The sequence below is a fragment of the Canis lupus genome, chromosome 2 (genome assembly GCF_048164855.1).
Source record: "Canis lupus baileyi chromosome 2, mCanLup2.hap1, whole genome shotgun sequence".
NCBI classification, from domain to species: Eukaryota; Metazoa; Chordata; class Mammalia; order Carnivora; family Canidae; genus Canis; species Canis lupus.
The window spans coordinates 61,502,778-61,563,725 of NC_132839.1; the positions used below are offsets into that span (position 1 = coordinate 61,502,778).

The 60,948-nt window shown below is 60.1% G+C and overlaps 1 protein-coding gene across 8 annotated transcripts; it reads left to right on the forward strand.

Annotated features, from left to right (window-relative positions):
• The first annotated feature begins 10,321 nt into the window (after positions 1 to 10,321).
• On the forward strand, positions 10,322 to 59,046 carry SH3TC1 (SH3 domain and tetratricopeptide repeats 1). Of its 8 annotated transcripts, none has more exons than XM_072803361.1 (18): positions 10,322 to 10,453; positions 30,224 to 30,441; positions 32,880 to 32,954; positions 34,766 to 34,893; positions 36,343 to 36,448; positions 37,224 to 37,370; positions 37,952 to 38,162; positions 38,942 to 39,018; positions 39,819 to 40,014; positions 43,080 to 43,213; positions 44,808 to 44,846; positions 46,966 to 48,630; positions 50,570 to 50,750; positions 51,729 to 51,879; positions 53,065 to 53,187; positions 53,819 to 53,969; positions 54,837 to 55,033; positions 57,878 to 59,046. In XM_072803361.1, exons 2-18 carry the CDS (start codon positions 30,270 to 30,272, stop codon positions 58,133 to 58,135), a joined length of 4,011 nt encoding a protein of 1,336 aa, XP_072659462.1. In that variant the 5' UTR covers positions 10,322 to 10,453; positions 30,224 to 30,269; the 3' UTR covers positions 58,136 to 59,046. The 8 variants fall into 8 exon arrangements, with proteins under 8 accessions (XP_072659462.1, XP_072659481.1, XP_072659487.1 ...); XM_072803370.1 differs by having other exon boundaries at positions 10,354 to 10,597; positions 46,993 to 48,630; XM_072803340.1 differs by having other exon boundaries at positions 10,355 to 10,597.
• Positions 59,047 to 60,948: the final 1,902 nt, after the last annotated feature.

The window sequence follows — 60,948 nt, forward strand, 5'->3', positions numbered from 1 at the left end:
CTCAGTACATCCTTGATCGCTGCCCCGCATGTCCCAGCCACCAGTCTCCCCTCTGCTCTCCCTTCATCTCAGCCTCTCTGCCTCCTTCAGACCCTCGAACTTGGTCAACCCACTCCTGCCTCAGCCTTCCCACATCTGTTCCCCTGCTTGGATTCTCTGACCTCCATCCTTCACCTGGCAGTCTCCTTTTCTTTCAGATCTCAGTTTATTGTTGCTTTACTCAGAGAAGCTCTGCAGGACCCACACCCCCATCTAAATTAGATCCCCCCATCATAATCCCTCTTCCTGCCCTTTACCCTCTTAATCCCACTTACATCACATATGTTTGATTTTTGCATGTGCATTTGTGCATGTGTATGGGCGTGCGTGTGCACATATGTGTGTAACCCCTGCTCCTCCACCAGACTGCATGCCCTGTGAGGACAGGGACTGTGTATCCTGTTTGTGGCATTCATAGCCCCAAATGCAGCATTTGGCACATAGTTGGTGCTCAATAAATACTTTCCGAGTGATCAAGGAGCCAAAGCTTATAAAAGCAGAGAGCATGTGGGTGGAGGAGTTGTGACAGCTCAGAGTGTCACCAGGGCAGGCTGGTGACAGGGAAATAACATTTTGTCTGCTGTCACGGAGAGCAGGGAGGGAAAGGGCTTGGCTGCATTCCTGAGGAGTGGCATGCCTAATCCCTCCTGGGGGCGCAGCCCTTTGCCTTGGGCCTCAGTGAGTTACAGCTCCCCAAATGCCCCACTCCCCACCCACTTTATCTGGCTTCCCACTTCCCATCCCACTGCCTCTCACCTCTGGACCTCAGTCCCATTGTTCCACTGAAAGGCTTCCCTCTCCTCCTCTGTCTGGCTAACTCCTATCAATCCTTAAGAACTGGTCTGGGCATCGCCTCCATGAAGCCCTCCCTGATCCCTGAGCTGGGTTCCCACAGGGGACTGGGGCTGCCTGGTCACAGGTCTGTTCGCATGAGATTGCTGATGAGTTTCCCTGAGTTCCACACAAGATGGTGAGCTTTGAATGCTGTGAGATCCTCAGAGCAAATCTGGGATTTCAAGGACCAGGAAGGACAGGTCGAGGATGAGGCCAGACAGTCCAGGCAGGGGCCTGTGTTTGATTTGCTTTAACACCATTCCTGGGGCCCTAACTCATTCTGGAGAGTACTTGGGGTATCTTTCAGGGAAAACCTTAGTAAAGAAAGATTTGAAAACATTGAGTAAGAAACTAGGGTGAACGGACACTAAGGAGAGAAGAATGGAAGGAACTTAGAGCTGAGGCACCACCCCTGACCCCTGCCCTGGGTGGGACACCAGCCCACGGCTGCCCCACCTGGGCCCCAACAGGGAGAGGAACCAGTCAGTTCCATGACGCTCTGCATCCACACGATAAAAACAGCTACTGAGAAGGTGTGGCTCTCCTGTCCTTCCTGCTCCCCTGGGGAGAGGAGCCTGGTTTCACCCACACCCCACAGCAAACCGCACCATCCCTTCCTCCCTGGGGGGCCATGCACAGAGGGCCTGGCACACGGTTGGTGATGAGCAAGTGCTTCCTAGAAGGAAGTTACTGTGTCCAAGAAGACACATATTTTGTAACAGAAGAGTGACACATCATTTCATGGAAAAAAATCTGCTACTGATAACCTTAAAAAAATAAAAGTACCAGTCATTCTACCAGCAAAAATGGGTTTATTTGGGAGTAGCAGAGAACTGCAACCCAGGACAAAGAAGACAGGAACAAACCACAGGTGAATCTGCAGAACAAAGCAGAGGGGGCTCTTTTATGGAGGAGGGCTGTTGTAAACAGAGAGTCCATTGGATGAAACTGGGCGTTCAAAGCATAGTGGTTTCTCATTGGCTGAGCTGAGGCAGCCTCTCATTGGCTGGGCTGTTGCTGGGGAAGGAGGAAACCTTTCTGGTACCAGGTTTGTCTCTTCTCCATGGGTTTGCAATTTATTAGTTTTCACCCTGCCATCCACTTCCCAGACTACTGTTCTGAGGGAAGCCTTACTGTTTCAAGGCCCATCAGTCTCTGTTCACTGCCCCTCAATGCTCCCACTTCTCCCCACCCCACTCCTGGGGAACTGCAGGCACAGCAGCAAGGAGCCCTGAATTTCTGCCCTCCCCACTTTCCTGCCTGCCCACAGAGGGAGATAGACAATGCCCCAGCAGAGAGCAGCCGGGTGACATCAGCCTTGGGTCAACCCGAAGGGACAGAAAGGAAGGGACAGTTTCACACCCGGTCTTTAACCAGGCCCCACCCCTTCCTAATAGTTGAGGTCCGGGGATTGGGGGCTGGACAGCTTGTGATCATGATCTAATGAAGCCTATGAGTGTGGAGAGAGTGGGATGGCCCCGGCAGCTCTTTAGTCTCTGTCTCCTGAATGCTGTTCATCTAACTTAACTCCTGCTGCCTTGCTCCTGCTCCCTCACAGTGTCTGATTTCTGTTCTCTGCCCCCCGATGCAGCCCACAGACTTGCCAGCAGCTGGCCCCCGACTCAGAAGGTTCTGATAGTCTCAGATCAGCCTCAGCAATCAGCACCCAGTGCTCCCTAGCTGTTGGACTTTCTCCAGGAATGGCACATGACCCAGATCAGAGTGCTGGCCCGTGAGCAGGGGCTTGCTGAGGAATGGTGGAAAACATGCTCCTGAGCTTAAGGACAGAGCTCCAGAAGACCTCCCTCTCTCCTGGCCTGGATGTTAGCTGTGTGATAGAATGGCCCATCCAAGGCTCAGTGTGAGACCGCCCACCATGATCCCTTTTTTCCAGGACGCAGTGTGTGCCCTGACCTGACTGACAGCACATGGGGCTCGAAACCCAGGGCGGAAGTGTGGCCAGCCCCTGCCACTCATTCTCTGTGACCTGCTTGTACAGTGTGCGCTGCCAGCTCTGTGGTCTCTGCCTCTGCTGGACTGGTGGTCCTGGTCGAGCATGGGAGGAGGGGATGGGGATCCTTCCACCAGGGGACAGAGCTAAAGTCCTGGTGAAGTTGGAATGAACTGCTAGTGAGGAGCTCAGCCCAACGGACCAGAAGGCAAAGAAGAGTTCCTCTCCTGGGGTTGGGAATGGGATCATCATGGGCTCTTGTCCTGAGGAGCTGGAGCTGCCCCACACAGTCAGGGCAGGAGGGTAAGGATGGCATCGCTGGGGTGTCTCAAGGTTCTTCCGTGCCCAGGGCAGGCATGAGTAGGCGCAGGCGGTAGGGCTGTAGGGGAGCCTGGGCTGCCCTCACCGGGCGAGCCGAGGGTGCATGGAGTCCGCAGTGGCCATGGACGCCCTCTGTGGCCTCAGGCACCTGGAGTGGTGGGCAGGCGGCAGGTGTGCAGACTCTTCTGAATTGGGGCTCCGTTGACACTTGAATTCTGCACCTTGGCCATTGGTGCTTCCCTCCCATTGCTCCCTCACAACAGCCTGGGGTGGCTGTGTGAGGGAGCAATGGGAGGGAATGGGAAAGGCTCGGGGACTGTTGCTGATACTGAGTAACCCAGCCTACCCTCTAAACAGCAAGCCATCTGCTTTCTTGCCCTCAGTGGGGGAGAGAGAGAGACAGAGACAGTAGCACCTTGTTCAGGTCCTTGCAGCGGGTGGGTCTGCGGTGGGCAGGTACTGAGGGCAAATGCAGGGGGCCGGGGTGGGTGGGAAGACACCTGCCAGGCTCCCGGCTGGAGACAGGTGCAGGTCAGACATCACCTGGGGGCCGGGAGGATGGGGAACTTGACTTAGCGGGGCTCTGGCTCTTGAGGACATGGCCCTAGCATGGGACAGGTTGAGAAAGGACGTGGAGGAGCCCAGCTATAGTTTGGTGAAAGAGGGTCTTCATCACACACTCAGGGGTCGGGTCCAAACAGTGGGGGCTATGGGCCACGAGGGTGACATGGAGCTGCCCGACACTGCAGACAAGGACACAGCTGCCCACTCTCCACACAGACACTGAGGTCATGGCTGAAGGATCTGGTTTGGAGATGTGATGGAGTTGCTTCAGATGTCATGGGGTAGTTATATGAGCGTGAACATTCACAGGACTGTACAGCAAAGCAAAGGCAATGTTTCCTGTGTGTAAAGTTTGTAAAAACAGTAAAAATAACAGCAAATGGGCACACTCCCTGTGCTGGGTGCACATACGTGATGTATATCCCTCCACGGACTCTGCATGATGATCCCTGGGCTCAGGTGAGTGAACGAGCTGGTGGAGGCGGGGCCTTCCCAGGGAGGCACCTCTGGAGACCTAGGCCCCCACTGGTGCTCTGCGGAGCCTGGCCTGTGGGAGATGCGCGGGCGTCTGGGACCTGGAATGTTGGCCAGAGCCTGTCCTGTCCTTGCACCGCGCGGTGGTCAGCAGAGAGCGGGCAGCGCCAGCCTGCCTGCGCCCGTTCCTCCTCAGGAATCACCCCCGGTGGCTCATTGACCAGGGGCTTCTGCTGCAGAGCTTACCCGCTGGGACTGGAGCCACCCACAGCTGCCCGGAGCCGAGGTGACCGCGCCTGACCCCAGGGAGCCTAAGGCCCAGAGCACAGGTCCCAGGTGGCCTGGCCAAGGTTGTTCAGGCATTCAGACCGGTGCAAGGGAGAGCAGTCAGTACACCCCAGGGAGTTCCCCTCTCTTTCACTGTGTCTTTCTCGGGGCTTCCTGGGCCCCCACCCCACCTGTGGCCTTTCTGTGCTGAGTGTCCTGAGTCCCTGGAAGAGGCAGCACTCGGGAACTCCAGAGACTGGGATTCAGCCCTGGCAGGGTTCCAACTGTGCCGTGTGACCCAGACCAGCCCCCATCCTTCAGAGCCTCAGTTTACTCCCATTAAATGGGGAAGATAACAGTGTGGTCATGGGGGAATAAGATAGAAGAAGGGAAATCTGCAGGAGGTTGATGAGCCCTCTGGCCAGACATGGCCACTCAGACTATGGATTGTATATAATTGATTGATTTAAAAAGTCTGAGACTCAGATGAACAGGCATGGGTCCGAGGGCTCCCAGCTGGCGGGGATGGCGAGGAGAGAACCAGGGAAGAGCCATGACTGTGTCATCTGGTCCACAGACAATTCACCTCATGGCTGGGGAGACCCAGGCTCAGAAAGGGTGAGCACCCTGTCCGAGGTCACACAGCCAGCCATCAGCAGAGCCAGGAACACCACCAAAATCAAGGGATTTCTAATCTCAGGTGTTTTTTAGTGACTTGTAAGCACCAGGGGGGCCTGCCAGAACATTTATGAGATCACTCTCTTCCTCATCCTTCCAGAAAATCAGGTCCCATGTATTATTTGCTCTACGCTGGTGCAAACAGACCCGCGGCACTTTTGTGTTTCTTTCTTCAAAGGAGGAGCTGAGTTTCCAGGCGGCGTGGGAAGAAAACGAATGGTAATGAGGCCCCAGAGCCCCGTGCGCCACCATCACGGTGGGCACTATCTGCTCTCTGCCCTGTTCAGCCCTGTCGCAGCCTTGAGACTGCTGACTCCACTTCACAGAGGAAAAAACCACGGTGCGGGGAAGGTGTGCCCTCCCCAGGCTCAACAGGGAGCCGGCAAATGGCAGGGTCAATAGATGAACAGACTCCAAGTGTGCTTGGTGCCACCGCAGTGGTCTGAACCACCTCTGTGCCTCCCCTCATTTAAGCACCCTTCCAGGGGGCAGGGTTGTGATTTTTAGTGGCTCATGAAACACACATTTTTCACACAGCCCGGTTCAAGGGCTCTTGTGGGGCTGTGGTCCCCTCTGAGGTTTGCCAGGGGAGATCACATCGGAATGGGCTCACTCACGAGCCCCAGTTTTGAGATACAAAATCAGAAGGTTAGTGGGTTTAAGGGTCTGACTCAAGAAAATACAGCCTAGAGTGGCAGAGCCAGGTGCCTTCTCCTCCCCCACCCCCACCCAGCCTCCTCTGCAGGGGGGGCGCAGCCAGGGAGCTCATGCCTGTCCAGGTGGGAATGGAACTTGCAATTTCCCGGGGAAGGACACCTACTCTGTCTCCGATGGCAATTGCCACCACCACCTAGATGTTGCTGCACTGAATCCTAGCACGGCTGGCATGGCCAGCTCCTGCCCTGACTTCACAGGTGCCCCTTAGGCCAGGAGGGGACATTGGCCCCGGGTCTGATGCAGATGGGACTCAAGCTAGGTCTGCCAGTCGAAAACTCATACTCTCTCTTCTCTATCACTCCCCTGCCTGTCTCAAGCAGCTGAGAGCTAGCACAGGGCCCTCACCTTGATGCAGTCAGCCGGTGACCCTGTCTTCCTGAAAAGCACTTCACGGGCACCAGCCATTCTGTGGCTGGCCCCAAGTCCTGTGATGGGGCCGGAGCCCCTGGCCATATGGGTGCTGGCTCCATGCACCAGCTGTGTGGGCTCGGGCTTGCTGCATCCCCTCTCCACCCCTCACTCTTAGGATTGTGATGCCAGAAGCCCACCTCCAGGGGAACTGTGTGGTCAGATGAGGTGACCCGCATGAGCAGGAACTACAGTGGGTGCAGTCTGGGTCACCACAAGCGAGCCAGATCCTCATCCATTGTTAAGTTAGTAATGCTGTTGCATGATTAAGAGTTGGGGATCCAATACAGGGAGAGCCAGGTGAACCCCAGCTCACCACTTCCCCGGTGAGCCACTGCTCTCATCTGTGGAGGGGTAATTATAACAGGTCTTGGGCACCCCCACGGGGGAGGCCCACAGGGGACCCAGAGCTGCTCATCACAGGGCCTTCAAGCTGTCTTCTGGCTTCCCACTAGAGGGCAGTGGCAGGCGAGAGCTGCCCAGCAGGTTTGCATGGGTGTGGGGACTTGGGACCTGCAGGGGGCAGCCTGATGTCTCCGTGTGGTTGGGGGGTAACTGAAGCCCAGGTGCTCAAAGTCACTCACAGAGAGACTCGCCCCCCGCCTCCAGATTCCCTGGGCTCATCTGTGGGCTTTTCCATAATGGGGGCATGTGGACAGACACACCAGAGGCAGGCGACAGCGTAAGGAGCCAAAATCTGGGGAGAGGGGGTATCAGAGGGTCTCCATCCTGGGGCCACCGGGGTCACCAACTCCAGAGGTCTGAATGTCAAGGGCCTGTTGCCCATCCCCAGGCTCATACAGTTGATCCGAAAAGCCTTCATTCATAAATTTGAATCCAAAAGATTGTTTTATTACCACACTGCATTTTTTTCTAATTACAGAAATATCACCTTTGGGTTATGAGAGTGATCCATGTGGAACCCATGAGCACCGTAAATGGTTCATCGCTAACCCCGTCACTTTGATGACCACAGTGAATGTTGCCAGTTTGATTTTGCTTCTCTAAGGAACATTTTCAAAAGCCAGAATGGGCCCAGTGGTCCGTGGTGTATTGGCTCCCTGCCCCACCCTGGAGGGTACATTGAGAATATCTTCAGGTGCTCAGTAAGGGTCCCATCGGGACCCAACACCTCTCACCACTGGGGCCACCTGAGCCCCTGGAGGGAGTCCTGGCCACCTCGAAGGAGTATAGAGAGGACAGCCCTGTGGCCCAATCAGGAGAAGCAAGCTCAAGCCCGTGGCCTTGTGGGGGGGTGTGACCCCCTTTCATGTTCAGAGCTGGGATTGCCGCTGCTGGAGTCACCCCATTGTCCCTCATCCACATCTCATTCACATCTTGCTCTGGCCCCAGGCAGCTCTGTGTATCCCAGAAGGAAACCGATCCAATGGCCTTTTCTCCACACACATGCTCACATCCTGGGATCTCCTAGGTTCTGTGGGTCCTCTTCACTCAGACATGGCCAAGTGTGCCCTCGGGGCTCCTCCACAGCAGGTAACTTGTCTTGGAAGCAGCGGGGTCCAGTCCATGTCTCCTCGGGTGACAGGTGTCCAGGCCAGTCATTTAGGTTCACGACTACTGAAAGGAAGGTACACGTGGCTTTATTTTTTTGAAGCAAGATTTCTGATATGGTCTCTAAAAGTTTAAGACCATAAATTTAGGATCAGGGACTTGTTTTTACGTGAATTTTGGGCTCCATGGTGAGGCTACTTACCATCTCAACCACGTCAAGGAAGCCCTGGCGCTCTTTGTACACATTCTTAGCCCATCAATTAGGTTAGAGGCGACGTCGTGGGAGTGCTGTATCATGGAGAGAATTCTCCAGACCACGTGCACAGGGATGCCAGGGAGCCATGATCCCTCTGGCCTGGCAGCTGGTGAAGCCATGCTCCATAAAACCATGATCCACAGAGCTCCCAGCACAGCCACTTCTGGCTTGCAAACGGAAACTGTGGCCCCAAGATAGGTGTGTATCGTCCACAGTGGAGCTGGGATGGAAACTGTGACCCAGCTTGATCCTTGAGAGAACCTGCCAGGCTGGAGGAGCAGAGCTTCTAGACCTCAAGGCTCCAGTGGTGGGAAATCCCATAGTAGGACCCCAGCCTGGGGACTGTTGGGATCAGACCGTGTCCACACTGCTGTGTAGCCCAGGGCCTCTGGAAGCAGGTCCACTGCAGACCTGGGGGGCTGGTCCAAGCCTTTGAAATCGAAGGTGCAGGGGAAGCCAGAGTGAGATGCTGGCCTCCTGTTGGCCCTTGGCCTAACTACCTCTGAGCCCCAGGCTGGCGACAAGCATACTCCCCCAGGGCACGGGGTGGGGCCCTGCAGGTCAGCCCAGGCCCATGGCTGTCCAAGACCTTGGAGAGTCCCCAGGAGCCCCAGGACGCTGGGCAGGTTCCTGGGGACCGGGCCACAGGGCTGGGCGACTGGGTCCCCATGGGGCCCGGGGACACGGGGTCCCAGCTCCGTCCCTGCAGGGTACCAACTGGTGAACCTGTGGAGTCCCCGTGTGGCCATGGGCAATGGAGAGCCCTCCCCGCCCCCCAACCACGTGGGCCAGGGGGTAATGCTGCCCCCTGTAGCCAGGCTCCTGGATTTTCCAGAACAGCCAGAAGCCTGGCTTGCCTATGTAATCTCTACCCCTTAAATTGTTGAAAGGAATTCAGAAAAGTCTTTAAAAAAAAAAAAAAAAGATTTTCTTTATTTATTTGAGAGACAGAGACAGTGAGAGAGAGCATCACAGGGAGGAGAGGGAGAAGCAGGCTCCCTGTGGAGCAGGGAGTCCGACACGGAACTTGATCCCAGGACCTGATATCATGACCTTTGCGAAGGCAGTCACTTCACCCACTGAGCCCCCCAGGCACCCCCAGAAGAGTCTTTAAGCTGTGCTGCTGAGGGTAGCTGGCAGTGGGTGACGCTGCTCATGGGAATGGGAGCTCTGAGGCCGGACCTCCTCCCTGGAAGAAGCCTCGTCCTGGGACAGGACAGTGTGGGGCCCATAGGTGAGCACGTGAGGCTCTGCAGAAAGCAAGCCCAGGTCTCTAGACTCGAGGGACAGTGTTGGGGCAGCTCCGCCAGGAGGGCAGTACAGAAGCCCCTCCACATGGGTGGGAAGAACTGGGGCCCAGCCCTGCTGCCCAGCATGTCCTGCCTCCGGCCTGAGCCACCAGTCCCCGCCCTGACCCCTGCAGACCACACGAATCACCCCCTGTGGCTGAGGGTCAGTCACCGGGATGTAAAAATACACATTAGGGGTGTTTGTGGGCACTGGCTGGGACCCCAGCACTCGCCCACCCGTTTATCCTCATAAACACTGATGAGCCAAGGCCGAGTCTTCTGTCCTCCAGTTTCAAAGACAGGGAACAAGAGGCACAGAAACTTGCTGGTTGAGGAGGGGCCGGGAAGTGACTCTGCCCACCTACCTGATTATTTGCAGGAAGATGTGACCTTTGGGACAGGGGTGCTACTCAGACTTGCCTGAGGACAAAGGTCGCCTGGGAACCTGTTACAAATCCAGATTCCTAGGCCTGACCTGGGAGACCCTCACGTGAACAGTTTGGAGTCTGGAATATAATTTTAAGGACAGCCCGGGTGACTTATCATGAGCAAATATGAGTCTCTGGACAGCGCACGGGAGGCCCTGCTCATCTTCACGGACCCACCACTGGCCTCACACCGCACCCGGCACACAGTAGGTGCTCAATAAGTGATTGCTGAGCTCACTGGCCAGTTGCCCCCAGGCCCAGCTACAGAAACCAGGCCCCAGTGACTGGGGTGCTCTCCTCAGCCCGGTGAAGGGGTGGCTCTCCCAGCCTCCCTCCTCCCTGAGGCGCCCACCACGAAGCCCCGACACACCGCGCCCCCTGCTCCCCAGGGGGCCCCCTGCACACCAGGCCCCGCCTGAGACCCCCTGGGATCCCACACTTCCCTGCAGGCAGCTCCTCCCCTCCCAGCTTGGGAATGCTGACCCGGGACTTCCGATATAGATAAGGAGGAGGAAGGTCAGGGAGGAGACTGGGCCCCTTCCAGGCAGGGCGGGCCGCTGTGGGGCGACCAATGACCTGGGCTGACTGCTCAAGCCACCTGACTGGAGCCTGGAGGGCCTGGCTGGCTGCAAACGTGCGCCTTCCTGTCCTGGCTGGCGCGCCCAGTGGCAGACCGTCTGAGGGGCCAGGACAGCAGCAGCCTTGTTGGCCGCAGGTGAGGGGCCCCAAAGAGCCCCCTCCCTCCTCCGCCTCCCTCCCTTAGCAGTGGCGGGGTAAGTTCTAGGCCACTGGGCTGGACCTGCCCCAGGAGGAGCCATCCTACACTGCAACCTCCCCACAGTGCTCACGGTCGTGACAGGTGAGGCCAGGGGAGGGTGTGCATGGGGTGTGCACCCTGAAACCGGCCTGGTCAGGGAACATCAGGGTGAGGGAGTGACACGTCAGGCTGGGGTTCAGGTGGCCAAGAAAGGGCCAGCCTGGTGTCCCTATGTCTGAGAAAGGGCGGAGCGCCGGCAGGTGAAGCTGGATGTCCACATGGTGGCCACTGTGAGAGGTGGGGATATGCTTCCCCACAAGTGGGGCCTCTGGAGGGCTCAGGAGGCAGGGGCCCCAGGGTTCTGATCCTGGCTGAGCACCTGGGAGCAAGTGGCTCTGCCTCTCTGGACCTCAGGTCCCCTGTCTGTAGGGTGAGAGCATTCCCGGGCCCCAGAGGGGGGCCACCCCCAGTCAGTGGCTGCTCTCCAGGGCCGATGACGGTAGGGGTTGTGGGGAGGAGCAGGAGCCCTGGACTGGAGGTAGGGGCCACAGCCCTGGCTCTTCCCCCGCTCAACACTGCCTTGCCCTGCCTGGACTTCAATACTGGGCCCTCCGCTCCCCACTTCCTCCAGCCCCCATCCTGGCCCCCAGGGGCCAGAGTCCCTGCAGCCCTGAGGATGACCGCTCCTTCTTTCAGGGAGCAGGGAAGGGGCAATGGAAAGGGATGGGGCCCAACAGGGGAGCGACGGGGAAGGCTCTGCCCCCGTGATCCTGTGACCCCGCCAGGGGCTTCGCGCAGGCTGACCGCAGCTGACCAGGGGGCTCTCTGTGAGCCCAGGCTAGGAGCTGCTCCTCTCGGTGCCCCATGACCACCCCCTGCCCAGAGGTCACAGGATTCTTAGGGACCCGTGGAGGGTCCTCCTCCTTCATTTACAGAGAGGCCTGAGGCTCTGGGTGGCACAGCTTGCCCGCGGGTAGCGGCTGGACTAGAGCTGTCTTCCCGAGACCTGCCTCGGTGGCCCCGGTGCTTTGGCTCTGCCTCACGTGTCGTCCCAGGTAGGGGCCAAGGTAGGCTCCCGGGCTGGCCTAAGGCCACAGCCAGTGGACCTGGGACTTCACCCCAGGCAGTCGGCTCTAGGCCCAGGTGCACCTGCCGTTTCTCTGGGCCATCACGGCTCACTCCACACACGGTGTGCATGTTCCGCCTTGCTGGGACTTTGTGATTTTTTTTAGAACAGGTTAAGATTTACAAAACAATTGCCAAGGTAGCACAGAGTTCTCATAACCCCTCCCACCCAGTCTCCTTGACCACTGACATTTCTCATTAGATCGGTACATTCCTCACAACCGAGGACCCGATATGGACCCCTCTCTTAAGTGAAGTCTATCTTTGGCTCAGATTTCCTTAGTCCTCACCTAATGTCCCTTTCCCCAGACTGGCGCCCGTCCGGGACACCACGTGGCCTGTCGTCATCCATGTCCCCAGACTCCTCTGGGCTGTGATGGTTTCTCAGACTTTCCTGGTTTCTGATGATTTTTGTGAGGAGCCCTGATCGAGGATTCTGGGTGATGTCCCTCACTGAGGATGGGTCTGATTATTTCTCGTGATTGGACAGGGATCATGGGTTCTCAGGAGGAAGACCCTGGGAGTGCGGTGCCCTCCTGTCACATCATGTCCAGGGCACCTGCATGGACGTGACTGGTCACTGCGATGGCCATGATGCCCTGGTCGAGGTGAGGTTCGCCAGGCTTCCCCACTGCGCAGTCCCCCTCCTGACCCTCCCTCGCTGTGCCCTTAGTGGAGAGGTCAACGTGCAGAGTGCACCCCCAGGGACTGAGATGGGGCTCCCTTGTCAAGCGTGGTGTATATACATACATCACTGGGAATTCTTCCACATGGGAGATTTGTCCCTCTCCCTCACTTATTTATTTGCTCATTTATTTATGTTGGATAGACTCATGGATACTTATTTTATACTTTGGGTTATAGTCTAATACTAATTAATTTTGTTGCTCAAAGTTTTCTAACATTAGCCATTGGGAGCTCTTTCACTTGGCTCCTGTGTCCTTTGATTCGTCCTGTCATGTTGGATTTCATTCATTCATTCACTCACTCATTCATTCATTCTCTTCCTTACCTGCTGGCGCCACAAGCCGGGCGCATTCTGTACCTTTGCTGGCCGAGTCCTGGCATCAGCCATTTCTTCAAGGTCTTGATTCCTTTAGCTGGAGAGTAGTCTTAGAAAGCAGGATCTACCTGCACTCTGAGTGTGCTTGTTGCTACTTGGTCCTGACTTTTGTACACACATCTGCAAGTGTGAGTACACTAACCTGTGTGTATATGTGTATCTATAAGTTAGTGCATGTGTGCATGTAACCGAGCTACGTACACGGATCTGTAAGTTGGACTGTGACTGTGCGTGCGTCCAGCCGGGTACGTACGTGGGTCTAAGTACTTCCGTATGTAAACTGTGTCTGCATTAACTGAGACCTCCCTTCTCTGCCTCTAATCTGTCCCCACCTGGACCATCCTGCCCCTCCTTCATTCACTCCAAGAGTGAGAAACCTGGCTTTCACCAACTACCAGCCGTTTACCTGAATGTTCAAACACCTGCTGCTCCGCCCACATGCAGAAGTATAAGAATTTGTTGCCTCTGCCCCATGGGGAGCAGTGTTACCAGCTGGAGCCCAGTGCAAACACGTGGTTCCTTTTGGCTTCCGTCTGGCGCACCAACTGCCACCCTCACTAGGCTGGTTGGTGCATGCGTGATACAGTCTCCTGTCATGTCACTCTGCCTCCACCTGTTGTCCCCCGGCCTCCTGCCCCGTCCTTACCTGCACCCACGAAGCTTCACGCCGTGTGCTGCACACTCTCATGGTCTTTGACAAATGTGTGATGTCGTGCATCTGCTGCCAGGGCATCCTACAGCCGGTTCGCCACCCTGCAAAGTGCCTGTGCTTCACCTCCTCAGTCCCACTGCTCGTTTATCCCCCTCCACAAAGGCCAGCAAACTGTGGCCGTACTCTGGCCCCCTGCAGAGCCCAAGGCGCAGCACGACACACCGTCCCTGCACCTCCCCTCCTCCCTGCTCACTGTGTCAGGGCTCTGCCCTGTTGGCCAACAGGGAACCTCATTGCTCTGTACCATAGCCGCGCACCCCTGGGTGCTGGAGGGAATGGGATTAATTCAATAGGTGGCTTCTTTCCAAAGTGCTCTTATGAGGAGCATGGACACCCTTGTAGGTGGGTGGTCGTGGGTTCTGGAGGCGGGGCTGCCGGTCGAGGACGTGGTTTCATAGGTGCTGGTGACTCACCTGCCACCCCTGAACCGGCCTGCCTTGGGTATGCTGACAGAGGCCAGGTGTGGCTGCCCCAGGAGTGACAGACACTCTGGGGTCACTCTGCACTTCTGGCTGGGGTGGGCGGGAGATGAGCGTCATTTCACCTATTTGAAGACAATAGGCTGATAGGGATGCCTGGGTTGGTCAACGGTTGAGCATCTGCCTTTGGCTCAGGTTGTCATCCCAGGGTCCTGGGATGGAGTCCCATATTGGGCTCCCTGCGGGGAGCCTGCTTCTCCCTCTGCCTGTGCCTCTGTGTGTCTCTCTCTGTGTGTCTCTCATGAATAAATAAATAAATTCTTAGGAAAAAAAAGATGTCAGGCCAATAGGACCTGCCTGCTCTGGGTCCCCACTACTTTTCTGTAGAGGGCTTGGTCCCCTCCTCTGGCACAGAGTATGGGCAGTGTTGACTGGGGCCAGCTGCTCAGGTGCCCTTCTGCTAAAAACAGCTGCTGGTAGGTGGGCCCAGGCCCAGCCCAGCCCTGAGCCAAATCCAGTGGCACACTTTGTTGAAAATTAGCAGTAGAAGGAGCTGGGAAAAACACCTGGCAAATCCTCCTTAAAAAGTAAGGTCATGAGAAACAAGGCCCCTCAAGTATGGTGGTGCCCTTGGTGGCTCTGGGGACACATGGACACAGTTGCACGAGGTGTAGACCTTGGTGACAAATGGTGGGTCGGTGTTGGCTCACTTGAGAGGGACAGACGTGCCACAGGGATGTGACTCGCTAATCGCCACCCCTGCCACCCTTCCCGCCCCATTACACACTTGGTTTGTGTTTGTCCGCTGCCTTTCTCATGGTGCCACTGGGTTCTAGTTTGGGGAGGAAGAGCACAGAGGTGACATGCCACAGTCATCACGTCCATCAGGGGCACATGTTATCCACAGGACCTGTCACTACTGGCTGGTCCCTGGGCTGAGGTGGCGTTTGTCAGACCCCACCCCCCCACCGCAGAGAGAACCATGCATTCCCTGCATTTCCACATGACACTCCTGCGCTCAGTTCCACACCCGGGGCGGGGGGGACTTGTGCTCCCCGCCAGAGGTCAGAGGAGCTACACGCTTTAGTTGGTAGTTACTCAGTTATTCAATCACTTATATTTTTTAAAGATTTTATTTATTTATTCATGAGAGACACAGAGAGAGAGGCAGAGACACAGGCAGAGGGAGAAGCAGGCTCCATGCAAGGAGCCCAACGTGGGACTCAATTCCAGGACTGTGGGATCACGACCTGAGCTGAGGGGAGATGCTCAACCTCAGCCACTGTCAATCACTTATTATTTTTTAAGGTTTTATTTATGAGGGAGAGAGAGAGAGCATGCGCACAAGTAGGGGGAGGGGCAGAGGCAGAGGGAGAAGCAGACTCCCCGCTGAGCAGGGATCCTGACGCAGGACTTGATCCCAGGACTCCGGGATCATGACTTGAGCTGAAGGCAGACCAACTGAGCCCCCCAGGCACTTCTATTCAATTACTTGTTTACGCTAATATGGGCTTCTGAGTATTTATTGCGTATTTCAGGTTATACCTAATACTACTTTATTTTGTTGCTCCGAGTAGTCTAGCTTCGGCCATTGGGAGCCCTTCACTGGCTCCTCTGTCCCTTTGACAAAGTCTCATGTATCCCTCTGTCATTAATCCACCCTTCCCTCCCGCCCTGCCTCCCTCCCTCCCTCCCACTTCCTACTCTTTGGTGCTACACAATGCTCCGAACCAGACGTTTATCTCAGTGAAGGGAGTGTATTTCGCATGCTGGGGCCCAGCTCCGAGCCCCTCCTCCAGGCAGCCTCCCCAGCTGTCTCCAGGCAGGATCCTGGCTGTCAGGTGGCTGCGGCCTCTCTGCGCATCCTCTGTCAGGGTGGCTCCAGCTGCGCTATCTGGTTTCCATCCATTTCCTGGGCTGTTGTTACCAGGAGGCTGAGCACTCTGGAGGGCAGGGCCATCCAATGCATCCGTGCCTGGGTGCCCAGCACTGGGCCAGGCGCAGAGCAGGGCCACCAGCTCCCCAAGCCCACTGTCACTGAACAGTCATGACAGCAATTGCTCTGCTTTATGTGACCCCCTGAGCCCCCGGACCGCGCTCTTCAGCACCCCTGCACCGTAGCACGTACTGTGTCAGGCCAGCGTGGGAGTCCGAGGGACAGGTGTGTGGCATGGCTGGGTCCCCGAGCTCCCCTCTGTGAGCACAGGAAGGCTCTGCCCAGGAGAGGGACTTGCCCATCCCACAATGGGTGAGGGGGACCCCAGGGCTGGCACCTGGGCTGCTGCCACGGCCGTGTCGCAGCCTGTGACTCCTTGCAGCTGGGCGGCTGGCATGGGAAGGGCGCAGGTGCGGACGTTGGCCGACGACGAGGGGCAGGCGTGCTGCGGCCCGGCCCTGCCAGGTGCCACACGTGCGCATGGGGTCTCAGCAGCTGAGGCCCAGGGGCTCACAGGTGCCCTCGCCCCACTCGAGGCCTGTGGGCTTCCCTCAGGCCCAGCGGCCTCCCCGGAGAGCCGGGAAGAAGGCGAGCCGCTGGGGGTGGGCAGCGGGGCAGGGCAGTGTTGTGTGACTCAGCGCACCAGAGGCGTGTTGCTCAGGACTCTGCCCCTCTGCCCCCCCACCCCCGGGCTGGTGTTCAGTGTCCTGAGGGGCTTGGGCCACCCCCTGCCCCCTCTGCTGGTGCTGAGTCTCTGTCATGTGACACACGCACGTGGGGCCCATCGTGGGGTCCTCATGTGCTGGCCACATGACGGCTTACACGGAGACCCCTGTTACAGCGCCGGTGTGCGGCTGGGGGGAGGCTGGAAGGAGGCAGTGCCTGAGGGAGGCTGCGGGGATGGGGTCAGACCCCGGTGGAGAAGGTGTGTAGAGACGTGCAAAGGCGGGCTGAGGCCAGAGGCTTCATTGTCAACAGGAAGGGGGGGGCGGTGTTGAGCCAGTTCCTGCTGCTCCAGGGAAGGTGGGGGAGGAGTGGGCACTGGGGGGCACATGTCCAATTCCCCCCAAGGGGACTGCCCTGCAGCTCCAGCTCTGCCCCAGGTTTGAGATCAATGGCACCCTGGACTTGTCAGCGCAGACAGAGGTTCTAAAAGTCCCTGGCCTGTGGGTATAGACAGAGAGGTGTAGCAGGTGCAGGGAGAGGACCCCCAGGAAGCAGGAGGTGGTGTTCAGAAGGGGCCTGTGGTCAGCTAGGTTGAGGGGCCAGGGAAGATAAGGCAACTGGAGGCAGCGACAGAGAGGGAGCTGGTGGAGGGGACAAGGCTGCTCTGAGGGGCGGTGGGTGGGTGAGGCCAGGCTGAGGAGGGAATGAGGAGGTGTTGCTGGGAAGGGAGCAGAGAGATGGGAAGTAGTCAAACAAATCCACTCTTGCATGCCCTCAGGGACTTGGAGGCTGATAGGGCCACCCTGGCCCTCAGGTCCCCGCACAGCCCAAGGGGGACTTCAGGGCGTCTGGCGGAAATTCCCACCTCAGCATCTCCACCCACCGCTGCCCTGACCTGGGCCTGGTTTCCAGGGAGATGGGTCTTGGCTGGGAGGCTGGGGTTGGGTTAATGTTTGCATAAGCTTGGGTCCAGATCCACCCCCTGGTGACTGGGCTGCAGAGAATGTCCAGAATTCCAGCGGGGTTCCACCCAGAGTCGGAATGTGCTCTGGGGAGTGAGATTCAGTGGGATCTGGGGCGTTCCTGGGGTCTCATCTATAAGCCGCGGCGACTTTCCAGGCTCCCAGAGAAAATAGCCCCAAGAACGTGCCGTGAGGCCCAGATAGAGACCTCTCTGCTCCTGTCTCCTCTCTGCAACCCTCTCTGGGTCACCTCATGACTCACAGCCAGACGGTCCAGAGAGTAGGACATGCCTGTCCTGCGAAGGAAAAAATCGGGGTGCTCCTGAGACTGGCCGCTCCCAGCTGTGTGGCCCCTGGGGACCCCATCCTTCCTTTTGTAGGGGAGGGGGCTACTTAGAGCTGGCAGGTCCTGCTGGGTCCCTCTGAGGGGTGACAGGACATCATGCCGGCCGGGCCTCACTCCCCAGGTGGGCCGTGGAAACAGCCTTTATGCTTTTCCCACCAGCTTCCTCTGAGAACCCAAGGGGCATTACTCAGGATGCTGAGAAGTGGCACCCCTCTTCTGAAAGCTCTGTTTCTGGGAATACCGGGCCTCCCTGGCCCGGTCAGATGAAGGAGCACCATTTGGAGGAGGGCCCAGCAAATACGCTCAGGCACCTGGCCAGCTCTGGGACCGCCCCGCCCGGCTGAGGAGGAGCTGCTGGATGGCCGAGTCAGCGGGCCCCTGGCTTGAGGGTGACGCCTGCCCAGGGCAGGATGACCATGACCCAGGCCGCGGCTGGGGGCTGGCGTCTTCAGTCCCGGCGGAGCTCAGGAAGTGCTGACAGCTTCCTGCAGGCCTGTGACCCAGCCCGGAGTGGCTGTCTGTCATCATAAGCCTGTTTGGTCTCAATATCCTTGTTTTGCAAAGAGCAGTTCCTGAAATCTCGGGGAGTAGAGCTTTGCTCATCTTTGATTGGGGTGGTTTCAGCCGCTGAGGCCAAAAATAACAAACACAGGCCGAGCCTTTACAAGTCCTTTCTGTATGTCCAGGGACAGCTGGGTGCCAGGACCCGGGCTGGTGGCATCCATCTCTGTCATGTCCCCGCGCCCCCCCGTGCATCTCTCCTCAGACCCGGGCATGCTGAGGACAGAGGTCTCCAGCCTGGCCTTCCCGGTTCTGCAAACCCAGCCAGCACTCAGGAAAGTGTGCGTGCACCTAGAAGGTGTGCAGTGGCCCTTCGTCCATTTGCCTGTCTGAGAAATTGCATGAGTCCCTGTCTGAGAAATTGCATGAGTCCCCACATCCTACAGATGTGGAACCAGAGACCAGGACAGACGATGGGGTGTCGCTTAGTGTGGACCAATGAACACCGGGGCCCTCTTTCCTGTGACCCTGGGAGAGGTGCCTTCCCTTCCTGCGACTTGTAAGCCTGTTACTCAATCACCTGCTTTATCTGGTGCTCATGTCCTCCTGGACTCTAAGTGCTGGGTCTTGCTAATATGTGACAGTTTAACTATCTGTATGTGCAGTGACTGTCTAACCAGGCCGGCCTCCACCCTCCTTCTCCTCCTCCTCCGCTTGAACCTTCATCTGTCCTAATTCCAGCGCAGCAGGGAACGCCTTCTTGCTCTGGTGGGGGAATCCTGAGATGTTTTTCCACGAATCCCCACCCTACCCGTCCTCTAGAGCAGGACCCACTGGAGGGCCAGATCCAGCCCCTGTCTTGTAAAGAAGGTTCCACCAGCGCAGAGTGGACCTGCTTGTTGACCATTCTTGCGACCACCACCCGCTGTGTGTCATCTGTTCACCCGCCCCTGCCCTGACCCACCCGATGGCCCTTTACAGGAAGCATCACCACCCCAGCTCTTGAATGACCCCTGTGGGCCTGGCCTGTCTTGTTTCTACTGCCCAGGGGCTGCTGGTGAGAACCAGAGCTGGGGAGTGAGGTGGGGAGTAGCCACACAGCCTACACCCACCCACCCACCCTAAGGGCCTATGCATTCCTGAGATTCAGCGTTATGGCCTGTTGTGGATTAACTCTGGGGCAAGAGTGTGACCTGGCCTCTCCTTCCATAAAGCCACGTGCCTGAAGCAGGGTTGTCCAGGTGGAGGCTGGGTTTGCCTGGCGCTGGGAAGGCCTCTGCACCTCCTCTTTGCCTGGGTCTTCTTCCTCTAAGACTCTGCCCAGAGGCCTCCACCTCCAGGAAGACTTCCTTGATTCCATCCTGCCCTCCTTTCCATCCCAGGCCTCCCTTTACCACTGCAAAGTTTGTGCTACATCATCCCAGTCTATTTCCAAGCCTGCCTCCCCAGCTTGTCTGTGAGCCCCATGTGGGTGGGGACCTGGCAGGTAGGGCTGAGACGAATGAGACCAAGATCACGTGGGTGGTAGGGGTAGCTCCGAGCCCCAGGTGGAGTAGGAGATCCATCAAGAGGGTAAGCCACGTGCCAGGGAGGCTGTTGGGGGACCCCAACTGAGTGTAGGGGAGGCTTGGGTCATGTCAGGCTCTGACCTCACCGAGCCAGGGTCAGGATCCATGTCTGTGGTCCTAGGGTCTGGCAGGAGCTGGTCCCCTCCGGTGCTGCAGACTTTCCCGAGGCAAGGGCAGAGAACCGGTTTGGGTGCTTCCCCGTGCAACCTGGAACGACATTTGTCTTGAAGGAACCCTTTGACTGTCTTCCATGCAGAGGACACTGGGGAGACAGGGACCGAGGGGCAGGGCATGTTTAAGGTCCCCCAGAGTAGGCCCTGCCAGGGGATCCTTGTCCCTGTCCCTTCTCCAAACCTCTGTTTCCTTGCATGACCCTTGAGGCTTCAGGAAGGCATCGGCTAGGTTAGCGCCGCACCCTGAGTGTGGGCTCTAGCTCCCAGGACGTGGTGGTCGGGCCTTGGCCTTCTGCAGACACACGTGCTTTCCTGGGTGACGCTCACCATGCCCACAGCTTCCACACTGGCTAGAAAACGTGCCTCTTGCATTTGTTCTGAGCAGACAAATGCAGGGCAGGAAGCCATCCCTTCTCCCAAAATGTACCAGCTCCTCTGCCAGGGAAAGTGCCTCCTCCCTGGCTGGGGATGGGGCGGGGATTGGGGGCGCAGGTATGCTTTGTGTGCAGCACCTGCCCTTAGGCCTGCTGTGGGGCTTCTCAGCCTCAGCAGCTTAGAGGGAGGGAAAGGTGGCGAAGGGGAGGTGAGGGGAAGGCTCTGAGGACACTGAGTCTGGCTGTCGACACCTGGGCAGCACCCAGACATGTTCACCACACCTTACAATTTAGTGAAACACCCATTGGCCCCTGTGATGGGAAAAGCGACAGAGGCAAGGGATGGCTCTCTGAATTGCCACCTGGAAGAATTAGAATCAGAGTTTGGTGCTGGAAGATACAAGGATCTGATTACTGAGAAAGCCCCAGGCTCGGGTGTGTTTTCTCTGGCTGCTTGTCTCACACCTTAGAGGGTCAGGGCATCTGCTTTGGCACCAGGTGGACCTGAGACCCCAGCTGGCGGCCCTGCCCTTGGGCTGTGTGACCCTGGGCAGGAGCCGCCTCCACGCCCATCTGCCTCTCGGTCCAGCGGATGAGATGGCGGTAATAGTCACTCCAGGAGTGCTATAACCCCTGCCTGGATCTAGCATCTTCTTGGCAAGTGAGGATTGGAATGTATTAGAGCAGCCGTGTCAGACATCAGAGCTGTTGCAGGTGTGTGTGTGGGGGGTGGGGGCACTTCGAGACCTCCAAGTCCGACTCCACCATCTGTCCAGGAAAGAGTGAGACCTGGGGAGTGACAGGCTATCCTGGTGGGACTCGAGGCTGGGCTGTGTGGGCCTGCCCCGTGCCCAGCCTGTGGGAAGGACCCCTATTTGAAAAGTCCCCCAAACTAGAAAGCTCATGCTCTTCCTCTGGAAGGTTATTCGGGTGTGCCTGCAGAATTGGGGTGCACTCTGGAGTTGGGGAGCACTGAGCAGAGTTGGGCACTCTGGGCAGGGATGCATTCTGTGCAGTTGGTGCAACAAGCAGACTTGGGTGCTCTGTGCAGAGTTGAAGCTCTGGATTGGGGTGTGCTGCGTGGAACTGGGGTGCATTCTGTGCAGTCAGGGTGCAGTGTGCAGAATCAGAGCACTGGGGACAGTTGGGGAAGCCCTTGGAAACTCCCTGAGGCCTTGGGCCAAGAGCACAGCTGCAGAGACAAACAGGATATGGGGTGTCGGGCCACAGCAGGGGACAATGCCCAGGAGAGGAAACGTGTCCAGTCCCTTTTATGGATGTGGAGCCCATCTGGGGCAGCTTTCAGTACCATTTCCAGAAAAACAAAGGGAGAAGGAGCCAAGCATCTCGTGTTCTGCACATTGTGGGGTTCTGGAACATGGGCAGACTGAAAGGTTCGGGGTCCCACCATACAGATACGGGCCGCAGTCTGGGAGGGGCAGGGGCTGCAGTGGGCTGGACAGGGAGGGTTCGATGCCTGTGCCAGGCTTCTGTCTGCAGCCCCCGGGCCTCCCCGAGCAGTGGCACAGGCCAGCTCTGGGCTGCAGAGTGGGCGGCAGGGCCAGGGAGGTCACCCTTAGAGGGCCTGGACAACCCTGCCCCCTGCTCTCACACGCCTTGGCCTTGGGAGATGCCCGGACACTGAGCACTTGTACAATGAACAGACTTTTAAGGGCAGCTGTGGTAACAGGCTGGACTTGGCCTGCTAGAGATGTCCTGCATCTCATTTAATCCTCATGAGGATCCAGAGCAAAACCACAGAAGAGCATCTGACCCCCCACCCCCCCGGGGCTTCTCTGAGTATCCAAAACACCAAGGCCGTGTGGCCGCCAGCAGCGCTGACCTTGGACGCAGGTGCCTACGTCCTACCCCGTGTGGCAGCCTGAGCTCTACCCTCCTGTGAGGCCTGAGGGGAAGAGCAAAGGCCCATCTGCGAGCATCTGCGGTCCTCCACAGGTCCCAGATGCCACTACCAAGGGCCTTGGGTACCTGTGTCTGGATGGGGGAGGCAGGCTAGCCCAGGAGAGTGGCCACAGCAGGGGAACCCATCCTCCAGAGCAGGTTCGAGGAGGCCAACTTCTGAGGTCCAGTGAGTCCTTTGCAAGAGGCAGGGCATCCTCGGTTCCAGGGCTGTGAAGGCAGAAGTATGGGGAGCTGGGCAAGGTTGGGGGTGGAGCTGGAGCAGATGGGAGGGTGGGGAGATGGAGCAGCAGGTGTCCTCGAGGAAGGGGTGGTGAGGACTTGCCCTAGGAGGAGCTTCAGGACGGGGCATCCGGACCTCGTTTAGGCTCCCCTGGGGCCCAGAGGTGGGGTCTGCAGGATGCTGAGGCCGAGGGGAGCCGCGGCGGGAGGCACTGCGGTCAGGCAGGCAGGCATCAGCGTTCACCGACTGCCCTGGCCGGAGTCTAGGTGTACTGGGCAGGATGCTGGCCCCACAGGCGCATCCACGGGAGCCTCCGAACACAATCTTGTTTAGGAAAAGGGTCTGTATAGATACAATTATGGTGAGGATCTCGAGAGGAGAGGGACTCCAAACGCAATGGGAGTGTCCTTTTACGGAAGAGAAGAGGAGCCACACAGAGGGTGGCCGAGTGCTGATGGAGGAGCATGTGGCCGGGAGCCCAGGAGCGCCCCAGGACCCTGGAGGCTGGAAGAGGCGGGAAAGACCCTCCTGGAGCCTCCAGAGGGAGCGCGGCCCTGCCCACATTGATTTAGCCTTTGGCCTCCAGACCCGGAGGGAATAGACCTCCGTCACTTGATGGTACCCAGTCCATGGAGCTTTGTCACAGCAGTCCCAGGACATGGGCACCGAGGCCATCACAGCTGTCCTTCCAAGAGACACTGAGGGGACAGCCAGGCTTGGAGAGGCCACATGTCCCAGTGGGAAGGAGGGGCGGCCTGTGAATCGGCTGCCCCTTTGCTCTCAGGGCTCCCGGTACCCTGGGACCCACACAGTAGCTTCAGATTCGCCCCCGTGACTCTGCCTGTGAAAACGTCCTCCCCGACCCTTGGCTCCCTCTGTGTGGTGTCCATGCAGTGGGACCTGGCTGGTCTGGGCGTGCTGGGGGCCCGAGTGTCAGGCCTGGCTCTTTCGGTGAACTGCTAGGGCCCCCGAGGCAAATGGCTTGCCTGCTCTGGGCCTCAGTGACCTGCTCTGCCCAGCAAGGTGCCCTGGCCTCGTGCTGGCCCTCATGCCTAGGCTCCAGCCCCGTGGGGAGGGAGGGGAACTTGTGACTTTGGGGTGGCAGCACATGACACCAGGAGCTGGTAAGAGAAAGTTGTGTCACCTGGAGGCAACTTGGCCTGGAGCAGCGGTTCTGCCGGACGTTGCCCCAAGGTGACTAATGTCTGGAGGTGTCTGGTTGTCACAGCTGGGGTCTGCAGGGTGGAGGGGGTAACTGGCCTCTAGTGAGCCAAGGCCAGGGATGCAGCTGTAATCCTAAGTGTGCACAGCAACCCCTCCCCGTGACAGAGAGCCATCACCCCAAGTGTCAGTGGTGGTACCCTTAGAAATCCTGGCCTAGGGGCCTCAGTGTCTGTCAAACCCAGTTCTGGGCTCCTCTGGTTGTCACTGATCTTGGGCATATCCCACGACCTCTCTGACCTCAGCTTCACTGTCCGTAAAACAGTCACGTTGCCACCGTTACCGCTACCACCGAGTCAGAGGTGTTTCCTGGCTATGTGCACAAGACAGAGAAGGTCTCTGTCCTGCCCTTGATCCTGGGGCCCTGCTGGGTCCCAAAACCCGTGCGTGGGAAGTCAGAGAACAAAGCGGGGTACCTGTGGTCCAACCTCCATCTGTCCCTGGTGGGCCAGTGGGCAGGCAGAAGGCAGCACCCGGCCCCGAGGGAAGTGGTGCACATGTGTCTGCGTGTGAGTGCACGTGTGTATCATGTGTGTGCATACCTTCGTGTGCATGCACGTATGTGTATGTGTGTCACGTGTCAATGTTGTGTGTGTGTGTCATGTGTGCCATGTGGGCGTGTGTGCACTAAGCAGAGGAGGAACAGAGCAGAGCCGAGGTTGGCACAGCCGTGGGGTGGGCAGCTGGTGCACTTCCCTAATCCTGGGGGCCGAGGCGGGAGCCCGGGTGTTCCCTGGTGTCGATCTCAGAGCTGGGGGTGCTGGGCAGTCGGCAGGCAGGACAGGGCCTGGAGCTGGTCCAGGGAGGAGCTAACAATCAACGTGAGGCTCCCTGGGCCTGCCTCTCCCACCGGCCCTGGCGCAGGGAGGAAGTGTGGCAGGAAGCTGGGGGTGGTGGCGGCCGCCGTGCAGTCAGCCGGGCCGTGGGTGGCCGCTGCCTGTCCTGGCTGGCTGAGACGGCCCGCAGGGCCAGCTGGCAGGGAGCCGGGAGCCGCCACCTGGTGCCTGCCCACCACCGCCCGGGAGCTGCCTCTGAGGAGCTGGGACGCAGGTACGGGGGACACCGGGACGGGCGGGACGAGGACCGGTGAGCGGGTATCATCCCCGGAGCTGGGGCTCGCCACCCACGGTGCAATCTGAAAATAGTCTGTGGACTTTCACTTTCTTGAAGAGTCCTCTGGCATCTTGGGACTGTGGGGAGCAGAGAGCTGCAGTCTGGGGAGTCTGGAAGGCTGTGGGCCGGTTAGGAGACCGCAGCCAGGAGTCCTGAGCGCCGGGGGCAGCCAATGAAGCGCCTCGCTGCTGTGATCTCGCTGGACCCTCCCTTCATGTGGGCACCCAGCAAGCGTGTGCCAGGGTCTGGGCAAGGCGCAGAGCCCAGCCAGCAGGACGGAGTCCGGGTGTCGGGGTCTCCGGTGGGCCCCTGCCCTAGGCAGGTGCCACATTGGGCAGACACCACAAGACAGCCCAGGGTGGCTTTGCAGCTGTGCCTGGTCACTCTGAGGTCACCATCTCTGGACCTCTTTAACATCATCTGGATAGAGATGAGTGCCCTGACCAGAGGCACCAACCAGATAGTTGTAGGGGAGGACACAGACCCAGGACTTCTAATGTCAGGTCCTGCCCTAGGTGGGTGCTCCCAGCAAGCCACTGAGACCCCCTCCTGGCTTCCAATGACCTCCCCAGGAGCACCAGACCCCCAGCTCTGTCCCTCACAAAGCAACCTTGGCAGTTAGTGGAGCTGGCTGGTGCTGGGAGCTGTGGCCTCCCACCCAGGGGGAGGCAGGGTGGGGGCTGAGATGGAGTGCGTGCAGGTTAAGGGCAGGCGCTCCAGTGCTGGACTCGGCCCCTCTGAGTTCGAATCCCGTCAGTGCCCCCTGGCCAGCTGAGTCCCTGCAGCAGCTGGCTGAGCCTGTGAAATGGGCACCGTGGCGTCCCCTCCCCCAGGTCATCAGGGAGATTAGATGGGTGTGTGTGGTCAGCACCTCAGGGTGGTGGGTGCTCAGGGACGGTCACACTGCAGTTGGTGACGATGACACATCCTATCGGGGGCATTGTGCACTTGATTCTCACAAAATGTCTGATGCAGGTGAGGTCGACCCTACCTCCCGGCAGAGAAAGCGAGAAGGCATGCGTATTACAGGAGAACCAGTGTCCCCGGGGAGGCCGTGACACAACATCTGTCCCTGGGGGGCTCCCAACAGCGGGAACCTACTCTCACCATCTGGAGGCCACAAGTCCGAAATCACAGGGTTCTCAGGAGGCACCAGGGGAGGGTCCCTCTCACCTCCTGCTTCCCGCCTCCTCCAGCTCCCGGGGCTCCCAGCCACGTCCCTCCCTCTGGCCTTTGTGGTCACATGGCCTCTGCCCCATGCCCATCCACATCCCTCCTTTTATAAGACACCATCCCTGGGTTAGGCCCCCCCGCCCCCTGCAGCATGACCTCATCCTAACAAGTCAGATCTGCAAAGACCCTCTTCCCAAGTAAGGCCACCTGCTGAGGCGCTGGGTGGGGATGGATCTTGGGGGACACCACCCCAGTCCAGGGGTGACCAGACAACTCAAGAGGTGCTTCTTGGTGGTGTGGACAGGGTCTATGTGCAACCAAAAGGTACTGGTTCTAGACGAGCCCCATGAGTGCTTCCATCAGACCCCCCAACCCAATCAGGACTGAAAAGGTACCACCTCTCCCTCTGTGGAACCCACTTTTATTCAGCACCAGCTGTAACCCTGGAGTGTTCCTTGTGAGGCAGGTGCATCGGCTCTCCCCGTCTGGGTGGGCAGAGTGAGGCATGGAGAGCTCTCCCAGCCCACCGACCCCATGTCTCCTCCCCTGGGCCGGGTGCTGGCCAGGGCCTGCGGCCTGCTGCTGACCCACCAGGCACCCACCCCCCGGGGTTTTTGTCCCAGACAGACTGAGCAAAGAGGGTGAAGGCCAGAAGGGAGGGTCTCCCTGTGATGGTGACCAGAGAGCGGCCCCCCAGGAGCCCAGGTCAGCTGCCAGGGCTGCGGTCTGGGAGCTGCATCCACTGGAGAAGCCCCGGCCTGTGAGGAGGAGCGAGGCCATTATAGGAAGCGGGGAGGGAACCTTCCTGCACAGATTGGGCCCACTTCCTCATCTCCAGCTGTGACTAGGAACCCCCCCCCCCCGCCCCCGCACTGACGACTATCACCCATGGCCCCGCCTGCCCAGGCACATCCGTCACGGGGCAGGTGGGAGGGTCTCTGAGCCCAGGAAGCCTTCCCTTTGCTCTGGAAGCTGTCCCTGAGGCAGCCGGGAGCAGGCCCCTGGTGCCCCCAGACACACACACGGATGGGCCGGTCCTGACCCCGGGGCCGAGGCGAGCAGGATAGGAGGCTGCCACGGGACCCGGCACAGTCCTGCGAGATGCCCGGCCGCAGGGCCCCCTGCTGAGCCCAGGGTGGGGGCTAGGATGTGCCTCCTGAAGGGTAATGTGGCCGGGCAGGGGTGTGGGAGGCTTGGACCCCAACATGGGCTTCAGCAGGTCAGAGGGGAGGGACGGCAGGCTGGCCTTGCACACCTCAGGCATCCTGGTCCCAGCAGCCCATGGTCAGCTGGGGTGTGGGAGCTGCAAGCCAGCAGGTGAAGCCAGGAGGAGGGAAAGAAACAGCCCAGGCTTGGGCTTGGCTGGGGCCTGGGGAGCACAGCCAGTACATGGAGCTGGATCCGGAAGGACAGAGAGGGGTCTTCATGCTTTACAAGGATGGAGATAGCCTAGCTGTATGTGTCATCCCCTGGGTGCTCCTTGGAGTCAGGTCCCATTGGGGGTGGGGGTAGGGGCCCCTGGAAGCTTCGCTCCTGCAAACCTTGCCGGCCTCAGGCTGTTGGGGGCTTGTTGGTTCTGGTGCTGGAGCAGATGGGCTGTTTGGGACCAAGGCCACAGGAGGGGCACCAGAGTAATTCCTGACAGAAACACGGTGACTTGCTTCTGCAGCCTCCGTGGCCATTACTACCTTTCTTTCTTTCTTTACTTTTTTCTTTTTTCTTTTTTTTTTTTTTTTTATCTTTTTCTTTTGGATTATGGGAGCAATCCTGGCTTATAATGGGCTGAAAAGCAGCCCTTGCCAATCCCCAGTGGAGATCACTCTAGACCTTTTAGGGGAGGGTCCAAGGAAGGGGCAGCAGGCCTTGTGAAGCCCCCCTGTGGGCTGAGACTCCCCCACGTGACCATCCAGGGAACCTGGGAGGGGAGCCAGCTGCCTGTGCCACTGGCTGAGCAGTGTCCCTGGGTCCTGCTGGTGTCCAGTGCATGGAGGCTTTGGGGACAGGTCACATGTGGCTGAACTGGGTGTGTTGGGTGATGGGCAGTAGCTCCCACGGGAGCCCTGGCCTCAAATCGCCAAGGGCCAGGAAAGAAGGCGGGCAGGAGGCCTTGCCACTGACCCCGTGAGTCCTGTCCAGCTTGGGAGGAGCAGATGGCCAGAGGGATTGGCCCACTTCCCTGGGAACCCGGGGGTCTGGGACTCTGTCATTGCTCTGCGGCTGCCCAGCTATGTGGTGACTCGGGCCTTCTGTGCTTTGCCTGGTCAGTCCTGAGCCCTTTGGACGGTTGTGGCCAAGAAGTGACCTTGGGCGTATGGCTGTCTCTGGGCTCTGCCGCACCGTGCTGTTGGACCCACCTGTCAGCCCCTCTGTACATGGTCCCCACCTCCCCCGGGGGCCTCGCTGACTCCCCAACCCCCTTCCCTCCCTCCACCCCCCAGTGTTGGGAATTACCCCTGAACTAACTAGCCCTGGCACATGCAGGTGGTGACAAACACTCGTGTCCAAGGCTCCCTGGGAACCTGGGTCCAGGCCCAATCCTTGGGTTCAGGGGGTCTGGAGGGAGGTGGGAACAGGCCTTGAAGGGAAGGGTCCTGTATATTCCATGTTGTGTCTGATAAAGATCCAGCGGCCTCTTGGTTTTGGTGACAACATGAGGCAGGGAAATAAACCCAAGGCCCAGCATGGGTCCAGCTCCCCTCTTTTGTCTTCTAGGACTGAAGGGGACTTCCCAGGGTACAGAACCAAACCCCCCACTCTGGGCCTCACAGGCTTTGGGGGCTCCTCTGCTTTCATGGGATGCTCGATGCTTTGGGAGCCCTCACCTCATCTATCACGACCTGTGCCCCATGTCCTGTGTCCTGCACCCCAGCATCTCTAAGGCTGCCCAGGTGCTTCCTGTCTCTGCCAAGGGCATCAGGGTGCAGCTGCGGGACAGGACCAGGGCCGGTGGTTGCCATCCAGGCTCAGTTCTGCATGGCCACCCCCGTACTCTGCCCGCTGCTGGGGACTTGCTCCCCAACATCCTCCAGGGAAGGGGTGAGATGGTGCTTTCCTGTCCCTGCATGCAGACGGAGCTCCCGCTGGCCAGTCCTAGGTTTGGGGTGAAATCTCATAGGTCATCATCAAGGGTCAGGGGGTCCCGAAATGAGGGGTTCTCTTGCTTGTGCTCTTGCCGACCTTGCGCATGAGCTGGCAGGACCATTCCTCGTCTCCACTGTCCCCGAGGCGGAAGCTGAGCAAAGAGCTGGCTTTTCCCGTCCCTGGGGCCCAGCTGGGGGTCTTCCCCAGCCCCAGCCCTGACCACTCGGCACCCCTGCCACCCCAGGTGTTCCATCTGAGAGGGGACTCTGTGTTCTTCTGTGTCCTCACTGGTGACAAAGCCCCAAACCCAGGAGCAGGGTGTGTCCATCTCTGGACATCTCTGATCCATCTCTCATCTCTGACCCCAGTAAGGAGGGAGGCTTAATGACTGCTCCTGGGGGGGGAGCAGTCGCCCATTCTGTCCTCGTTCTGCCTCGGCCACTTCCTCCTTCCCTGCCATCTGCCACCTGCTTCCTTCCCTCCACAAGCAGCCTGGAAGCTGGCTCACTTCCTGGCCCCTGGGATGGGACGGTGTTCCAGGGCCCCTGCTAGAGCCCAGGCCTCTTCCAGTGTCGGAGGCAGAATCCCCGGAGCCTGGGGCGGGGTGGGGCTGTGGTGTTGTAAGGAGCCACAGGGTCCCTTGGGAACCCGAGGCCAGAATCACAGCGCTGCTGGTTGTGGGAAATGGAACTCGATGGTGTCTCTGTGGGAGTCTGCTCCGGCCCCACTGGACAGGATGTGTGGGGGGCTTGCTCGCGTCCAAGGTGCCAGCGTGTCCCAAGAGGACTTCTCTGTGCCCCACGTCCGTCTGGCGCTTGCAGGAATGTTTGAGCAGCCATGACCTGTCGGGCTCTGAGCTACTTCCTAGAGGTCTACTGATGAGCTGGAGTGGGACCGCCACCTGCCCGCAGAGACTTCCAGCCCAGCTGGTGAGAGGGGCCCAGGTCTCAGAAAGAGCCTGCGGCAGGGGTTTGTCGTAGTGGAGAAGCAGAGGCCCCCCGACTCAGGAGCAGAGCTCTGGAAGGATGTGCAGAGGCCCACCAGGCGAAGGGGAGGCGATCTCCCCTCCTGACCCCACCCCGCGCGGCACCCACGGGCGCCTGTGTCCCTGGGGAGGCCTCGCTGCTGACCAGCCCCCTCCTCTGCCCACAGTGGCCAGCTGGCATGCGGAGCCCCCGGCCCTGAGGCTGCAGCGGACATGGAGGGCCCAGCGGAGGCGGCCTGGGAGGAGCCGGCCACCAGGGGGAGGGGGCCCACAGCGCCCTCGGGAGGCGGTGGTGGCGGCCACAAGGTCCAGAGAGCGGCCGTGGGCTCCTCGGTCATCTGGGCGCGAGCAGGGCCCGAGGAGGCCGAGGTTCTGGGCGGAGGCGGTGAGTACAGCGCGCCGTCCACCCCACTGGCCAGCCGCCCGGGAATGGAGCGGCGTCCACACGGTCAGGGTGCGTGTGGAGACCGCCCTGTGCCCAGTGAGACATTGTGACACACGAGGGCCCCGCTGGTGTTTCTCCAGGAGGCCGTGTGTGTCTGATAACAACCCTGGTGTGCTGAGGGGAGGGCCGGGAAGCTCTGGAACAGCTGCCCCCGGGGAATTTACGGCTCTGGAGTAACCTTGGCGCTCCTGGTCCTGCTGTGTCCTTAGGACTGAAGCCCCTGGGACTGCTCAGAACGGGGCAGCCCTCATTCCTCAAGGGGGCGAACGAAGGTTGTCCAAGAGGGGATCCGGGGCCACCCAGGACCAAGCCGGGGCCTCCCCCTGGGGGAGAAGATGTGCCAGAGACGTGGGCACCTGAGGCCAAGCGAGGAAAGGAAGCAGGGAACTGCCAGGGATGGGATCATCCGGACTGTCCTGGGGGACCCGGGGGCATCCTGACTGTGCAGGGGGACCTGGGAGCATCCTGACTGTGCAGGGGGACCCGGGAGCATCCTGACTGTGCAGGGGGACCCGGGGGCATCCTGACTGTGCAGGGGGACCCGGGAGGATCCCGACTGTGCAGGGGGACCCGGGGGCATCCTGACTGTGCAGGGGGACCCGGGAGCATCCTGACTGTGCAGGGGGACCCGGGAGCATCCTGACTGTGCAGGGGGACCCGGGGGCATCCTGACTGTGCAGGGGGACCCGGGAGGATCCCGACTGTGCAGGGGGACCTGGGGGCATCCTGACTGTGCAGGGGGACCCGGGAGCATCCTGACTGTGCAGGGGGACCCGGGAGCATCCTGACTGTGCAGGGGGACCCGGGAGCATCCTGACTGTGCAGGGGGACCCGGGAGGATCCTGACTGTGCAGGGGGACCCGGGGGCATCCTGACTTTCCTGGGGGACCTGGGAGCATCCTGACTGTGCAGGGGGACCCGGGAGCATCCTGACTGTGCAGGGGGACCCGGGAGCATCCTGACTGTGCAGGGGGACCCGGGAGGATCCTGACTGTGCAGGGGGACCCGGGGGCATCCTGACTTTCCTGGGGGACCTGGGAGGATCCTGACTGTGCAGGGGGACCCGGGAGCATCCTGACTGTGCAAGGGACCCGGGGGCATCCTGACTGTGCAGGGGGACCCGGGGGCATCCTGACTGTGCAGGGGGACCCGGGAGCATCCTGACTGTGCAGGGGGACCAGGGGGGATCCTGACTGTGCAGGGGGACCTGGGAGCATCCTGACTGTCACTGCCCAGCTGGACTTGGGCCTGTTTCCTGCTTGGATACCTGGGAAGCGCCTGTGTGATCTCCAGGACCCCTGTTTCTACGTCCTGGGCCCTGGGGACAAGCTGCAGGGGGAGGACCCTCCCTGAGCTGAGGACAGTCCGTTTCTCCTGCGTCCCCCCAGGGTTCCCTGCCTCACCTGCCCACCCTCCTCCGGGTCACGTGCCCGGGGCCCGGGCTGGAGCTCAGAGATGCTCAGTAGAGATCTGAATGGCCAGTGAATGATGGATGTGTGGGGAGAACACAAATAAAGCCTCACGAGGTACATGGCGGCAGCCTGAGGCATCTTTACACCTGTTTCCTCGGTTCCCCTGGCCGTGAGGAGCTGGGAAGGGCCAGGGTGACCCTGCTGGTGTGGACTCACCACAGGGAGGGGTCCTGGCATCACTCAGTTCCAGAGCCCACTGGGCACCCCCTCTGCTGGCCTGCACTTTGGGGTGTCTCGTCAGTCCTGCCAGGCTGTGAGCCACACCCAACCCTCCTCACGAGGCCGAGAGGGCATATGTCACCCTCGGGGAGTGATGGTGCAGACAGACCAGGATCAGCCCTGGCTGTCCCAGACCTGGGGTTCCTCCTGGGCTGCCACCTGCCCTCTGTGGTCAGTAGAGCCGTGGCCCCCAGACAAGTGCACATCCTGGGCCCCAGATCATATAGCAGAGGTGATTTTGCAGATGGAGTTAGGAATCCAGAGAGGGAAAGAGAAGCCTGGGTCAGAATCTTCTGGCTCCAAAGATCAAGGACAAGCCACTGTCTGAGGGCACAGGTGGGCGCCCCTAGGAGCTGGAGACAGGCTCCCCCTATGGAGCCTCCAGGAAGAACTGGCTCTGCTGACACCTTTTTGCCAGTAAGACCTTTCCAGACTCCAGCACAGCTGGACAATACACTCGTGTCATTGTCAGAGGCCACAAGCCTGCGGTTACCTGTTCTAGGACATGGAGAACCTCCTACCCCTCCATCCTCCTCGGGCTTTTGTGACCTGGACAAAGGGGACACAAGGGGTCAGTGGTTTGCAGGGGCATGGATACATCTCTTCCAGAAATATTGGGGGCTTTGTGCTGGCATAGCTACGCGTCACCTGTTTTGACCTTGATCCCACAACCTTTCTCTGTTACAGATGCCACTCCTCCTGCTGGCGGCTCTGGGCCTGCTGCTGGGACCCCTCCTGGCCAGATGGGCACATACCCCACAGGTAGACATCCTTGGGCCCCACATCATGCAGCAGGGTTCAGTCTGGGTAGGACCGTCAACGTGGGATCCCTGGGCATCCCCTCTTCCCTCCAGCCCCAACTGTGCCATGGCCTGCGGGTTTAGGAAAGTCTCGTCCCCAGACTCCCCTCCCAGATGGCTGTGGGGATGGGGAGGCTGGTAGGTGCGGATGGCCCGGTCCTGCCCCCAGGTTCTACTTCGGCCCCGCCAGGGGAGGGCCCAGGATGCTGCATTTCCACGCAGGGCCTGAGGGCAGGAGTGGATGGGCCAGGAGGCTGGCCCAGGTGTGGGGGCAGTGAGACTCTGGGAGGGGCCACAGGTGGGATGTGCAGTGGGGGACACAGAGGGAGGGGCAGGGCCTGGCTTCTGGGGTGGGGGCTCCAAGGACTGGTGGGATTTCTGCAGGGCACAGACGAGGGGAGGAAGAACTGGGCAGTGGAGGGAGATGAGGTGAGAAGGAGCCCCTTATCCCTGAGACCCCACTCCAAGCTCCCGGCTATGGTGACACAAAATCCCCAGCATTGCTGGCAGTTCCCCTTTGCCTCGACACCCGCCCGTCCCCCGACTTGCCTTCCGGGTGGCCGGTGCTGCTGTGGTCACTCACGATGGCCAGGGAGTGTTGAGCAAGCGGCAGATTATTTTGAGTCTGACAATGCCACCCGCCCTCTTACGGGAGTTGGAGGCGTCCCATCCCAGAACCAGTTGTGAAATGTTGGGCATGTTCCCATTAGGCAGGGGGGTGGGCGGGGGGGAGAGACTGAGTCCTGATTCCAGAAGTGTCCATGTTGCCCTCCTCTCCCCTCCCTCTTTCTCTTCTCCTCCTTCTTCATCCCTCCTTCTCTCATTTCCCCTCCACCCCTGGGGAGCAGCACATGCTCTGGGGATCTCAGTAGCACCGTTGGGAGGTCTCTTAGCTGGGTAGGGGTGGGGGTGGGCAGAGAGGCGGTTCAGCTGGGATCTGAACTGTAGGGCCGCCTGTCAGGCAGGCCAGTATTTGGTCTGGGAGCAATTGCTCCAGGTGGAAGGTGTAGTGAGTGCAAAGGCCCTGGGGCAGGGTAGGGGGGGATGCTTTGATGTCCTAGGGCAGCAGGGAGGCCACAGGCCAGAGAAGAGGTGGTGGGAGAACCAGGGCCAGAGGCTCGAGGCTGTGCTGGGGGGAAGGTGGGAAGGGTTTGCATCTTACTCTACCCAAGAAGAAAAAGCCCTGGAGCCATGCTAGCCAATACAGGAGACACACAATTCATGTTTACATTTATCTTTAATAAAATGAAAAATCTGGTTCACACAGTTACACCGGCTGTATTTCGAGAGCTCAAGGGCTCCATGTGGCAGGCGGTGGCTGTTCAGGACAGTGGATGGCACTTACTGAGAGGGTTGAGCGCTGGGGTGTGCGGCAAGCCAGAGCTCATCATAAGGGGACCCTCTGGCTGTCCATGGGCCTGGGGACTGGAGGGAGAGCAGGGTCCAGGGCAGACCTATAGGCCCGGGGTACAGGGAGGGGGACTGTGGTGGGTTTGGCTCAGTTTGGCAGTTCCCTGGTGGACCTGTGTGCTGTGTGGTACAGGGAGGTGTTCTTGGTCTGAGCAGGGTGGGGCCTGGGAGCTCTTTGGAAAATGGGAGAAAGGAAGAGGGGTTAGTTTGGGGGACAGGGTGGTGAGTCCTGGGATGCCTGTGGGTGTCTGCTGTAGCTTGAATGCCCCTGTCTGGTGCTCAGGTGATAGGAGAGGTCGGGACTGGAGGTCAGGGTGATGCTGGTCACCTTGCCAATTGTTTACTCTGTGCTGCCCCTTCCAGACCTGACCTTGCAGCTACTGGCTGTGCGGAGGAAGACTGGGCTGCCGGACCCCAGCTTGCAGCAGACCGTGAGGCGCCGGCTCCGTCTGCTGGAAAATGACAGCCGAGAGGTGGCCCACGCACTGGGGGTGAGCCTGGCTTCTCTGGGGGCCTGGAGAGGTGGCCCATATGCTAGGGGACCCTGGGAGGTGGCCCATGTCCTGGGGGCCAGCCTGGCTTCTCTGGGGGCCATGGGCAGGTACAAGGGTTCCAAGCCCAAGAGCAGGGACAGAGGATAGGGGTGGATCTAGGAGGAGAATGCTTGATGTCCAGACCTTGGAGTCCCTAAGGAGTCAAGGCCACAGGAGGGGAGGACGTCCCTGGAACACACCTCATAGTGGCACTGTACCTTGTCCCTGTCGGTTCTCCTGGATGACTGGGCCACCAATCACACCCTGCAGTTCCCACCACGTGGCCCACTGTACACCCAGTGCCCATTCCGGTCAGCATGCCCCCCACCCTGCCAGAGATTCTTAAAGTCTCTGTCATGGGGAGTGAAAAGGACGGTGTGTGTGGATCTTATTCTTAGCTTTTGATGGAGCCAGACCCCTGTATACCTCTGCACAGTGGACGCTCTGGCAGGATGGTGGCCAAGGAGGGGGCCGGGCCGGGCGACGTCCCTGTGGTGGAGGTCCTGGGCTTAGGGCTGGGCAGTCACCATGTGACCTTGCAGCCAGCCTAGCCTGACCTTGGCCAGAACCCAGCTTCTGAGGCATCAGTCAGGGATGCTTAAACTTGTTACCCTACGGAGCTGAGGTGCAGGTCCAGCAAACAGCATGGGAGTACCAGCCCTGGGTGATGCAAGCAAGGGGCAGGAATCCCAGCTGTGCCATGTGCTGAGGGGCAGGCCTCGAATAAGACACGCAGCCTCCGTTCTCAGGCTCTTCTTCTTTTTCTTTTATTAAAAAGATTTTATTTATTTATTCATGAGCAACACACAGAGAGAGGCAGAGACACAGGCAGAGGGAGATGCAGGCTCCCTGATGCAGGACTCAATCCCAGGACCCTGGGATCATGCCCTGAGCCGAAGGCAGATGCTCAACCAGTGAGCCACGCAGGTGCCCCCATTCTCAGGCTCTTAACTGGAGCCCAGAGAAGCACCCATCCACAGCACACATACATGGTACCTCGGAAGTGCTGGTGTTATTTCCAAGCCTGACCACCACCAAGAGTGTTCATGGATGGGAGTCAGGGGAGAGGGGGTACCAGAGTTAGGGCGGATGCCTGCGTCGTGCTGCCCGAGGGGCTCGGTTGGGGTGCACAGGGCCGAGTGCACGGCCTACAGGGAGGACCTGGTTTGCAGAGGGTGGAGGCTGAGCCTGGGGCGCACAGGGGCTCTGGGAAGGAGCAGGGCTTGGCCCAGGCACGAGGAGCCACGGCTGGCTTGAGAGCCCCCGCCTCGGGCTGTAAAGGACCCAGCTCTGAGCCTCCACCCCTGCCTGGGTCACTTCTGCGAAGTGTTTGTGCTGCGCGGCTCTGTCCCGGTGGCCAGATGCCGAAAGCCCCCCGCCTCCCCCGGGACCGTTTCTTCCCCATAGGAGTTATCGGCCAGGCTGCTGTCTATCCACAGTGACCAGGATCGGATCGTGGTGACCTTTAAGACTTTCGAGGAAATCTGGAAGTTCTCCACCTACCACGCTCTTGGTAAAGTGGTGGCCCTCCCAGAACTGGTTGTGGGGACTCCCCCCAGAGGACACTTGTCACACACTGAGCATTTAATGTCATAAATTGGGCTTCAGAATAGGCTGGTTCACAACTGCCAGTGTGGTGGGACTTGGGAGTTAGCGCTCACCCGCTCTCAGGGAGAAAGGATGGACGGGATGGGTGCAGAGGCGCAGGGTCTGTCCCCAGACACGGGCTGCCTTCCATGTTCCTTCCTGCCCTGCGCCGTGGGAGAAGCTTTGCGAGGCCAGACCTCAAGGGAGGCTGAGTTCACACCAGGCTGTCTGCAGCCCAGCCCAAGAGCTCTCTTTCTAAAGCACCCCAATCTGTTAGGAGGCACATGTGGGGTCCGGCTGCATCCTCTGGGGAACCGTGCTCCACCACCTCGGTCCAAGGGCTGAGAGCATGGAAAATAAGAGCGACAGTGTCTTGGGCACCTGGCACAGGGCCTGTGCCAACCCCCCAGCACACACGCTCCCCTTGAACATTCTCATCCCATCTCACGGATGTGGAGACTGAGGGTCAGACAAGTGGCTTGTCCTTGCCCAAACTCGCCAGGACACAGGGAAGTCCAGGGCGTCTCCCATGGTCACCGCCAGTCCACTCACAGCCCAGATGGTCAGACCTGGCGCCTCTATGGGTTTCAGACGGTCCCCCGAGTCCCCAAGATAGGGCAGGGCTCCCCCAGCTCCAGGGCCGCAAGGCTTCCCTGCCTCCTTTTGGAGCCTGCTGGTGACCCGGCCTGTCTGGTCCCCAGGCTTCACTCATCACTGCCTGGAAAACCTGCTCGTCGACCAGGCCTTCTGGCTGCTTTCGCCCAACGAGGATGAGGAGACGGTCGTCCAAGTCCACGTGGACCAGGAGGCCTTGACGCTGACGCATGAGAGCCTCCTCACCCAGGAGGGTGAGCGCTGCACGGTGACGGTGACGTCGGCCGACCCCATGCTGTGCTGGGGACGCCCTGGGGAGGAGGGCCCGGGAGGCTCTGGCCTGTGCGGGGACATTAATGTGGGCCTCATGCAGGAAGGAGCACATGGGGGGACTCTGGCCGGGAAATGCCTGGGCCCTGTTGCTTAGCTATAAAGACCTGGTCAGGCCCCCAGGAAATAACAGTCAAAGGGGTTCCACAAGCGGCACCCGTACCGCTAGGGTGCGGAGGGGACCTCAGTAATTGGGCACAAGTCAGCCGCAAACAGACCACAAAGCTGCCTGCCTTCCCCTGGTCCCCGAGAAGAAGAGAGGTGGCCAGGCTCCCAGCAGTGGTCCCCTCAGACAGGGAAACTGAGGCTCTGCGCTCACAGAGTGGAGCTGGGACTCCAGGCTGGTGTCAACTATTTCTGTGGATGCAGAGCCTGGGGCTGGGAGACCCTGCAGGGCGGTGGCCTTTACGCATGTCCCCTGGCAGGGAACATGTGGAGCCCGCCTGGCAAAGATCCAGCCACCTGCGGCCAGCCACACTGAAGGATGGTCTCTGTCCCTTTAAAGGTCCTTTCTTTGTCCTGTGTCCTGACCACCATGTGCGACTGACCACCAGCCCCCGGGGTGCAGGGGGCGGCCCCCAGCCCCTCAGGCGAGCCTCAAGGGGTGCCCAGGGAGAGGCAGCCTCCGCAGTGGACTCTTCTGCTCCCAGCCCTGGCACGTCCTCCGAGGAGGTGGCAGCGGTGGCCGCTCCAGAAACGTTGATTCCATTTCATCAGTAGGTACCGACCTTTGTTTCTCTGCTTCCTGTCAGTCTCACGTGTTGTCGGGCCACATGGAGTTCGTCTGCAGGCCAGAGGAGGTGGACAGGGCCCCGCAGAACTGCTTGCATCCCTATCCTGCCGCTTCCAGCCTGTGGCCATGGCAAACCAGGCCAGGCCTGGACCTCAGGGCTGCCACCTGCCTGAGGACACTGACATTCTGTGGCAGGGCCGTCCTGGCAGGAGTGTGCAGCTTGGAGCTCTTGCTTCATGCTCTGGCTTGTTCTGAAATGCTTTTGAGGGCACTAGCTGCATAATGTGTGCCCATAGTAGGGAGGTATGAAGCAGATAAAGCCTGGGGAAGGCAAGAACGGGTGGCATGTAAGCTCCTGCTCGTGTGTCCAATGTGGGGCATTAACTTGGCTTGGAGCCAAAGTTAAGAGAGAGTTAAGTTAAGTTTGGCTTCCTGGCAGCCAAAGCAAAGAGAGAAACTCGATGCCCTGATGTTTAGAATCTGGGAAATAACAGGCAATGGCTCAGCTTGTGTCTTAGGCTAATGGAGGGAGGTGTCCCAGGATGCCAGCCTGAGGCAGGAGGCACCTGGGCTGGGCAGCATGGGGCTCCCTGCTGGCAGTGCCACACACCTGGGCCTGTGTGTGTGTGTGTGTGTGTGTGTGTGTGTGTGTAGTGGGGGCAAGTGCTGGAATTCGCCTGGGTCCCTGGGTTCTGCTGACCTGTCCAGCCTACTCAGTTTCAGCTTGCCACACATCTGAGATCCTCTCTTGTCCCACTGCAGGTGGGCTCTCAGGGTCCCCTGGGACCCCATCGACAACTCCATGAGCCGACCTGTGACATCAGACACCCCATTGATGGGTAAATTCTTCCACTGGCCTTTCTCCCCTGGGGAAGGGGTGGGCAAGGAGGGACAGGTACCAGCATTCAGGAGGCTTCTGCGCTCACCTTGAATCCTCCCCAAGCCAGAGGAGGTAGTGAGAATCCTCTCCAGTTCATGTTGTGACAACCAAAGCTAAGAGGTCCACCGGTTGGTCCAAATTCATTTTACACAGTGAGACCAGGACGGCCCGGGTGCTGGTCCCCGCCTCCAGGGAGCCCGAGCATTGCACTCACAGACCATCCACACGCACGACTTTCTCCCTGGCAGCACATTTGACACGCCGAGGGCCCTCACACAGGTGGCCTCGGCTCCAGCTGCATTTGCCATGTGCACTAATGGAGGCTCCTGAGGCTTAGATCTTAGGTCTTCTCTTGCAAAAACAGCATGGGCCTTCAGTGTGGGCTCCTGGTCCAGTGCTCTCTGCTCTGCCCATGCTGGCTGGTGCAAGGATGGCCTTGTGTACCCATTCAGGGACTATAAGGCCTCATGGGAGAGGCACCTATGTTTACAGAGGCACCTGTCCTGGGTGGACGCTGGCCTGGCCTGGCCTGGCCGGGGTGGGACAGAGGAGAGATCCCTGGCCTTGGAGGCTGACAGCTCTGGGTCTCAGTTTCTCATCCTCAGTATGGAGATAAGGTGCCCCCTCCAGGGATCACTAGATACCCGGCCCCTTGGGTGCAGTGGCCATGCTCCATCGCAACCCCAACCACCTGTTCCTAACCGAGCCCCCCGCCCCGGGTGTGCCCCCAGCACTGACCGTGTGGCCTCCTTCCTACAGCCACAGGCCTGGCCTCGGCAGTGGCGGACTACCAGGGATCTGGGCCTGAAGAAATGACCTTCAGGGGCGGCGATGCCATCGAGATCCTGGGCGCCCAGGTGCCCGGCCTGCCCTGGTGCCTGGGCCGGCACGTGGCCTCGGGCCAGGTCGGGTTTGTGCGGACGAGTCTCATCAGTGTGCAGGGCCAAGCGTCTGAGTGAGTGGCCGAGGCCCTGCCCTCTCCTGACCTGCCCTTCCACCCCTGTGGGAAGTCCTGGTGCCCCCGCCCTGGGCTGACTCCTAGGTGACAATCCTGGACCTGGGCCTGGGCCTCCCGCCCTCGCCAGCGTCCAGGCATCATTCGTTCCCTGGTCCCCGGGCTGGCGTCCTTCCCGTCCGGCATGCCCTGTCCTTCACCAGGGCAGGGGCTGTTCTCTGAAATCCAGCGTTGTCCTGCGGATGCTATGACAAAGCACCACACTGGGGGCCAAGAACAGCGGACGGCAATTCTGTCCCAGTTCTAGGGGACACAAGTCCAAAATCAAGGTGTCCCGGAGGTGCCAGGGGAGGATTGCTTCCACATTCTTCCAGTTCCTGCTGGCTGCAGCGAGCCTGGCTTGCGTCACCCCAGTCTCTGCCTCCATCTTCACCTGCACCCCAGCCCTGCCCCCACGCGTCTGTGTGTCCCTCTTCCTTTTTTTTTTTTTTAAAGATTCTATTTATTTATTCATGAGAGACACACAGAGAGAGGCAGAGACACAGGCAGAGGGAGAAGCAGGCTCCCTGCAGGGAGCCCGATGTGGGACTCGATCCCTGGTCTCTAGAATCACGCCCTGGGCTGAAGGCAGCGCTAAACCGCTGAGCCACCCGGGCGTCCCTGTGTTTCCCTCTTCCTAGAAGGACATTGGTCATGGATCAGGGTCCCCCCACTCCAGTGTGACCTCATCCTAACTGATTACATCTGCAAAGCCCCTTTACCAAGTAAGGTCACCTTCTGAGGTTCTAGGTGGAGATAAATGAATTTTGAGGGACAGTTCACCCCTGTGCACCACATTGCTCCTTTTCATAAAGCCCTTCGACGACTCTGGGCCTGGCCTTCGCCCTCACCCCACCCCCTGTGACCCAGACCCTGGTGACCACCAATGTCAAAGGCTGCCCCCTGCCATCAGAGCAGGTGTGTTCGCCTCCTCAAGAACAACTCTGTGTGGACACGTGCGCCCCTACATGGGACATCCCCTCCATCCCGGCCTGCCCGTTTTCCTGGGGAGTCTCGCTGGCCCCCAAGTCCCATGTCCAACAGCTCATCCCTGGGGATGCGCTTCTCCCCCTACAGGACCCCCACAGCCTGCTGGTGACATGCCTGCCCTGTCTGGGGGATTCTGAGCGTCCCCGCTGTGTGGCCGTGGGCAGCAGCAGGAGCGTCCCGGGTGAGCGGTCAGCGCGCACAGCTAGGCCATCGGTTGGCGGCCGTTCTGCTCCCTGAGCTTGAGCTTCCATCAGAAAGACCTCAGGCAGGGAGCCCGCGGGAGGTGGGTGTGCGGAAGGCCTTTACTGAGTCTGCCCGGGGCCCCCGGGCCTGGCCTCCCACACACGTCTGCGGGGGACCCTCTGGCCCTGACATCCCGGGTCATTCAGGGACCGGCCCCTCCCAGATGGAACCTCAAAGGCCACTTTGGCTTCACAAATTCAAAGTGTCTGCTGCACCTGCTGGTCAAGAGGGAGCTGGAAGCTGGCCGGCCCGGAGCCGAGAGCCGCCGCTAGACCAGCGTCTCCCGAAGTGGGTTCCCCGCAGCTTTCCGTCACAGACCCGGTGGAGCTCACGCGAGGTGGGGACGCCCTCCACGTGCCTGGCTGGCGGTCCGCAGCGATGCCCAGCACCGGGAAGGCAACGCGAAGTCTGACCTGCTTTCCCTGTCGGAACGCGTTGCCCACACTGACTTCACCGTCAGGACCCTCTCTCTCAGCCCCAGCGGCGGCGTTCCGTGGAACCCTGTCTGGGGAACCCTCCATCTAGAGTCCCATCACGTATGCAGGGGAGACCACGGCTTCTGCGTGGACATCTGGGGTCCGTGTGACTTACGCCTGCCCTGACCTCGCCCAGGGTCTGAGCTGGGATGGCTGCTGGGTGCGCTCGTCCGTCTGCTCCCTGACGCTAGGGTGACGGGGCTGCAGCAGAAGCTCCTCGTTTGCTCAGCACGTGTTGACTGAACATCGGTCTATGCCAGACCCTGCGCTTTCATCCTTCGTGTGATGAACCTGGTGGCCAGGCCTTTTCCCCTCTTACTTTGACATGATTTCAGACTTAGGGAAAAGTTGCAAGGAGAGCACAGGATTCCCATCATCTCCCCTCATCCTGATCGCCCAGATGTGAGCGTGTTGTGATGCTTGTTTCCTGCTTTGCCCTCGTGTTTGAACCCTGTGGCGAGTTGGCTACAAGCGCGTGGCCCCACTCCCGGCGAGCTGGGCAGCGCGTTCCCTGAAGCCAGGACGTCCACCTGCATCCCCATGGCACAGCTGCCACAATCGGGAGACAACCTGGTGCAAAGTCGCTCTCTGCGGACCACACGCAGGTCTCGCGAGGATCCCAGTCATGCCCTCGAAACCCAGAGAAAGTTCCAGACCCCGTGGCGCCAGCCTCGCCTTCTTAATCCGAAACAGTTCCTTCATCTCCTTGTCCTTCAGGACGTCTCTGAAGAATACAGGCCTGTTATTCTGCTGAATGTTCCAGATTCTGCCCCAAGATTTTCTTTAACTTCTCAAAATAGCTCCTAGTTTCAAAGCACTTTCCAAAGTTTCATATTATGCTGCCAGTTTAGTCGTACAAGCACAAATCGCCTGTGCCTTCTCTCTCTGCTCTCCATCCTGGTTTTCATCTCCCTGACTTGGCGCAGACATGTGCCCTGTGTTTGCGTGGGGCACTGTGGGGAGCACCCGCAGAGGCTGTAGGCAGAGCCGTGGGAGCACAGGATGCGAAGGGACTGAACCTGCTTGCAGCTGTCAGCCCCCTCCTCACAGGGGAGGGAACTATGAAGTGGGGCTTTGTAGGCTGCCTAGGAGCTCACCTTCCCCAGGTTACCATGACCCACGGGGTCTGTAGCAGCCTCTCCTGCTCCTGGCACCTGTCTCGGCTGGTGAGGCACCATCCAGGAGGGCAGGATCTATTTTGTTTTTGTCCCAGTGGTGAAGACATAGCAGGTGTGAGGGGTCTGTCTGTCAAATGAGTGGAAATGGGTCTTGCTTAGGAGATGTACTATCTTAAATAAAGCACCTTTTTTTTTCCAGGCTGGAAAATGTGATTTTTCTCAATGAGGAAGAAAGGTCATTCTTCAGCAATGAAGGGCACTTTTCAGAGGAGGACGCCAGGCAGCTACTGAGGAGGGCGTCTGGCGCCGACGTGTGCACCGTGTACAGCTTGGGTAGGTGTGCGGGTGCTGGTGGTGGGGCGCTGCTCCCCTCGTGCCTCCCACTGGCTTCGGGGACATCACGGGACCTAAAACTGGTCACCCCCTCCAGCCCGGTGCTCAGGACGGTTTTTGTGGGCAGATTCCCAGAGGGACAGGGGAGGGTCTGGAGCTTTCCTACAGGGTTGCACCAGCTGGTGACCGCCAGCCCCAGGAGGCACTGAGCTCCTGCTCAACAGCATCGGCCTGGACAGGCTACTGTCCCCTCGGTGGGCCGTGATTGTTCTGGCTTCCGTGCACTGCTCAAGACACCCCTGCCCTCTGACATTTCCTCTCCTGAAAGCCCGACTTCCTCCATCAGGAAGTGAAGGAATGCAAACCCCTGGGCACTTAAAAGTGACCAGACATATGCTGTTGCTGCCCCCAGGACTTGTAGGGGTAGCAGACAGGCCAGGTGCAGAGAGGGGGATGGAAAGAGAGGCAGGGAGGTGCCCACAGTCCCCTGAGGTTCCCGCTGCCCACCTGCCGCTTCGCCGAGAGTCCGTGAGAGAGTGACCATCCTGCTGTCACAAGATGAGGGGCCTGGACCCGTGTGGCTGTGGTCTGGCCGGGTTGCCTGAGTGCTGGGGGGCCGGGGCTGGACCCCAGGGCTGCCACCTCCTACAGACAATGCTGCTCCCTTTCACCACACCGCCCTGTGCTCAGGGAAGGCAGCGCCACGCGCAGAGGCGGGACACGTGTCAGCCACAGCTGAGGGAGTGGGGCCCCAACAAATTTGCCGGTCGACTGTCACGGGCAGGACAGGAAAGCCGGGTTCCTTCATCCCAGAGATGCAGGGGAATGCACGTGTGGACACACACACACTTACATGTAGTGCAATACGTACATGTGCACGCACACACATGCACACACACCTACACGTCACGCAGACACACGCATGCACACATGCACATCCACACTTGCTGCTCGCACCTGCGCTTACCGATGAGCATGCCAGGAACAGCTTCTCCAACAACGGAGTTCAAGTTTCTAGGTTCCCACACATTGGTCTCTCTTCCTAAAACAGGCAAACTTGGATCTCAGCTTTGCAAGTCGGGCTTAAACCAGCCCGGCATACGCTCTTGTCTTCATTAGGAAGGCTGTGGGCACCCCTCAGCCGGGGGACGTTCTGGGGTCCCCTCCCCCGGGGGCCGCTAGCTTCCCGCGAGCCTGCACAGTTGTCCTAGCTGACTTCAGACGACCTTTCCCAGCCAGCTGCTCATGTCAGCCCATTTTCGGGAGGCAGAAACCAAGGCTTAGGGAAAGCCCCGTCACGAGGAGGGTGGGGTGCAGGTGGAGCTGCCGCCCTGATCTCCGGGACAGTGGGTGAGACTGCGAGCTGCCCAGGGTAGGGAGTGCACCCCTGTCCCCAGAGCGGTGGCAGCAGAAGCCCACGGCCTCTGGGGGGTGGCGCCAGGACAGAGCCTGTGGACAGGGGATCCTCAGCCCCCTCACCGGGGGATCCTCAGCCCCACAGTCCCTCAGGCTGCTCCAGCCCATACCCCCTCCTGACATGGCCCCTCCCAGAGGTGCTGGCCCAAGAGTGATGCTTTTTTTCTCCCCATTTCAGACAGATTAGAAGAAGCTGAGTGTGAACAGCCAGAACCAGGTAGGCTCCTCTCAAAGGATCCTCTCCTATGGGATCCAGGCTGGGGCTGGGGTGATGCCAGGCTGCACAGCATGGATGGGGGGCGGGGTGGGGACCTCATGCCTCCCTGGGGGAAGGCAGGTGGGCAGGGCATCAGCCCTGATGGGGAGCTGGATGAGGTGAAGGTAAGCTCCCCCTGCTGCCATGGTGGGTCCCCCATGAACACGCCAGGCCTCCCGCAGAGCAGGGTGTCCCCTCCATAGTCTGAGCCATGCCTGGCCTCCACTCTGTCCCCAGCAGAGAGGGGCGTCCCCTCCATAGTCTGAGCCATGCCTGGCCCCCTGCTCTGTCTCTAGCAGAAAGGGGCGTCCCCTCCATAGTCTGAGCCATGCCTGGCCCCCTGCTCTGTCTCCAGCAGAAAGGGGCCTCCCCTCCATAGTCTGAGCCATGCCTGGCCTCTGCTCTGTCCCCAGCAGAAAGGGGCCTCCCCTCCATAGTCTGAGCCATGCCTGGCCATGGGTTCCTTTCTTGAAACCTAGACCAGCTGAAATTCTCTGCTTTGAGAGGGTGAAGGGGGTGCAGGGCCTGGATTTGGAGCTTTGTGCTGGAGCAGCCCCTTTGGGATCTGTCTCTTCTTCCCGGGTGAGCTGGTTAAGGGATCTCCCTCCTCCCTCCACACCTCCATCTCGTCCCCCCACAGAGGATCTGCACTGGGGAGATCCTGGGCACTTGAACGCCTGAGGACCCTTTAGGGTTTCCCGGGCATGGAGTCCACCTGGATGCAAACAGGGAAGGGCCACCTGGGGTTCTGGACAAGGAAGGCTCCAGATATCCCAGGGCTGCTGTGGGGCCTCCCCTCACCCCTGCGCTCTGCTGCATGGGGAGCAGCAGGACTTGCCAGCATCAGAGGGGGTGGGCGGCCGATTCACACCCCCAATGAGGTCGTCAGGTCAGACATTTGCCCCTGAACCGCACTGAATTCTCATTTATTCCTGGACTTCACAGACTAACAAAGAGAGTTCGTTTTGAACATATTTTGTGCGAGTGAACTCGAAACAGATGAACCTTTAGATCCTGGTTCTTTCCATGCAGACAAATTCCCCTTTAAGCTCCCGTTTTCCCAACAGGAAGCATAGCCGCATGCTCCTGGGCGCTGGCTGTGCCTTCGAGGGCCGAGCAAAGCCAGCAGTCCAGCGAGCGAGCTCCCTTGGGCAGCGGGGTTCCCAGATTCCCCAGCACCTTTAGCTGTGGGCCTCAGATTCCCAAACCAGCCAGGACGAAGGTGGAGACCCGGGGGTCTGGGAGCCATTCCTCATCTTTCCTGCCAGACATAGCCCCGGGCTGGACAGAGGGACACAGACTTCACTGTCCTCAGTTCTGTGGGTGGCTTTTGAGCATGTGCCGACCCATAGCTCTGATCGGCTTGTGAGGATTTCATGGGAGTGGGGGGGGGCTGTACCTGACAGGAGACCCCCCAAGGGCTGAGGAAATCCCACGGAGGCAGCGGTACCGGGAATGTGGACATGTCTGTCCATTAAGTGGCTTTAACTCTTTCTGGAGAGAATTTTTTTTAAGATTATTTATTTATTTTAAAATTTATTTATTTATTTATTTATTTATTTATTTATTATGATAGTCACAGAGAGAGAGAGAGAGGCAGAGACACAGGCAGAGGGAGAAGCAGGCTCCATGCACCGGGAGCCCAATGTGGGATTTGATCCCGGGTCTCCAGGATCACGCCCTGGGTCAAAGGCAGGCGCCAAACCGCTGCGCCACCCAGGGATCCCAAGATTATTTATTTAATGGCATCACAACCTGAGCCTAAGGCAGATGCTCACCCACTGAGACACCCAGACACCCCGGAGGGAAAAGGACTTTAAATGATCGCTGAGCAGTGCTTTTAAACAGGAAGCATAGGAGGGCATTCCTGGGTAAAAATCTTGGCCAAAGTGATTCCTAGTCTCGTAACCATGACTGAGTTCCCACTGAGTGCTGGGTGCTGGGTGCTGGGCTCCGCGTTTCATGTCAGTTTTGATGCTCAGGTAGGGGAGGCTCAGGCAGGACCTGACAGGGACGTCCTTACCCCAGCCTGGACCCAGATCAGGTGCTCATCTATCTTGGGGGTTTTGGTGACTTGCAGCAATGCCTCTGCCTTCCCTGACCCCAGAGCCGCGTGAGACCCTACAGAAGGTGAAGAATGTTCTAGAACAATGCAAGTCCTGCCAGGACTGCCCGGAAGAGCCAGCATCCTGGGGTCTGTGCTCGGCGTCCAGTGGTGCAAGCTCACCGGACAGTGAGGAGCCCTCCTTCTGCTTGGACTCAGAGGCCGACTGGACCCACCCGGAGGCCCTGGGCTCACTGCTGCTGTTCCTGGATGCACCTGAGTACAAGGCCTGCTTCCGTGGCCTGTATGACCTCTCCCTGCCGGGGCTGAGCACGCTGTTTTGTGGCTTCACCGACGAGGAGGAGCTAGCCGGGCACCTGGCCCAGGCCCGAGGGGCAGCCAAGAAGGCCGGCTTCCCCATGGCCCTCGCCAGGCTCTGCTTCCTCCTGGGGCGGCTGTGCGTGCGCAGGCTCAAGCTGTCCCAGGCCCGGGTGTACTTCGAGGAGGCCCTGGGGGCCCTGGGGGGCCACTTTGGCGACCTCTTCCTGGCGGTGGCTGTGTACGCCAACCTGGCCACCGTTCACCTGAAGCAGAAGAACAGGGACAGGTGTGTGCAGGTGGTGCCCAAAGCCTCGGCCCTGCTGCTGGGGACGCCCAGCCACGTCTGCAGCACCGAGGCCGAGTCGGAGCTCCTGAAGCATGCCCTGCGGCAGGCCATCGCCTGCCGGAGCCCCCAGGCCGAGGCCCGGGCCTGCTTCCTGCTGGCCAGGCACCACACTCGCCTCAAGCAGCCCGAGGAGGCCCTGCCCTTCCTGGAGAGGCTGCTGCTTCTGCACGGGGCCTGGGGCTCCCCAGAGGCCTCGTGGCCCATGGACGGCTACCTGCTCCTGGCGGACATCTACAGCCGGCAGTGCCTGCCGCACCTGGCGCTGAGCTGCGTCCGGGCGGCCTCGCTGCGGGCCCGGGGCTCGCCGGGCAGCGCGCTCCGAAGCGCGGACCTGGTCCTCCGGAACTGCCCGCGGCTGCACCACCCGCCCGCCCAGACGGCGCACCACCTCCGGCGGGCGCTGGCCTCCCTGGCCTCGGGCCCGGGGCGGGCGCTGCGCGGCCCCCTCTGTGCCAGCCTGGCCCGGCTGCACAGCCGCCACGGGCAGCAGGACAGGGCCATCTCCTTCATGGCGCAGGCGGCGGAGGCGGCCGCGGGCACCGGCCGCCGCCTGGCAGTAGACTACGTGGTGGCGCTCGCCTGGCTCTACGTGCTTCACGGCCGGAGCCCGCTGGCCCTGGACATCCTCGAGTCTGTCCTGGACGTGGCCGTGGCCAGCGAGGACCAGGAGGGCGTCATCGCCAACGTGGCAGCGATCGCCCTCAAGAGGACGGGCCGGACCCGGCAGGCGGCCGAGGGCTACTACCGCGCCCTGCGTGTCGCCAGGAGCCGGGGCCACCTGAGGAACCAAGCGGTGGTGCTGGCCAATTTCGGGGCGCTGTGCCTGCAGGCGGGGGCCGGGGGCCTGGCCCAGCACTACCACCTGGAGGCCGTGAAGCTCTTCTCGCGGCTGCCCAGCGGCGACTGCGGCCAGGACTTCACGTGGGTGCTCCTGCGGCTCGGCCACCTGCTCACCCGCAGGGCCCTCGCCCGGCAGGGCAAGTGCTACTACGAGTGGGCCTTTCTGGTCGCCGTGGAGACGGACCACTTGGAGGGTAAGTGCCAGCCCTGCCCTTCGCGGCCCCACTCTCCCCCGGGCCCTGGGTCGGGCGCGCTGGCTTCCTGGAGGGAAATGTTTTCCTCTCACTTCTGTCCAGAGCACACCCGGGGGTTGCCGCTTCGAGGCAAGCGGTTGTTCTTCCACCAGTGAGAGTGTTGACTATTTGCAGGTGCCCTGGAGGCTGGCTGGGGGGCGGCTCTCGCGGCAGTATGCCAGGCTCTGTGCGGGGGTGGCCAAGAGCGGGGCACAGACGCCCGGGTCACAAGAGCCACGACATGGGGTGCTCATCACGATGATGGGGGGCTCCTGGCCCCGGCTCATAGGGTGGAGAGGGTCTAGCCCAAGCATGGGATGGAGGGTAGGCAGAAGGTGCCACCTGTGCCAAGGCCCCGGGGTGAGCAGGCTGGGCCATGCAGGGGATGGGTGTGTTGGGGGGTGGGGGGTGAGAACCTTGGCTGGGGGGCTAGGGCAGAGGCCGGGGAACCCAGGCTGTGGTTTGACATTGTTCCCGAGAGCACTAGGGAGCCACTGAGGGATATAGGATATAGGACACTCACCAGGCCTGGAAGGGGGCCGTCTGGACCTCTGGGAGGAGCCCAGAGCTGGGTGCCCGGATGCGCCCTGCAGCCTCGGGCAGGTCCTGGCTGCGCTCAGAGGTTCTGCCCCTGTGCTGAGCCTGCAGGAGAACGACAGCCGCCGTCGTCTCTGAGCTGGTTTGGGTAGCTTGTCTCCCGAGGCTCGAGGCTCCACCTCTGTCAGCCCAAATCCCTCATCCTCTTCTGTGATCCTTTCATTTCCGTAAGACTCATGCCGATGGCCTCTCTTCCGCTGCCCATTCCAACACTTGACACCTTTTCTTCTGGTCTGGCTAAAGATGAGTCCACTTTGTTCATCTTCCCAAAGACTCGTCATCGGCTTTCATGAATTTTCTCTCTTCTCAACATTACTATTTTATCTTGGCTCTTGAACCTTTGCTGTTCCTTCCTTTTGCTTGCTCTGGGTCTAGTTACCTGCTCTTTTCCTCCTGCCTTAGGGGGGGAAGTTTAAATGTTTTTTTCTGAAATGTTTCTTTGTTAATGTAGGCGTCCCTCTAAACACTGCTGTCCTGCGTCCCGTGGGGCTGGGTACGTTGCACTTGTATCTCCACTCATTTCAAAATATGTCCTCGTTCCCGTTGTGATGTCTCCCACAAGCCGCTGGCTGTTTAGGAGCACACTCTTTGCGCCCACATATTCCGGGATTTCCTGAATTTCCTTCCTCCTGACTTCTGGTCGTGTTTCATTTGTCTCTGGAGGACACGCTCTGTAAGACGTCAGGCCCTTCACAATTACTGGGAGTTGCTCTGTGATTCGACGTGTGGTCCCTCTCAGGAAACATGACTGAGAGGTCTCGTGGGTCGCGGGCTTGTTCCAATCATCTGTGTCCTTGCTGATGTCCGGGTCAGCTGAGTGGGGAAAGAGCTCGACCGATCTCAGTCCCCAGGTTCAGGCGAGGCAACTATTTGCGGTTTGGAGCCTGGCCTCGTGAAGGAGCTGGAAGCCAGTTTGAATCCCAGCCCCACTGTGCGCTGAGTGCTCCAGACCCAGGACTCTGTTCGGGACTCCGCGTGCGTGCCTGCAGCATGGGGAAGCCGGTGCTCCCGCCTGGTCGGCGTGGTAGGAAGGCAGCGCGGCATGGTGGGAGAGGCCGGCCAGGACGCCCCCAGGCCTGGGAATTGTGGAAGAGGTCAGCACCGTATCTGTGACCTGCCCTACCTGGGCTCATCACCATGTGCTCATCGGCTATGCAGCCTTGAGCAGGTGGCCTAGCCTGTCTGGGCTCAGTTTCCACACCTGCGATGCCCCAGGGGCTGGCACACAGCAGGGGCCTTTGGACCTTGCAAATGTCCCTGCGGTGCATGACGGTGATGCCCTCCTTTTGTCTCCCCCGCCCAGGCCAGCTGCGTGCCGTCCAGTGTCTCTGTCACTTCTATAGCACCGTCATGCCCAGCGAGGCCCAGTGCGTCGTCTACCACGAGTTCCAGCTCTCGCTGGCCCGCAGGGTGGCCGACAAGGTGCTGGAGGGTCAGCTCCTGGAGACCATCAGCCAGCTCTACCTGTCCCTGGGCACCGAGCGGTGAGGATGCCGGCCTTGATCCTGGGGCAGCCTCTCTGCAGGGACAGTTTCATTCCTAGTGTCAGACAGGCTCTGAGCCTGCAGGCCTGGGGAGCATCCCGACCTGTACTTGGGGCATGTGGGTCCCAGGACAGCTGTCCTCTGCCCACACACCTCACAGCCTTCCAGCGGAGGCAGAGTGTGCATTTCTGGGTCACTCTTCAGTTCATGGTAACTTTTGGAAACTGACCTCTGCGTTCCTCGAGTCTCCTTCAGCCAGCCCAGCTCTGGGCCCAGCAGCATGTCCCTGACTGTCCCCTCAGATGTAAGGACTAGAGGATTCTTGTCCATAGAGTGATAGCTGGCTGTCCCACCTGCTTCCCGTGGGCAGAGTTTCGGGGTCGCCTGTCCTATGTAATGCCTACCCTGTGCATCCCAATCAGGTTGGTAAGGAACAGCCTGGGAAGATCACTGAGGACACCCTCTCCAGCGGGAGACTCTCTGAGAGGCAGGGAGGGAGCCACAGGCCAGCCTCAGCCTCCCCTCCACACTCCAGGGCCTCAGTTTCACCGCAGGACTAATGGACAGTGACCTTGACAAATGCTTCTCAAAGTGGGGTCCCCAGAGCTGCAGCATCCACATCACCTGGGAGCCTACTGGGAAGGCACATTCCCGGGTCCCACCCCAGACCTGCCAAGTCCCAAACTCTGGGAGCACGGCCCTACAACCCGAGTTTGAGAACCCCTGACGCAGGTTATCTCTACATTTCTGCCCAGTGCAGATGCTCCCTGCTGCGGCCAGAGGTCACATGTCCGTGTCTGGGGAGGCGGGGTAGAGACAGAGGGGCCTGCTCCCCCTCTCCGCTCCCTCCCAAGAGCCTCCTTGACTTTTTCCAGCTGAGCAGACGTAACCAGACGGGCACTGGGAAGAGCCCAGTCTGCCCCCACGCGGGCAGCTGGCCTGGGAGCACCTGCTCTGACCAGCTGGCTCTAATTCCAGGGCCTACAGGTCCGCGCTGGACTACACCAAGCGCAGTCTGGGGATATTCATCGACCTCCAGAAGAAGGATAAGGAGGCACATGCCTGGCTGCAGGCAGGGAAAATCTACTACATCCTGCAGCAGAACGAGCTGGTGGATCTGTACATACAGGTGCAAGGGCGTGGAGCGCGTGCACCACACTCGCTGCCCCGCTCACTCTCTCCTTCGTCCCCAGAGCACGGCGGGCACCTGCTACGTGCTGGCTGCCTACGCCACCCCCACCCCTGGACTCCCACTTCCAGCATCTTACACAATGACCCGAGCAAGCCCCCGGGGGCCAGAGGCGGGTGCCCCTCACTGCGCCCACCTGGGCTGGTACACAGCAAGTGCTCAGTAAACATGCAAATGATGCGTTCGCTCTATTAACACACGGGAGAACTTGCTTCCGCGGCATGTGGCGTGTCTCCTTAAAAATGCATTAATCACAAGCTCCATTTCCAGTTGCATTCCCAAACATGACGTGATTTGAAGTAAATTGAGAAGCTCATGAGGGTTATGTTTTCATTTTTGAGTACCTGCTGTGTACTTCCCTGGGCCGGGGGCTGAGGATCCCGGTTCGGGAGCTTATGGCTGAGAAGGGGAGCAGACACGTCAGTAAACAGTTTTCCCACGGGGCTGCCTTGGGGCTGTAGGCAGGGACATGGTGGAGGAAGGAGCCAGGAGGGTGAGCTCCAGTTGGTCCGGGGAGGCTGGATTGAGCAGCAGGCGGGTGGGGCCCACCTTCAAGGAGGGCTCTGGACAGTAGGATTCTCAGGGGCAGAGGCCAGATGTGCATGTGTGGCCGGTTCTGGATTGCCCGTGGGGGCTGGTCTACTCTTGTCCATTCATTTGCTGTTCGTTGAGCACCTAGTATGCACCAGGCACCTTGCTGGGCTCTGGATATGGCAGAGAAGAAACAGCCTTAGCCACCTGGTGGGAGGGACAGGCAGGTGTGTGCTGTCAGGTGTTGCCAGGGGCCACGGAGGAAGATAGTAGAGGGGAAGCCAGATAGTAGAGCCCCGCCAGGGTCTGGGACTGGTTGCAGGGATTCAGGGGCCCCCACCTCTGAGCTACGTCCCAAACTCCTCACCAGCCCACACTTGCCAGCTCCCAGGGCCCTGGCCAGACAGAGTTCCCCATGGCACATAGCAGGAACCGCCGTCCCCCCTGAAGGACGAAGGTGTGGGCGAGGGGAAAGGCAGCCGCACTCCTGTTGCACATCCTCAGGGCCGCCTCGAGGGTCTAGGGGCAGCTGGGGATGCTGAGAGTCTCCGCCGGAGCGCTGTGGGCCTCATGAGAGTTTCTGCGGGCCCACAGGTGGCACAGAATGCAGCCCTATACACGGGGGACCCCAACCTGGGACTGGAGCTGTTCGAGGCGGCCGGGGACATCTTCTTCAACGGGACCTGGGAGCGAGAGAAAGCTGTGTCCTTCTACCGGGTGAGCTGGCTGATGAGGGCGGGCCTGCTGCCTAGAGGGAGGGCCGCCCCATGCACTCACTTGCTTCATTCCTGGGTGGCTTCACCCAGGATGATCCTGACCCCCAGCCCCAACCTGGGAGGGACCATTGGAGGGATAGAGGCCACTCTGGGCTTACAGGACCTCAAACTCCTGGGAGGCCAGTCCTACTCCATCTGGCAGATAGGAAACTGAGGCCCAGAGACGCATAGGGGCACAGCACAGGATACACAGCCCGACCATGGGGGGACCAGCACCAGGGCCAGGACTGCATGCATCTCCAAGTAGAGCAGCTGCTCCCTGCCCGGCCAGCCCACAGCCTGCAGCCCAGCCCTGGGGACAGAGAAACACCCACTTTTAGAGCAGGAGGGTGTTGGGTCCTACTTGTCAGGCTCTCATCAGCCGGGGGTTGGGGGCACTGGTCTGAGGTTACTGAGATGGGCTGCAGGTCATACCCCAGCTTGCTCATGGCCCAGCGGCCCTGTGGGTGTCAGAGCCTCTCCAAGCTGACTTTCCTCCTGGGGGACAGAGCTGAACAGAGACACCACGGGATAACGGGGTACATTTGGGGCTTTGAGGGATACCAGGCCTGACCTGCCTGCTTGTGTGGCAGGATCGGGCACTGCCCCTGGCTGTGACCACAGGGAACCAAGAGGCAGAGCTGCGGCTGTGCAACAAACTGGTGGCGCTGCTGGCTGAACTGGAGTCGCCCCAAGAGGGCCTGGAGTTTGCCCACATGGCCCTGGCGCTCAGCATCACCCTGGGTGAGCCCTGCACCCCGGCCCCCCAGGGCCTCCACCTCTGACACCTGCAGGGTCGGCGCAGAAGACAAAAGACAGGGGGGGCCCAGGGCACCTGCGGGGCTGCAGGTCACCCTCTCCTCTGCAGGTCCCAAATCTGCCCCTGGATGGTGCGGGGCCTGTCGGAAGTGTCCCACTCACTGGGACACTCCTCATCAGGAGGGCTGGGCTCTCCTCATCAGTTCTGTGGCTTCCTCTGCCTCTTTCCCTGCTGACCACGAGGGCCAGCCAGTGTGCCCTGTGTTCTAGACACCTCAGGCTTCTCTCTGGCCCTTGCACACATGCCGAGCTGGGTCAGTCATGCTGTTCCATATGCCGCCCCTTCCCGGTGTCTGTCCCCACACTCAGCCAGCCCCACTGTTCTGTCTGGCGATGTCCCAGTCCCCTCAGTGCCTGACACCCCCTTCCCCCAGAGAGAGGCACACAGTGTGCAGCAGGGTTTGTGTGCACAGCCCATGGAGGTGGGCTGGAAATTGGAGGGAGCTGGTGACTCCCCGGGGGCGGCGGAGGAGCTGCAAATATAGCAGGAAGGATCCCTCTCCTGTGGGGAGGCTGCCCAGAGTCCTGGCACATGCCGTGCACAGCTGGCCTGACTCTGGGACCTCCCGCTGCCCCCTCCGGGGCCATGTGCAGGCACAGAGCTGGAACGTCCACCTCCCTCGGTGGACAGGGAGCAGACAATATTAGGCCCACTGTGCAGGTGGGGAGACTGAGTCCTGGGACCGGCTGGAGCTTTGGAGACGGTGTCGGCGTGGGGGTCCAGGGCTGGCCTGTGCCCCCACCACCCCCACAGCCGTATCCTCACGCGTGCCCCCATCCCTGTGCCTCCAGGGGACCGGCTGAACGAGCGCGTGGCCTACCACCGGCTGGCCGCCCTGCACCACCGTCTGGGCCACGGCGAGCTGGCCGAGCACTTCTACCTCAAGGCTCTGTCGCTTTGCAACTCGCCCCTGCAGTTCGATGAGGAGACCCTGTACTATGTGAAGGTGTACCTGGTGCTCGGTGACATCATCTTCTATGACCTGAAGGTGAGTGCGGGCGGGGGAGGCAGGGCTCAGGGCACGTGGTGGGTGGGGGAGCCGGCCCCGCTTGGAGTGGGATCGCAGATCGCAGATCCAGGCCTGGCCCCGGCCCTCCTGCCGCATGGTCTCGGCCTCCGCCCGGAGCTCCAGGCCAGGCCGTGAGGAGCAGGCCAGGTCAGTGGACGTGGTCCGAGTCCCACACAGGCCGGGCCCTGCCCTCGAGAGCTCCACGTCCAGGGAACAGGCTGACATGTGAACAGACGTTGGCCACCACTGGGTAAAAACAAACAAAAAAGTGTGTAGTCAGGGCAGCCTCCTGGAGGAGGTAACTGCAAAGCTGAGTCTTTTTTTTTTTTTTTTAAGATTTTATTTGTTTATTCATGACAGGCATAGAGAGAGAGAGAGAGAGGCAGACACAGGCAGAGGGACAAGCAGGCTCCATGCAGGGAGCCCGATGTGGGACTTGACCCTGGGGCTCCAGGATCACGCCCTGGGCCGAAGGCAGACGCTTAACCACTGAGCCACCCAAGCATTCCTGAGTCTTAACAGTCAAGCGGACCTTCGCCACCAAAAGAGTCGGGGGGATGAGGTCATTCTCCGGGGTGTGGGGGAGGAGTCACCACTGCCCCCAGATACCACTTTGTAAGGTGCTACCCAAGTCCTGGCACCTCCTCCAGGAAGCCTGCCACTGTGGGCAGAGGGATTCTTTCCTGGAATCCTGAGTCACAGAGGGAAACAGGCTAGGGATGGGTTGTGGCCTACCCCGGGGTTTATAGCAAGGACACCCCTGCAGGCAGCCTGGCTAGATCCTGCCCTGCTGGAGCTGGGGGAGCTGGAGCTGGGGCTCTACCCGTCTGCCAGCCCCGCAGTGGACACAGACCAGAGCCTGGAGACATCTGCATGCTGCCCTACGTGCAGGTGCCCCCATCGCCCCACCCTGGGTGTGGTAGCACCGCACTGCAGTGTCTGTGCTCCGTGTTGGCTGAAGAGGGGAGCAGGGGCTGACGTCTCCACCCCCCCCCCATGGCACCCAGGGCCTGGGGCAGCGCTGGAAGCCCCCCACCCAGTTAGCAGCCACCAACTCCCTGCCCGGGGCAGCCTTGGCTGTGCACTGGTGACACCTGGTGGTCAGAGGTGGTCACTGCGGCCTCCTGCTATGTCAGCCCGACCATTCTTTGGGGAGCCTGTGGGCAGTGGTGGGTACTGCAACTTAGCCTCACTGTGTTCCAGTCTGTGTGATCCAGGCTCTGTGTGATCCAGGCTCTGTGTGATCCAGGCTCTGTGTGATCCAGGATCTGTGTGATCCAGGATCTGTGTGGTCTAGGCTCTGTGATCCAGACCCTACGACATCCACACTGTGTGATCCAGGCTCTATGACATCCAGACTGTGTGATGGAGGCTCTGTGTGATCCAGGCTCTGTGATCCAGCTTCTGTGTGATCTAGGCTCTGTGATTCAGGCTCTATGACATCCAGGCTGTGTGATCTAGGCTCTGCGTGATCCAGGCTCTGTGTGGTTGGCTCTTCTCATGCTTTACTGTTCTAGAGGAGTGGTGCCCCCACAGGACAAGGCAGAGACAGAGGCCAGCATGGTCAGCTAGTCAGGGTAGGACTAGGAGCAGCATGGTGGAGCTCCAGTGCCAGGGACCCTGGGACCCACCACCCTCTGACCCAGTGAGCCTGCATGCTTCATGTGTGCCTGCTGTCCCAGGCTAGGCTCTGGGCTGGGCCTCCCCCGTGTAGGCGTGCAGAGCCTGGCAGTGGGGCAGGGCTGTGGCCAACCTCACCTGAGCTCTGTCATCTGTGGCGTGTGTCCCTGACCCCTGGGCCACTGAGGAACACAGCCGCACAGAGGTTATAACCCCAGAGTCTATGTGATTGGTTACTAAGCAGCTCTGCATAAGAAAGGGAAACTGAGGCTGGAAGGTGAACAAATGTGCTCAAGACAGGAGTCAGGGAGCTGGGCTCAGAGGTACTCAACCTGACACCAGGCCCTGGGGATGGGAACTTATCTCTCCATGGTCTCACGGGGCAGGAAGGCAAGGTCCCTGGGCTTGGGAGGCTGGGGTCCAGTGGCTTCCCAGCTGTGCCGTGGCTGCCATCAGCTCCACGTCTATCATCAGGGGCTACAGCCAACTTCATACCCTGCAGCACAGCCCAGGAGAGACGGAGGCTCCTCTGTGCGCCCCCTGCATGGACAGGCATGGGGGCCGTGGGCATCTCTGCCACTGTACAGCACCCCCTGTTACCTGCACATGGGGGCATCAGGGCTGAATGAGCATGACTTGAATAGGACAGATTTGGGTGTGAATCCTGCATGTGCCCCCACTGGCTGCTGCAGGCACATGTGCACACACACGTACATGGATACACACCACTTCCCTACCACCCACAGTGGCCAGTTCCCTAGTTGGGATGTCCCCTCCTCCAGGAAGCCCTCCCATCCTATACCAGGCTGACTCAGGTGCCACCTGGGGCTCCCGCAGGCTGCTGCTCACCCCTGTGGTCAATGTGGTCCTGGAATGGGCCGTGGCTCCTGCCTCACACTGGGCCCAGTGCCTGGAGGGGCTCAGAGCAGCTCTGAGTCCCTGCTGTTCTGTTCTCCTGAGCCTGCGCTCTGTGCAAGGGCAGTGAGGAGCCAGGGCTGCCGACGGTGTCCTGGGAGCCGTCCCAGGCAGCGGAGGGAAGGGCCGGGTCTGGGTTTTAGAGTGGTCTCTCGGGAGGGGCTGGGGCGGACACGACGGGGAGGCCGGGCAGGGCAGCAGCCTCCGGAGAGACAGGCTCGCGAGCCCCCACCTGCACCCAGGGCCGCGTTAGGGTTAAATCTGGCTGAGCCACCGTCTCTCCCCCAGGACCCCTTCGACGCGGCCGGGTACTACCAGCTGGCGCTGGCGGCGGCCGTGGACCTGGGCAGCAAGAAAGCCCAGATGAAGATCTACACACGCCTGGCCACCATCTACCACAACTTCCTCCTGGACCGCGAGAAGTCCCTCTTCTTCTACCAGAAAGCCCGGACCTTCGCCACGGAGCTTAACATCCGCAAGGTCAACCTGGTCCCCGAGCGGTGCTGGGGGCGGGCGCCCTGGCTGGCCCCCAGCCCCCCGCCCTGAAGACCCCGGCCCACGGAAGTGGAGTCCCCACCTCTCCTGGGGTCTCTGCAGGGCTTGTTTCCTGGGAGACGGGGGTCAGACGGCAACCGATGATTTTGTGGTGACCTGCCACAGCCTGCAAGACCCCTCCCCTGGTCTGCCTCTGGGGGAGTGTCAGGGACCAGGACCCATCACTGGAGACCCCCCTGGTCTGCATCCCGTCCTCAGCTGTGAGCTGGAAGGACAGACCCGGGCCGGGTCCCTCTGCCAGCCTCGCACACCCCAGTTCCTGGTGTCAAAACGTAAGACAGCTACAGGCTTTCCTGGGCATCTTCTCCCCCACCCATCCCCTCACAGTGTGTCTGGCTCTAGCTCTGCCTTCAGCCCTCAGACTGACCTCCAGAGCCAGCCCTGTTGGGATTGTTATTGTCTCCATTTCCAGTTGAGGAGATGGAGGCATAGAGAGGTTAGGTGCCTGGCCCACCGTCACACAGCAGGTAGGTGGGGCAGGGTGTATACCACCTGCCCACCTGCCTCAAGGGATGTGTCTGCATTAGAACCTAAGGGCAGGTCCTGGAAGAGGGTGTCAGCGCCTCGCTGTCTCTCCACCCCTTATCTGTGTCCCAAAGGCAACAGAGACGGGGCAAGGGAAGGTGGCCCCAGCGCTCTCCGACCTGAGCATCCTCTGGCCCAGCCTGGCCCATCACCTGCAGCCCCGCTGGCCCTGCATGGTCTGCTGCTGAGCTTGTCTAAAGGCCCATCTGCACCGCCAAGCACCAGGGAGCCTCGATTTACAGGCAGGGAAATAGTCTCAGAGAGGCCGTGGGTCTCCCGGGTCGATCTCCCCCACACGGCATCATGTCACTCTCCTCTTTTTAATTTATTTTGTTAAGTAAGGTGAAATTTACATAAAATTAACCATTTAACATGGACAGTTCAATGGCATTTTGTGTATTTACAGTGACAAACATGTTTTCATTGCCCCATGGAAACCTGTCCCTAGAAAAGTCACTTCTCCTTCCCCCTCCTTCAAGAGCCTCCTTGAGCAAGAGGGGAAGCTGAGGCCGGCAGAGGGACTGGATGGTGGGCCAGAACTCTGGGTCTGGACCTGAGCCCGGGAGAGGTTGCAGGCCCCGGGGGCCCCCGGGAAGGGGGCAAGGGATTGGGGTCTGCGGAGCCCCAGGGCCCTGCCCGCTCAGAGGTGGCCTGCAGGTCTCCCCCAGGCCTCTCCCGCCAGGGAGCAGCAGAGAGCTTTCCAGAAGCTGGCGCAGAGAGGCTGCCGAACCTCCCAAACTTGACCCCAAAATGCCTTCTAGAGGCGGGAGGGAGGGCGTGGAAAGCAGGAGGCGGCCTCGCTGTAATTGAAAACAGGACGACCTGATGACCTGCTGGTGCAGCAGGCAGTGGCCGGCACAGTAACCCCAGGACAGATCTCGGGTCACTGACTGCTGGGCGGCGCCCGGGCCTGGGCCTGCAGCCACCCCGCAGCGGACGGGGCCAGAGGGCAGGGTCGCTCAGGGGCCCCACCACCTGCCTGGGAATCTGCACCCCACCCCCTGACCTTCCCAGAGCTGTCGCTCCCACCCCCCGCATCCAGGGTCCCACGCCCCCCACCTGCCGGAACCCTGATACCCCAGGGTAGCAGACCTGGTGGTCCCAAGGGGGACTTCGGTCGCATAGCCCCTAGGTTCCCATCCCAGCCCCCCCACTTAGAGGCTGGGGACTTGGGGTGAGTTCATTTCCCTGAGCCCCAGTTTGGTCAAAGCCAAGCTGAGGCTGGTGACCCCAGTACTGGGAGTCGAGGGAGGATTCACAGAGCAGGGTGCTTGGTGCCAGATCCAGGGCTGAGGTCGCCTGTTTGTTCTCGATGATACTTAACACTGTGGGAAGAGCACCAACAACCACAGGCTGAGTCATCTGGTCAAGTCCCGTAGCTTCTTAGACCCTCGGTCGCTTCTTTTGTAACCAGAGACAAACCCTACGTCAGGGTCCTGAGAAGGAAGAGTGAAGACGTGCCCGGCACAAAGCGGCTCGTGGAACCGGGCAGCCGGTCCCTTCTTTTCAGCCGAAGCCAGGAGGTGGACAGAGGCCAGGACTCCAGTGTTGCTCTGCCCCTTCAGGGAGCAGGGCCTGGGCAGCAGCCCCCTGACCCATCTGTCGGCAGAATGAGTGTGGGATGGGCCCATGGCTGGCACCTGTGCACCAAGTGAGCACCCAGCCCAGAAGCCCTGCTGCCCCCGCTGTAGAAGAAGGCGTCCCCACCCGGTCCTTCGGGGCCCCCGGCCATGCAGGTTCAGCAGGCACCTCCTGCACACAAGCTCCGTGAACTCCCGCAGGTCATGCGAGGACAAATGTCAAGCCAAATCCAGGTTGGCCTCCAGCTTTGGGCGAGGCAACACTGAGTGATGGATAATGATCGTCCCAAGGACGCACAGCGTCTGTCCTCATCCCCACCATGGAGCGACAGCAGCCCCGTTGCCTCCAAACGAGGGGCGGGCAGGGGCCGTGGAGGGTGGGTGTACCTGGCACCAAGCTGGACTCTCCCAGGCCAGGCGTCTGGGGACACAAGAGCCCATCGCAGGGAGAGCTGGACCCCCGCCCCGCCCCACGAGCAGAGGACCTCCCTTGTGAAGGGGAAGGCAGGTCTAGGCGGCCCTGAGGGTCTGCTGGGCCCAGCTCTGTGCCCCTTCGACTCCAGGCTGCATCTCCGTCCTGTGTTTGGGGGAAGTCAGCCTGTGCTTCCCAGCCTCTGGGGCTGGCCCGGCCTGGGCAGGGGGCTGCCGGCCACCAGCTTCACGACTGGGGGACCCTGTCTGTGCACGGCAGGGCTCTGC

Bases quoted from the DNA above. Each gene is read 5' to 3' on its own strand.
- SH3TC1 (XM_072803361.1), top strand. From the start codon at position 30,270: ATGGAGGGCCCAGCGGAGGCGGCCTGGGAGGAGCCGGCCACCAGGGGG. The intron at 30,442-32,879 runs GTGAGTACAGCG...TCTCTGTTACAG, and splicing joins CGAGGTTCTGGGCGGAGGCG to ATGCCACTCCTCCTGCTGGC. The intron at 53,188-53,818 runs GTGAGCTGGCTG...CTTGTGTGGCAG, and splicing joins AAGCTGTGTCCTTCTACCGG to GATCGGGCACTGCCCCTGGC.